This window comes from Ovis canadensis, chromosome X (genome assembly GCF_042477335.2).
Source record: "Ovis canadensis isolate MfBH-ARS-UI-01 breed Bighorn chromosome X, ARS-UI_OviCan_v2, whole genome shotgun sequence".
Taxonomy (NCBI): domain Eukaryota; kingdom Metazoa; phylum Chordata; class Mammalia; order Artiodactyla; family Bovidae; genus Ovis; species Ovis canadensis.
Window position 1 is genome coordinate 116,147,597 of NC_091727.1, and position 72,089 is coordinate 116,219,685.

The following is a 72,089-nucleotide window of genomic DNA, read 5'->3' on the forward strand; positions in this document are numbered from 1 at the left end:
CAAGGAACATCCTGGATGTGTCGTATGCTCTGTTTCATTTACTTTTATAAAAAAGAGCACTCCCAATTTATCGATGAGTAAACTGAGGCACCCAGGCATTAAGGAAGTCTCTAAGAAGTGAAAGAGATGCTTTATGGTGGGCATATTTATGGACACAGTAAAATTTGCAGAAATGGCACTGTTGTAGATTGTGGGAGAAAAAAGCTCAATGTCAACTCCATTTATCAGAAAACATAAACAACATTAGCTATGATACTTAAATCTACCAAGCAGAGTCTGTCTTGATTTCCCTGCTTGCCTGCATTTAACCCAAAAGAAAAGCTACGCAGAAACTGTGAATCAACGTTCCCATTTTATGGATGAGGAAACTGAGGCCCAGAGGTGGTAATGAAGTTACCACAAAGTGAAAGTGTTCGCTTTTGGGTGAGCGTACAGATCTATACTTAGGAAACTTTGTGGGAAAGTGCATTTTCGGTCCAGGGTACTGGGGAAAAAAACTCGATTTCAACTCATTCTCCAGAGAAAAAAAAAAACAAACAAACACGGAATTAGTATGTTACTTAGACTGCTAAGCAACGTCCTCAGTGTTTTAGACGGTCTGCTTCACTTAATTGAAATCAAAATCTACGGGGAATTTGTTGTCAGTATTTCCCCATGTATACTTCTGGAAGCTCAGGCATTAAAGACATTGCTAGGACGTGAAAGAGATGCTGTTGCTAGCCATATTGATCTGTATTTACTAAACTTTGTGGGAAAGGGCATCGTCTATCTAGAATTTGGGAGGGAAAAAACTTGATTTCAATTCGATCGAAAAAGAACCTGCGGCAAAACCAATACAGTAGTGTAAAGTAAAATAAAGTAAAACTAAACATTTAAAAAAAAGAACAATATATTTTCGGCTTAAAGAAAAAAAATTGAAAAACAAGAAACCCCAAATGAAGTATGTTACTTAACTCTACGGAGCATGTCCTCAGGGTTTTACATACTCTGCTTCATTTAATTACAAAGAACATGTATGACGAAGGAGTTCTCAACATTCCCATTTTACAGATGAGGAAACTGAAACGCAGAGACATTACTGTCCTGACTAGTTATGGAAATACATGCTTTTTGGTGAGCGTATTTCTCTATTTAGTAAACTGTGTGGGAAAGGGCATCACATGGCTCGATTGTTGGGGAAAAATCCGAATTCAAATTCTCCGTATTGAAAACAAAATTAAGCGAGTTGCTTAGATCTTCTAAGCAATGTCCTGGTTCTTTTGCATGCACCGCTTCATTCAATCAAAAAGAAAATCGACAAGTAAAGGGTTATGAACATTCCCATTCTTTCTATGAGGAAACTGAGGCACAGAGGCTTTAAGAAAGAAATTAGTCGGGGAAAGATGATGTATTCGTGAGCCTATTTATCTCTACTGAATAAAATGTGTTTATAAGGGCACCATCTATTGGATTTGGGGGGGAAAAATCTCAATTTCCATTGTCTTACAAAGACTAAGTGTCCTGCTTACCTCTACTCACCATGTGCTCCGTATTGTACTTGCTCGGTTTCATTTCATGAAAAATCAGAACCAGTAAGGTAAAAGAAAATCGACACGGCTCTGGCGTAAAAATAAAGATTTTATCACTGTTAAAAGATACAATATGACGTATGTTAGCTAGACCTCCTAGGCAATGGTGGGTCTTCTACAAGTTAAGCGTCATTTAATTCAAGGGAAACTCTACGATGAAGGTGTTGTCAATATTCCCATTTTACAGTTGGGGAAACTGAGGCACAGAGGCAGTAATGAAGTTACAAGCAGTGGAACGGATGATCTCTCTGACGCTGTATTTCCCTACCCTCAGTAAAGTTTGTGGAAAAGGGCATAGTCTATCTAGAATGGTGGAGAAGCAAACTCAGTTTCAACACTCTCTTACTAACAGAAGAAATGAAGTATTCGACTTAGATCTACCAAGGAACATCCTGGATGTGTCGTATGCTCTGTTTCATTTACTTTTATAAAAAAGAGCACTCCCAATTTATCGATGAGTAAACTGAGGCACCCAGGCATTAAGGAAGTCTCTAAGAAGTGAAAGAGATGCTTTATGGTGGGCATATTTATGGACACAGTAAAATTTGCAGAAATGGCACTGTTGTAGATTGTGGGAGAAAAAAGCTCAATGTCAACTCCATTTATCAGAAAACATAAACAACATTAGCTATGATACTTAAATCTACCAAGCAGAGTCTGTCTTGATTTCCCTGCTTGCCTGCATTTAACCCAAAAGAAAAGCTACGCAGAAACTGTGAATCAACGTTCCCATTTTATGGATGAGGAAACTGAGGCCCAGAGGTGGTAATGAAGTTACCACAAAGTGAAAGTGTTCGCTTTTGGGTGAGCGTACAGATCTATACTTAGGAAACTTTGTGGGAAAGTGCATTTTCGGTCCAGGGTACTGGGGAAAAAAACTCGATTTCAACTCATTCTCCAGAAAAAAAAAAAAAAACAAACACGGAATTAGTATGTTACTTAGACTGCTAAGCAACGTCCTCAGTGTTTTAGACGGTCTGCTTCACTTAATTGAAATCAAAATCTACGGGGAATTTGTTGTCAGTATTTCCCCATGTATACTTCTGGAAGCTCAGGCATTAAAGACATTGCTAGGACGTGAAAGAGACGCTGTTGCTAGCCATATTGATCTGTATTTACTAAACTTTGTGGGAAAGGGCATCGTCTATCTAGAATTTGGGAGGGAAAAAACTTGATTTCAATTCGATCGAAAAAGAACCTGCGGCAAAACCAATGCAGTAGTGTAAAGTAAAATAAATAAAACTAAACATTAAAAAAAAAAGAACAATATATTTTCGGCTTAAAGAAAAAAAATTGAAAAACAAGAAACCCCAAATGAAGTATGTTACTTAACTCTACGGAGCATGTCCTCAGGGTTTTACATACTCTGCTTCATTTAATTACAAAGAACATGTATGACGAAGGAGTTCTCAACATTCCCATTTTACAGATGAGGAAACTGAAACGCAGAGACATTACTGTCCTGACTAGTTATGGAAATACATGCTTTTTGGTGAGCGTATTTCTCTATTTAGTAAACTGTGTGGGAAAGGGCATCACATGGCTCGATTGTTGGGGAAAAATCCGAATTCAAATTCTCCGTATTGAAAACAAAATTAAGCGAGTTGCTTAGATCTTCTAAGCAATGTCCTGGTTCTTTTGCATGCACCGCTTCATTCAATCAAAAAGAAAATCGACAAGTAAAGGGTTATGAACATTCCCATTCTTTCTATGAGGAAACTGAGGCACAGAGGCTTTAAGAAAGAAATTAGTCGGGGAAAGATGATGTATTCGTGAGCCTATTTATCTCTACTGAATAAAATGTGTTTATAAGGGCACCATCTATTGGATTTGGGGGGGAAAACATCTCAATTTCCATTGTCTTACAAAGACTAAGTGTCCTGCTTACCTCTACTCACCATGTGCTCCGTATTGTACTTGCTCGGTTTCATTTCATGAAAAATCAGAACCAGTAAGGTAAAAGAAAATCGACACGGCTCTGGCGTAAAAATAAAGATTTTATCACTGTTAAAAGATACAATATGACGTATGTTAGCTAGACCTCCTAGGCAATGGTGGGTCTTCTACAAGTTAAGCGTCATTTAATTCAAGGGAAACTCTACGATGAAGGTGTTGTCAATATTCCCATTTTACAGTTGGGGAAACTGAGGCACAGAGGCAGTAATGAAGTTACAAGCAGTGGAACGGATGATCTCTCTGACGCTGTATTTCCCTACCCTCAGTAAAGTTTGTGGAAAACGGCATAGTCTATCTAGAATGGTGGAGAAGCAAACTCAGTTTCAACACTCTCTTACTAACAGAAGAAATGAAGTATTCGACTTAGATCTACCAAGGAACATCCTGGATGTGTCGTATGCTCTGTTTCATTTACTTTTATAAAAAAGAGCACTCCCAATTTATCGATGAGTAAACTGAGGCACCCAGGCATTAAGGAAGTCTCTAAGAAGTGAAAGAGATGCTTTATGGTGGGCATATTTATGGACACAGTAAAATTTGCAGAAATGGCACTGTTGTAGATTGTGGGAGAAAAAAGCTCAATGTCAACTCCATTTATCAGAAAACATAAACAACATTAGCTATGATACTTAAATCTACCAAGCAGAGTCTGTCTTGATTTCCCTGCTTGCCTGCATTTAACCCAAAAGAAAAGCTACGCAGAAACTGTGAATCAACGTTCCCATTTTATGGATGAGGAAACTGAGGCCCAGAGGTGGTAATGAAGTTACCACAAAGTGAAAGTGTTCGCTTTTGGGTGAGCGTACAGATCTATACTTAGGAAACTTTGTGGGAAAGTGCATTTTCGGTCCAGGGTACTGGGGAAAAAAACTCGATTTCAACTCATTCTCCAGAAAAAAAAAAACAAACAAACACGGAATTAGTATGTTACTTAGACTGCTAAGCAACGTCCTCAGTGTTTTAGACGGTCTGCTTCACTTAATTGAAATCAAAATCTACGGGGAATTTGTTGTCAGTATTTCCCCATGTATACTTCTGGAAGCTCAGGCATTAAAGACATTGCTAGGACGTGAAAGAGACGCTGTTGCTAGCCATATTGATCTGTATTTACTAAACTTTGTGGGAAAGGGCATCGTCTATCTAGAATTTGGGAGGGAAAAAACTTGATTTCAATTCGATCGAAAAAGAACCTGCGGCAAAACCAATACAGTAGTGTAAAGTAAAATAAAGTAAAACTAAACATTAAAAAAAAAAGAACAATATATTTTCGGCTTAAAGAAAAAAAATTGAAAAACAAGAAACCCCAAATGAAGTATGTTACTTAACTCTACGGAGCATGTCCTCAGGGTTTTACATACTCTGCTTCATTTAATTACAAAGAACATGTATGACGAAGGAGTTCTCAACATTCCCATTTTACAGATGAGGAAACTGAAACGCAGAGACATTACTGTCCTGACTAGTTATGGAAATACATGCTTTTTGGTGAGCGTATTTCTCTATTTAGTAAACTGTGTGGGAAAGGGCATCACATGGCTCGATTGTTGGGGAAAAATCCGAATTCAAATTCTCCGTATTGAAAACAAAATTAAGCGAGTTGCTTAGATCTTCTAAGCAATGTCCTGGTTCTTTTGCATGCACCGCTTCATTCAATCAAAAAGAAAATCGACAAGTAAAGGGTTATGAACATTCCCATTCTTTCTATGAGGAAACTGAGGCACAGAGGCTTTAAGAAAGAAATTAGTCGGGGAAAGATGATGTATTCGTGAGCCTATTTATCTCTACTGAATAAAATGTGTTTATAAGGGCACCATCTATTGGATTTGGGGGGGAAAACATCTCAATTTCCATTGTCTTACAAAGACTAAGTGTCCTGCTTACCTCTACTCACCATGTGCTCCGTATTGTACTTGCTCGGTTTCATTTCATGAAAAATCAGAACCAGTAAGGTAAAAGAAAATCGACACGGCTCTGGCGTAAAAATAAAGATTTTATCACTGTTAAAAGATACAATATGACGTATGTTAGCTAGACCTCCTAGGCAATGGTGGGTCTTCTACAAGTTAAGCGTCATTTAATTCAAGGGAAACTCTACGATGAAGGTGTTGTCAATATTCCCATTTTACAGTTGGGGAAACTGAGGCACAGAGGCAGTAATGAAGTTACAAGCAGTGGAACGGATGATCTCTCTGACGCTGTATTTCCCTACCCTCAGTAAAGTTTGTGGAAAAGGGCATAGTCTATCTAGAATGGTGGAGAAGCAAACTCAGTTTCAACACTCTCTTACTAACAGAAGAAATGAAGTATTCGACTTAGATCTACCAAGGAACATCCTGGATGTGTCGTATGCTCTGTTTCATTTACTTTTATAAAAAAGAGCACTCCCAATTTATCGATGAGTAAACTGAGGCACCCAGGCATTAAGGAAGTCTCTAAGAAGTGAAAGAGATGCTTTATGGTGGGCATATTTATGGACACAGTAAAATTTGCAGAAATGGCACTGTTGTAGATTGTGGGAGAAAAAAGCTCAATGTCAACTCCATTTATCAGAAAACATAAACAACATTAGCTATGATACTTAAATCTACCAAGCAGAGTCTGTCTTGATTTCCCTGCTTGCCTGCATTTAACCCAAAAGAAAAGCTACGCAGAAACTGTGAATCAACGTTCCCATTTTATGGATGAGGAAACTGAGGCCCAGAGGTGGTAATGAAGTTACCACAAAGTGAAAGTGTTCGCTTTTGGGTGAGCGTACAGATCTATACTTAGGAAACTTTGTGGGAAAGTGCATTTTCGGTCCAGGGTACTGGGAAAAAAACTCGATTTCAACTCATTCTCCAGAAAAAAAAAAACAAACAAACACGGAATTAGTATGTTACTTAGACTGCTAAGCAACGTCCTCAGTGTTTTAGACGGTCTGCTTCACTTAATTGAAATCAAAATCTACGGGGAATTTGTTGTCAGTATTTCCCCATGTATACTTCTGGAAGCTCAGGCATTAAAGACATTGCTAGGACGTGAAAGAGACGCTGTTGCTAGCCATATTGATCTGTATTTACTAAACTTTGTGGGAAAGGGCATCGTCTATCTAGAATTTGGGAGGGAAAAAACTTGATTTCAATTCGATCGAAAAAGAACCTGCGGCAAAACCAATACAGTAGTGTAAAGTAAAATAAAGTAAAACAAAACATTAAAAAAAAAGAACAATATATTTTCGGCTTAAAGAAAAAAAATTGAAAAACAAGAAACCCCAAATGAAGTATGTTACTTAACTCTACGGAGCATGTCCTCAGGGTTTTACATACTCTGCTTCATTTAATTACAAAGAACATGTATGACGAAGGAGTTCTCAACATTCCCATTTTACAGATGAGGAAACTGAAACGCAGAGACATTACTGTCCTGACTAGTTATGGAAATACATGCTTTTTGGTGAGCGTATTTCTCTATTTAGTAAACTGTGTGGGAAAGGGCATCACATGGCTCGATTGTTGGGGAAAAATCCGAATTCAAATTCTCCGTATTGAAAACAAAATTAAGCGAGTTGCTTAGATCTTCTAAGCAATGTCCTGGTTCTTTTGCATGCACCGCTTCATTCAATCAAAAAGAAAATCGACAAGTAAAGGGTTATGAACATTCCCATTCTTTCTATGAGGAAACTGAGGCACAGAGGCTTTAAGAAAGAAATTAGTCGGGGAAAGATGATGTATTCGTGAGCCTATTTATCTCTACTGAATAAAATGTGTTTATAAGGGCACCATCTATTGGATTTGGGGGGGAAAACATCTCAATTTCCATTGTCTTACAAAGACTAAGTGTCCTGCTTACCTCTACTCACCATGTGCTCCGTATTGTACTTGCTCGGTTTCATTTCATGAAAAATCAGAACCAGTAAGGTAAAAGAAAATCGACACGGCTCTGGCGTAAAAATAAAGATTTTATCACTGTTAAAAGATACAATATGACGTATGTTAGCTAGACCTCCTAGGCAATGGTGGGTCTTCTACAAGTTAAGCGTCATTTAATTCAAGGGAAACTCTACGATGAAGGTGTTGTCAATATTCCCATTTTACAGTTGGGGAAACTGAGGCACAGAGGCAGTAATGAAGTTACAAGCAGTGGAACGGATGATCTCTCTGACGCTGTATTTCCCTACCCTCAGTAAAGTTTGTGGAAAAGGGCATAGTCTATCTAGAATGGTGGAGAAGCAAACTCAGTTTCAACACTCTCTTACTAACAGAAGAAATGAAGTATTCGACTTAGATCTACCAAGGAACATCCTGGATGTGTCGTATGCTCTGTTTCATTTACTTTTATAAAAAAGAGCACTCCCAATTTATCGATGAGTAAACTGAGGCACCCAGGCATTAAGGAAGTCTCTAAGAAGTGAAAGAGATGCTTTATGGTGGGCATATTTATGGACACAGTAAAATTTGCAGAAATGGCACTGTTGTAGATTGTGGGAGAAAAAAGCTCAATGGCAACTCCATTTATTAGAAAACATAAACAACATTAGCTATGATACTTAAATCTACCAAGCAGAGTCTGTCTTGATTTCCCTGCTTGCCTGCATTTAACCCAAAAGAAAAGCTACGCAGAAACTGTGAATCAACGTTCCCATTTTATGGATGAGGAAACTGAGGCCCAGAGGTGGTAATGAAGTTACCACAAAGTGAAAGTGTTCGCTTTTGGGTGAGCGTACAGATCTATACTTAGGAAACTTTGTGGGAAAGTGCATTTTCGGTCCAGGGTACTGGGGAAAAAAACTCGATTTCAACTCATTCTCCAGAAAAAAAAAAAACAAACAAACACGGAATTAGTATGTTACTTAGACTGCTAAGCAACGTCCTCAGTGTTTTAGACGGTCTGCTTCACTTAATTGAAATCAAAATCTACGGGGAATTTGTTGTCAGTATTTCCCCATGTATACTTCTGGAAGCTCAGGCATTAAAGACATTGCTAGGACGTGAAAGAGATGCTGTTGCTAGCCATATTGATCTGTATTTACTAAACTTTGTGGGAAAGGGCATCGTCTATCTAGAATTTGGGAGGGAAAAAACTTGATTTCAATTCGATCGAAAAAGAACCTGCGGCAAAACCAATACAGTAGTGTAAAGTAAAATAAAGTAAAACTAAACATTAAAAAAAAAGAACAATATATTTTCGGCTTAAAGAAAAAAAATTGAAAAAAAAGAAACCCCAAATGAAGTATGTTACTTAACTCTACGGAGCATGTCCTCAGGGTTTTACATACTCTGCTTCATTTAATTACAAAGAACATGTATGACGAAGGAGTTCTCAACATTCCCATTTTACAGATGAGGAAACTGAAACGCAGAGACATTACTGTCCTGACTAGTTATGGAAATACATGCTTTCTGGTGAGCGTATTTCTCTATTTAGTAAACTGTGTGGGAAAGGGCATCACATGGCTCGATTGTTGGGGAAAAATCCGAATTCAAATTCTCCGTATTGAAAACAAAATTAAGCGAGTTGCTTAGATCTTCTAAGCAATGTCCTGGTTCTTTTGCATGCACCGCTTCATTCAATCAAAAAGAAAATCGACAAGTAAAGGGTTATGAACATTCCCATTCTTTCTTTGAGGAAACTGAGGCACAGAGGCTTTAAGAAAGAAATTAGTCGGGGAAAGATGATGTATTCGTGAGCCTATTTATCTCTACTGAATAAAATGTGTTTATAAGGGCACCATCTATTGGATTTGGGGGGGAAAACATCTCAATTTCCATTGTCTTACAAAGACTAAGTGTCCTGCTTACCTCTACTCACCATGTGCTCCGTATTGTACTTGCTCGGTTTCATTTCATGAAAAATCAGAACCAGTAAGGTAAAAGAAAATCGACACGGCTCTGGCGTAAAAATAAAGATTTTATCACTGTTAAAAGATACAATATGACGTATGTTAGCTAGACCTCCTAGGCAATGGTGGGTCTTCTACAAGTTAAGCGTCATTTAATTCAAGGGAAACTCTACGATGAAGGTGTTGTCAATATTCCCATTTTACAGTTGGGGAAACTGAGGCACAGAGGCAGTAATGAAGTTACAAGCAGTGGAACGGATGATCTCTCTGACGCTGTATTTCCCTACCCTCAGTAAAGTTTGTGGAAAAGGGCATAGTCTATCTAGAATGGTGGAGAAGCAAACTCAGTTTCAACACTCTCTTACTAACAGAAGAAATGAAGTATTCGACTTAGATCTACCAAGGAACATCCTGGATGTGTCGTATGCTCTGTTTCATTTACTTTTATAAAAAAGAGCACTCCCAATTTATCGATGAGTAAACTGAGGCACCCAGGCATTAAGGAAGTCTCTAAGAAGTGAAAGAGATGCTTTATGGTGGGCATATTTATGGACACAGTAAAATTTGCAGAAATGGCACTGTTGTAGATTGTGGGAGAAAAAAGCTCAATGGCAACTCCATTTATTAGAAAACATAAACAACATTAGCTATGATACTTAAATCTACCAAGCAGAGTCTGTCTTGATTTCCCTGCTTGCCTGCATTTAACCCAAAAGAAAAGCTACGCAGAAACTGTGAATCAACGTTCCCATTTTATGGATGAGGAAACTGAGGCCCAGAGGTGGTAATGAAGTTACCACAAAGTGAAAGTGTTCGCTTTTGGGTGAGCGTACAGATCTATACTTAGGAAACTTTGTGGGAAAGTGCATTTTCGGTCCAGGGTACTGGGGAAAAAAACTCGATTTCAACTCATTCTCCAGAGAAAAAAAAAACAAACAAACACGGAATTAGTATGTTACTTAGACTGCTAAGCAACGTCCTCAGTGTTTTAGACGGTCTGCTTCACTTAATTGAAATCAAAATCTACGGGGAATTTGTTGTCAGTATTTCCCCATGTATACTTCTGGAAGCTCAGGCATTAAAGACATTGCTAGGACGTGAAAGAGATGCTGTTGCTAGCCATATTGATCTGTATTTACTAAACTTTGTGGGAAAGGGCATCGTCTATCTAGAATTTGGGAGGGAAAAAACTTGATTTCAATTCGATCGAAAAAGAACCTGCGGCAAAACCAATACAGTAGTGTAAAGTAAAATAAAGTAAAACAAAACATTAAAAAAAAAGAACAATATATTTTCGGCTTAAAGAAAAAAAATTGAAAAACAAGAAACCCCAAATGAAGTATGTTACTTAACTCTACGGAGCATGTCCTCAGGGTTTTACATACTCTGCTTCATTTAATTACAAAGAACATGTATGACGAAGGAGTTCTCAACATTCCCATTTTACAGATGAGGAAACTGAAACGCAGAGACATTACTGTCCTGACTAGTTATGGAAATACATGCTTTTTGGTGAGCGTATTTCTCTATTTAGTAAACTGTGTGGGAAAGGGCATCACATGGCTCGATTGTTGGGGAAAAATCCGAATTCAAATTCTCCGTATTGAAAACAAAATTAAGCGAGTTGCTTAGATCTTCTAAGCAATGTCCTGGTTCTTTTGCATGCACCGCTTCATTCAATCAAAAAGAAAATCGACAAGTAAAGGGTTATGAACATTCCCATTCTTTCTATGAGGAAACTGAGGCACAGAGGCTTTAAGAAAGAAATTAGTCGGGGAAAGATGATGTATTCGTGAGCCTATTTATCTCTACTGAATAAAATGTGTTTATAAGGGCACCATCTATTGGATTTGGGGGGGGAAAAAATCTCAATTTCCATTGTCTTACAAAGACTAAGTGTCCTGCTTACCTCTACTCACCATGTGCTCCGTATTGTACTTGCTCGGTTTCATTTCATGAAAAATCAGAACCAGTAAGGTAAAAGAAAATCGACACGGCTCTGGCGTAAAAATAAAGATTTTATCACTGTTAAAAGATACAATATGACGTATGTTAGCTAGACCTCCTAGGCAATGGTGGGTCTTCTACAAGTTAAGCGTCATTTAATTCAAGGGAAACTCTACGATGAAGGTGTTGTCAATATTCCCATTTTACAGTTGGGGAAACTGAGGCACAGAGGCAGTAATGAAGTTACAAGCAGTGGAACGGATGATCTCTCTGACGCTGTATTTCCCTACCCTCAGTAAAGTTTGTGGAAAAGGGCATAGTCTATCTAGAATGGTGGAGAAGCAAACTCAGTTTCAACACTCTCTTACTAACAGAAGAAATGAAGTATTCGACTTAGATCTACCAAGGAACATCCTGGATGTGTCGTATGCTCTGTTTCATTTACTTTTATAAAAAAGAGCACTCCCAATTTATCGATGAGTAAACTGAGGCACCCAGGCATTAAGGAAGTCTCTAAGAAGTGAAAGAGATGCTTTATGGTGGGCATATTTATGGACACAGTAAAATTTGCAGAAATGGCACTGTTGTAGATTGTGGGAGAAAAAAGCTCAATGGCAACTCCATTTATTAGAAAACATAAACAACATTAGCTATGATACTTAAATCTACCAAGCAGAGTCTGTCTTGATTTCCCTGCTTGCCTGCATTTAACCCAAAAGAAAAGCTACGCAGAAACTGTGAATCAACGTTCCCATTTTATGGATGAGGAAACTGAGGCCCAGAGGTGGTAATGAAGTTACCACAAAGTGAAAGTGTTCGCTTTTGGGTGAGCGTACAGATCTATACTTAGGAAACTTTGTGGGAAAGTGCATTTTCGGTCCAGGGTACTGGGGAAAAAAACTCGATTTCAACTCATTCTCCAGAGAAAAAAAAAACAAACAAACACGGAATTAGTATGTTACTTAGACTGCTAAGCAACGTCCTCAGTGTTTTAGACGGTCTGCTTCACTTAATTGAAATCAAAATCTACGGGGAATTTGTTGTCAGTATTTCCCCATGTATACTTCTGGAAGCTCAGGCATTAAAGACATTGCTAGGACGTGAAAGAGATGCTGTTGCTAGCCATATTGATCTGTATTTACTAAACTTTGTGGGAAAGGGCATCGTCTATCTAGAATTTGGGAGGGAAAAAACTTGATTTCAATTCGATCGAAAAAGAACCTGCGGCAAAACCAATACAGTAGTGTAAAGTAAAATAAAGTAAAACAAAACATTAAAAAAAAAGAACAATATATTTTCGGCTTAAAGAAAAAAAATTGAAAAACAAGAAACCCCAAATGAAGTATGTTACTTAACTCTACGGAGCATGTCCTCAGGGTTTTACATACTCTGCTTCATTTAATTACAAAGAACATGTATGACGAAGGAGTTCTCAACATTCCCATTTTACAGATGAGGAAACTGAAACGCAGAGACATTACTGTCCTGACTAGTTATGGAAATACATGCTTTTTGGTGAGCGTATTTCTCTATTTAGTAAACTGTGTGGGAAAGGGCATCACATGGCTCGATTGTTGGGGAAAAATCCGAATTCAAATTCTCCGTATTGAAAACAAAATTAAGCGAGTTGCTTAGATCTTCTAAGCAATGTCCTGGTTCTTTTGCATGCACCGCTTCATTCAATCAAAAAGAAAATCGACAAGTAAAGGGTTATGAACATTCCCATTCTTTCTATGAGGAAACTGAGGCACAGAGGCTTTAAGAAAGAAATTAGTCGGGGAAAGATGATGTATTCGTGAGCCTATTTATCTCTACTGAATAAAATGTGCTTATAAGGGCACCATCTATTGGATTTGGGGGGGAAAAATCTCAATTTCCATTGTCTTACAAAGACTAAGTGTCCTGCTTACCTCTACTCACCATGTGCTCCGTATTGTACTTGCTCGGTTTCATTTCATGAAAAATCAGAACCAGTAAGGTAAAAGAAAATCGACACGGCTCTGGCGTAAAAATAAAGATTTTATCACTGTTAAAAGATACAATATGACGTATGTTAGCTAGACCTCCTAGGCAATGGTGGGTCTTCTACAAGTTAAGCGTCATTTAATTCAAGGGAAACTCTACGATGAAGGTGTTGTCAATATTCCCATTTTACAGTTGGGGAAACTGAGGCACAGAGGCAGTAATGAAGTTACAAGCAGTGGAACGGATGATCTCTCTGACGCTGTATTTCCCTACCCTCAGTAAAGTTTGTGGAAAAGGGCATAGTCTATCTAGAATGGTGGAGAAGCAAACTCAGTTTCAACACTCTCTTACTAACAGAAGAAATGAAGTATTCGACTTAGATCTACCAAGGAACATCCTGGATGTGTCGTATGCTCTGTTTCATTTACTTTTATAAAAAAGAGCACTCCCAATTTATCGATGAGTAAACTGAGGCACCCAGGCATTAAGGAAGTCTCTAAGAAGTGAAAGAGATGCTTTATGGTGGGCATATTTATGGACACAGTAAAATTTGCAGAAATGGCACTGTTGTAGATTGTGGGAGAAAAAAGCTCAATGTCAACTCCATTTATCAGAAAACATAAACAACATTAGCTATGATACTTAAATCTACCAAGCAGAGTCTGTCTTGATTTCCCTGCTTGCCTGCATTTAACCCAAAAGAAAAGCTAAGCAGAAACTGTGAATCAACGTTCCCATTTTATGGATGAGGAAACTGAGGCCCAGAGGTGGTAATGAAGTTACCACAAAGTGAAAGTGTTCGCTTTTGGGTGAGCGTACAGATCTATACTTAGGAAACTTTGTGGGAAAGTGCATTTTCGGTCCAGGGTACTGGGAAAAAAACTCGATTTCAACTCATTCTCCAGAAAAAAAAAAACAAACAAACACGGAATTAGTATGTTACTTAGACTGCTAAGCAACGTCCTCAGTGTTTTAGACGGTCTGCTTCACTTAATTGAAATCAAAATCTACGGGGAATTTGTTGTCAGTATTTCCCCATGTATACTTCTGGAAGCTCAGGCATTAAAGACATTGCTAGGACGTGAAAGAGACGCTGTTGCTAGCCATATTGATCTGTATTTACTAAACTTTGTGGGAAAGGGCATCGTCTATCTAGAATTTGGGAGGGAAAAAACTTGATTTCAATTCGATCGAAAAAGAACCTGCGGCAAAACCAATGCAGTAGTGTAAAGTAAAATAAATAAAACTAAACATTAAAAAAAAAAGAACAATATATTTTCGGCTTAAAGAAAAAAAATTGAAAAACAAGAAACCCCAAATGAAGTATGTTACTTAACTCTACGGAGCATGTCCTCAGGGTTTTACATACTCTGCTTCATTTAATTACAAAGAACATGTATGACGAAGGAGTTCTCAACATTCCCATTTTACAGATGAGGAAACTGAAACGCAGAGACATTACTGTCCTGACTAGTTATGGAAGTACATGCTTTTTGGTGAGCGTATTTCTCTATTTAGTAAACTGTGTGGGAAAGGGCATCACATGGCTCGATTGTTGGGGAAAAATCCGAATTCAAATTCTCCGTATTGAAAACAAAATTAAGCGAGTTGCTTAGATCTTCTAAGCAATGTCCTGGTTCTTTTGCATGCACCGCTTCATTCAATCAAAAAGAAAATCGACAAGTAAAGGGTTATGAACATTCCCATTCTTTCTATGAGGAAACTGAGGCACAGAGGCTTTAAGAAAGAAATTAGTCGGGGAAAGATGATGTATTCGTGAGCCTATTTATCTCTACTGAATAAAATGTGTTTATAAGGGCACCATCTATTGGATTTGGGGGGGAAAAATCTCAATTTCCATTGTCTTACAAAGACTAAGTGTCCTGCTTACCTCTACTCACCATGTGCTCCGTATTGTACTTGCTCGGTTTCATTTCATGAAAAATCAGAACCAGTAAGGTAAAAGAAAATCGACACGGCTCTGGCGTAAAAATAAAGATTTTATCACTGTTAAAAGATACAATATGACGTATGTTAGCTAGACCTCCTAGGCAATGGTGGGTCTTCTACAAGTTAAGCGTCATTTAATTCAAGGGAAACTCTACGATGAAGGTGTTGTCAATATTCCCATTTTACAGTTGGGGAAACTGAGGCACAGAGGCAGTAATGAAGTTACAAGCAGTGGAACGGATGATCTCTCTGACGCTGTATTTCCCTACCCTCAGTAAAGTTTGTGGAAAAGGGCATAGTCTATCTAGAATGGTGGAGAAGCAAACTCAGTTTCAACACTCTCTTACTAACAGAAGAAATGAAGTATTCGACTTAGATCTACCAAGGAACATCCTGGATGTGTCGTATGCTCTGTTTCATTTACTTTTATAAAAAAGAGCACTCCCAATTTATCGATGAGTAAACTGAGGCACCCAGGCATTAAGGAAGTCTCTAAGAAGTGAAAGAGATGCTTTATGGTGGGCATATTTATGGACACAGTAAAATTTGCAGAAATGGCACTGTTGTAGATTGTGGGAGAAAAAAGCTCAATGTCAACTCCATTTATCAGAAAACATAAACAACATTAGCTATGATACTTAAATCTACCAAGCAGAGTCTGTCTTGATTTCCCTGCTTGCCTGCATTTAACCCAAAAGAAAAGCTACGCAGAAACTGTGAATCAACGTTCCCATTTTATGGATGAGGAAACTGAGGCCCAGAGGTGGTAATGAAGTTACCACAAAGTGAAAGTGTTCGCTTTTGGGTGAGCGTACAGATCTATACTTAGGAAACTTTGTGGGAAAGTGCATTTTCGGTCCAGGGTACTGGGGAAAAAAACTCGATTTCAACTCATTCTCCAGAAAAAAAAAAACAAACAAACACGGAATTAGTATGTTACTTAGACTGCTAAGCAACGTCCTCAGTGTTTTAGACGGTCTGCTTCACTTAATTGAAATCAAAATCTACGGGGAATTTGTTGTCAGTATTTCCCCATGTATACTTCTGGAAGCTCAGGCATTAAAGACATTGCTAGGACGTGAAAGAGACGCTGTTGCTAGCCATATTGATCTGTATTTACTAAACTTTGTGGGAAAGGGCATCGTCTATCTAGAATTTGGGAGGGAAAAAACTTGATTTCAATTCGATCGAAAAAGAACCTGCGGCAAAACCAATACAGTAGTGTAAAGTAAAATAAAGTAAAACTAAACATTAAAAAAAAAAGAACAATATATTTTCGGCTTAAAGAAAAAAAATTGAAAAACAAGAAACCCCAAATGAAGTATGTTACTTAACTCTACGGAGCATGTCCTCAGGGTTTTACATACTCTGCTTCATTTAATTACAAAGAACATGTATGACGAAGGAGTTCTCAACATTCCCATTTTACAGATGAGGAAACTGAAACGCAGAGACATTACTGTCCTGACTAGTTATGGAAATACATGCTTTTTGGTGAGCGTATTTCTCTATTTAGTAAACTGTGTGGGAAAGGGCATCACATGGCTCGATTGTTGGGGAAAAATCCGAATTCAAATTCTCCGTATTGAAAACAAAATTAAGCGAGTTGCTTAGATCTTCTAAGCAATGTCCTGGTTCTTTTGCATGCACCGCTTCATTCAATCAAAAAGAAAATCGACAAGTAAAGGGTTATGAACATTCCCATTCTTTCTATGAGGAAACTGAGGCACAGAGGCTTTAAGAAAGAAATTAGTCGGGGAAAGATGATGTATTCGTGAGCCTATTTATCTCTACTGAATAAAATGTGTTTATAAGGGCACCATCTATTGGATTTGGGGGGGAAAACATCTCAATTTCCATTGTCTTACAAAGACTAAGTGTCCTGCTTACCTCTACTCACCATGTGCTCCGTATTGTACTTGCTCGGTTTCATTTCATGAAAAATCAGAACCAGTAAGGTAAAAGAAAATCGACACGGCTCTGGCGTAAAAATAAAGATTTTATCACTGTTAAAAGATACAATATGACGTATGTTAGCTAGACCTCCTAGGCAATGGTGGGTCTTCTACAAGTTAAGCGTCATTTAATTCAAGGGAAACTCTACGATGAAGGTGTTGTCAATATTCCCATTTTACAGTTGGGGAAACTGAGGCACAGAGGCAGTAATGAAGTTACAAGCAGTGGAACGGATGATCTCTCTGACGCTGTATTTCCCTACCCTCAGTAAAGTTTGTGGAAAAGGGCATAGTCTATCTAGAATGGTGGAGAAGCAAACTCAGTTTCAACACTCTCTTACTAACAGAAGAAATGAAGTATTCGACTTAGATCTACCAAGGAACATCCTGGATGTGTCGTATGCTCTGTTTCATTTACTTTTATAAAAAAGAGCACTCCCAATTTATCGATGAGTAAACTGAGGCACCCAGGCATTAAGGAAGTCTCTAAGAAGTGAAAGAGATGCTTTATGGTGGGCATATTTATGGACACAGTAAAATTTGCAGAAATGGCACTGTTGTAGATTGTGGGAGAAAAAAGCTCAATGTCAACTCCATTTATCAGAAAACATAAACAACATTAGCTATGATACTTAAATCTACCAAGCAGAGTCTGTCTTGATTTCCCTGCTTGCCTGCATTTAACCCAAAAGAAAAGCTACGCAGAAACTGTGAATCAACGTTCCCATTTTATGGATGAGGAAACTGAGGCCCAGAGGTGGTAATGAAGTTACCACAAAGTGAAAGTGTTCGCTTTTGGGTGAGCGTACAGATCTATACTTAGGAAACTTTGTGGGAAAGTGCATTTTCGGTCCAGGGTACTGGGAAAAAAACTCGATTTCAACTCATTCTCCAGAAAAAAAAAAACAAACAAACACGGAATTAGTATGTTACTTAGACTGCTAAGCAACGTCCTCAGTGTTTTAGACGGTCTGCTTCACTTAATTGAAATCAAAATCTACGGGGAATTTGTTGTCAGTATTTCCCCATGTATACTTCTGGAAGCTCAGGCATTAAAGACATTGCTAGGACGTGAAAGAGACGCTGTTGCTAGCCATATTGATCTGTATTTACTAAACTTTGTGGGAAAGGGCATCGTCTATCTAGAATTTGGGAGGGAAAAAACTTGATTTCAATTCGATCGAAAAAGAACCTGCGGCAAAACCAATGCAGTAGTGTAAAGTAAAATAAATAAAACTAAACATTAAAAAAAAAAGAACAATATATTTTCGGCTTAAAGAAAAAAAATTGAAAAACAAGAAACCCCAAATGAAGTATGTTACTTAACTCTACGGAGCATGTCCTCAGGGTTTTACATACTCTGCTTCATTTAATTACAAAGAACATGTATGACGAAGGAGTTCTCAACATTCCCATTTTACAGATGAGGAAACTGAAACGCAGAGACATTACTGTCCTGACTAGTTATGGAAGTACATGCTTTTTGGTGAGCGTATTTCTCTATTTAGTAAACTGTGTGGGAAAGGGCATCACATGGCTCGATTGTTGGGGAAAAATCCGAATTCAAATTCTCCGTATTGAAAACAAAATTAAGCGAGTTGCTTAGATCTTCTAAGCAATGTCCTGGTTCTTTTGCATGCACCGCTTCATTCAATCAAAAAGAAAATCGACAAGTAAAGGGTTATGAACATTCCCATTCTTTCTATGAGGAAACTGAGGCACAGAGGCTTTAAGAAAGAAATTAGTCGGGGAAAGATGATGTATTCGTGAGCCTATTTCTCTCTACTGAATAAAATGTGTTTATAAGGGCACCATCTATTGGATTTGGGGGGGAAAAAATCTCAATTTCCATTGTCTTACAAAGACTAAGTGTCCTGCTTACCTCTACTCACCATGTGCTCCGTATTGTACTTGCTCGGTTTCATTTCATGAAAAATCAGAACCAGTAAGGTAAAAGAAAATCGACACGGCTCTGACGTAAAAATAAAGATTTTATCACTGTTAAAAGATACAATATGACGCATGTTAGCTAGACCTCCTAGGCAATGGTGGGTCTTCTACAAGTTAAGCGTCATTTAATTCAAAGGAAACTCTACGATGAAGGTGTTGTCAATATTCCCATTTTACAGTTGGGGAAACTGAGGCACAGAGGCAGTAATGAAGTTACAAGCAGTGGAACGGATGATCTCTCTGACGCTGTATTTCCCTACCCTCAGTAAAGTTTGTGGAAAAGGGCATAGTCTATCTAGAATGGTGGAGAAGCAAACTCAGTTTCAACACTCTCTTACTAACAGAAGAAATGAAGTATTCGACTTAGATCTACCAAGGAACATCCTGGATGTGTCGTATGCTCTGTTTCATTTACTTTTATAAAAAAGAGCACTCCCAATTTATCGATGAGTAAACTGAGGCACCCAGGCATTAAGGAAGTCTCTAAGAAGTGAAAGAGATGCTTTATGGTGGGCATATTTATGGACACAGTAAAATTTGCAGAAATGGCACTGTTGTAGATTGTGGGAGAAAAAAGCTCAATGTCAACTCCATTTATCAGAAAACATAAACAACATTAGCTATGATACTTAAATCTACCAAGCAGAGTCTGTCTTGATTTCCCTGCTTGCCTGCATTTAACCCAAAAGAAAAGCTACGTAGAAACTGTGAATCAACGTTCCCATTTTATGGGTGAGGAAACTGAGGCCCAGAGGTGGTAATGAAGTTACCACAAAGTGAAAGTGTTCGCTTTTGGGTGAGCGTACAGATCTATACTTAGGAAACTTTGTGGGAAAGTGCATTTTCGGTCCAGGGTACTGGGGAAAAAAACTCGATTTCAACTCATTCTCCAGAGAAAAAAAAAACAAACACACGGAATTAGTATGTTACTTAGACTGCTAAGCAACGTCCTCAGTGTTTTAGACGGTCTGCTTCACTTAATTGAAATCAAAATCTACGGGGAATTTGTTGTCAGTATTTCCCCATGTATACTTCTGGAAGCTCAGGCATTAAAGACATTGCTAGGACGTGAAAGAGACGCTGTTGCTAGCCATATTGATCTGTATTTACTAAACTTTGTGGGAAAGGGCATCGTCTATCTAGAATTTGGGAGGGAAAAAACTTGATTTCAATTCAATCGAAAAAGAACCTGCGGCAAAACCAATACAGTAGTGTAAAGTAAAATAAAGTAAAACTAAACATTAAAAAAAAAAGAACAATATATTTTCGGCTTAAAGAAAAAAAATTGAAAAACAAGAAACCCCAAATGAAGTATGTTACTTAACTCTACGGAGCATGTCCTCAGGGTTTTACATACTCTGCTTCATTTAATTACAAAGAACATGTATGACGAAGGAGTTCTCAACATTCCCATTTTACAGATGAGGAAACTGAAACGCAGAGACATTACTGTCCTGACTAGTTATGGAAGTACATGCTTTTTAGTGAGCGTATTTCTCTATTTAGTAAACTGTGTGGGAAAGGGCATCACATGGCTCGATTGTTGGGGAAAAATCCGAATTCAAATTCTCCGTATTGAAAACAAAATTAAGCGAGTTGCTTAGATCTTCTAAGCAATGTCCTGGTTCTTTTGCATGCACCGCTTCATTCAATCAAAAAGAAAATCGACAAGTAAAGGGTTATGAACATTCCCATTCTTTCTATGAGGAAACTGAGGCACAGAGGCTTTAAGAAAGAAATTAGTCGGGGAAAGATGATGTATTCGTGAGCCTATTTATCTCTACTGAATAAAATGTGTTTATAAGGGCACCATCTATTGGATTTGGGGGGGAAAAATCTCAATTTCCATTGTCTTACAAAGACTAAGTGTCCTGCTTACCTCTACTCACCATGTGCTCCGTATTGTACTTGCTCGGTTTCATTTCATGAAAAATCAGAACCAGTAAGGTAAAAGAAAATCGACACGGCTCTGGCGTAAAAATAAAGATTTTATCACTGTTAAAAGATACAATATGACGTATGTTAGCTAGACCTCCTAGGCAATGGTGGGTCTTCTACAAGTTAAGCGTCATTTAATTCAAAGGAAACTCTACGATGAAGGTGTTGTCAATATTCCCACTTTACAGTTGGGGAAACTGAGGCACAGAGGCAGTAATGAAGTTACAAGCAGTGGAACGGATGATCTCTCTGACGCTGTATTTCCCTACCCTCAGTAAAGTTTGTGGAAAAGGGCATAGTCTATCTAGAATGGTGGAGAAGCAAACTCAGTTTCAACACTCTCTTACTAACAGAAGAAATGAAGTATTCGAGTTAGATCTACCAAGGAACATCCTGGATGTGTCGTATGCTCTGTTTCATTTACTTTTATAAAAAAGAGCACTCCCAATTTATCGATGAGTAAACTGAGGCACCCAGGCATTAAGGAAGTCTCTAAGAAGTGAAAGAGATGCTTTATGGTGGGCATATTTATGGACACAGTAAAATTTGCAGAAATGGCACTGTTGTAGATTGTGGGAGAAAAAAGCTCAATGTCAACTCCATTTATCAGAAAACATAAACAACATTAGCTATGATACTTAAATCTACCAAGCAGAGTCTGTCTTGATTTCCCTGCTTGCCTGCATTTAACCCAAAAGAAAAGCTACGCAGAAACTGTGAATCAACGTTCCCATTTTATGGATGAGGAAACTGAGGCCCAGAGGTGGTAATGAAGTTACCACAAAGTGAAAGTGTTCGCTTTTGGGTGAGCGTACAGATCTATACTTAGGAAACTTTGTGGGAAAGTGCATTTTCGGTCCAGGGTACTGGGAAAAAAACTCGATTTCAACTCATTCTCCAGAGAAAAAAAAAACAAACAAACACGGAATTAGTATGTTACTTAGACTGCTAAGCAACGTCCTCAGTGTTTTAGACGGTCTGCTTCACTTAATTGAAATCAAAATCTACGGGGAATTTGTTGTCAGTATTTCCCCATGTATACTTCTGGAAGCTCAGGCATTAAAGACATTGCTAGGACGTGAAAGAGACGCTGTTGCTAGCCATATTGATCTGTATTTACTAAACTTTGTGGGAAAGGGCATCGTCTATCTAGAATTTGGGAGGGAAAAAACTTGATTTCAATTCGATCGAAAAAGAACCTGCGGCAAAACCAATACAGTAGTGTAAAGTAAAATAAAGTAAAACTAAACATTAAAAAAAAAAGAACAATATATTTTCGGCTTAAAGAAAAAAAATTGAAAAACAAGAAACCCCAAATGAAGTATGTTACTTAACTCTACGGAGCATGTCCTCAGGGTTTACATACTCTGCTTCATTTAATTACAAAGAACATGTATGACGAAGGAGTTGTCAACATTCCCATTTTACAGATGAGGAAACTGAAACGCAGAGACATTACTGTCCTGACTAGTTATGGAAATACATGCTTTTTGGTGAGCGTATTTCTCTATTTAGTAAACTGTGTGGGAAAGGGCATCACATGGCTCGATTGTTGGGGAAAAATCCGAATTCAAATTCTCCGTATTGAAAACAAAATTAAGCGAGTTGCTTAGATCTTCTAAGCAATGTCCTGGTTCTTTTGCATGCACCGCTTCATTCAATCAAAAAGAAAATCGACAAGTAAAGGGTTATGAACATTCCCATTCTTTCTATGAGGAAACTGAGGCACAGAGGCTTTAAGAAAGAAATTAGTCGGGGAAAGATGATGTATTCGTGAGCCTATTTATCTCTACTGAATAAAATGTGTTCATAAGGGCACCATCTATTGGATTTGGGGGGGAAAAAATCTCAATTTCCATTGTCTTACAAAGACTAAGTGTCCTGCTTACCTCTACTCACCATGTGCTCCGTATTGTACTTGCTCGGTTTCATTTCATGAAAAATCAGAACCAGTAAGGTAAAAGAAAATCGACACGGCTCTGGCGTAAAAATAAAGATTTTATCACTGTTAAAAGATACAATATGACGTATGTTAGCTAGACCTCCTAGGCAATGGTGGGTCTTCTACAAGTTAAGCGTCATTTAATTCAAAGGAAACTCTACGATGAAGGTGTTGTCATTATTCCCATTTTACAGTTGGGGAAACTGAGGCACAGAGGCAGTAATGAAGTTACAAGCAGTGGAACGGATGATCTCTCTGACGCTGTATTTCCCTACCCTCAGTAAAGTTTGTGGAAAAGGGCATAGTCTATCTAGAATGGTGGAGAAGCAAACTCAGTTTCAACACTCTCTTACTAACAGAAGAAATGAAGTATTCGACTTAGATCTACCAAGGAACATCCTGGATGTGTCGTATGCTCTGTTTCATTTACTTTTATAAAAAAGAGCACTCCCAATTTATCGATGAGTAAACTGAGGCACCCAGGCATTAAGGAAGTCTCTAAGAAGTGAAAGAGATGCTTTATGGTGGGCATATTTATGGACACAGTAAAATTTGCAGAAATGGCACTGTTGTAGATTGTGGGAGAAAAAAGCTCAATGTCAACTCCATTTATCAGAAAACATAAACAACATTAGCTATGATACTTAAATCTACCAAGCAGAGTCTGTCTTGATTTCCCTGCTTGCCTGCATTTAACCCAAAAGAAAAGCTACGCAGAAACTGTGAATCAACGTTCCCATTTTATGGATGAGGAAACTGAGGCCCAGAGGTGGTAATGAAGTTACCACAAAGTGAAAGTGTTCGCTTTTGGGTGAGCGTACAGATCTATACTTAGGAAACTTTGTGGGAAAGTGCATTTTCGGTCCAGGGTACTGGGGAAAAAAACTCGATTTCAACTCATTCTCCAGAGAAAAAAAAAAACAAAAACACGGAATTAGTATGTTACTTAGACTGCTAAGCAACGTCCTCAGTGTTTTAGACGGTCTGCTTCATTTAATTGAAATCAAAATCTACGGGGAATTTGTTGTCAGTATTTCCCCATGTATACTTCTGGAAGCTCAGGCATTAAAGACATTGCTAGGACGTGAAAGAGACGCTGTTGCTAGCCATATTGATCTGTATTTACTAAACTTTGTGGGAAAGGGCATCGTCTATCTAGAATTTGGGAGGGAAAAAACTTGATTTCAATTCGATCGAAAAAGAACCTGCGGCAAAACCAATACAGTAGTGTAAAGTAAAATAAAGTAAAACTAAACATTAAAAAAAAAAGAACAATATATTTTCGGCTTAAAGAAAAAAAATTGAAAAACAAGAAACCCCAAATGAAGTATGTTACTTAACTCTACGGAGCATGTCCTCAGGGTTTTACATACTCTGCTTCATTTAATTACAAAGAACATGTATGACGAAGGAGTTCTCAACATTCCCATTTTACAGATGAGGAAACTGAAACGCAGAGACATTACTGTCCTGACTAGTTATGGAAGTACATGCTTTTTGGTGATCGTATTTCTCTATTTAGTAAACTGTGTGGGAAAGGGCATCACATGGCTCGATTGTTGGGGAAAAATCCGAATTCAAATTCTCCGTATTGAAAACAAAATTAAGCGAGTTGCTTAGATCTTCTAAGCAATGTCCTGGTTCTTTTGCATGCACCGCTTCATTCAATCAAAAAGAAAATCGACAAGTAAAGGGTTATGAACATTCCCATTCTTTCTATGAGGAAACTGAGGCACAGAGGCTTTAAGAAAGAAATTAGTCGGGGAAAGATGATGTATTCGTGAGCCTATTTATCTCTACTGAATAAAATGTGTTTATAAGGGCACCATCTATTGGATTTGGGGGTGGAAAATCTCAATTTCCATTGTCTTACAAAGACTAAGTGTCCTGCTTACCTCTACTCACCATGTGCTCCGTATTGTACTTGCTCGGTTTCATTTCATGAAAAATCAGAACCAGTAAGGTAAAAGAAAATCGACATGGCTCTGGCGTTAAAATAAAGATTTTATCACTGTTAAAAGATACAATATGACGTATGTTAGCTAGACCTCCTAGGCAATGGTGGGTCTTCTACAAGTTAAGCGTCATTTAATTCAAAGGAAACTCTACGATGAAGGTGTTGTCAATATTCCCATTTTACAGTTGGGGAAACTGAGGCACAGAGGCAGTAATGAAGTTACAAGCAGTGGAACGGATGATCTCTCTGACGCTGTATTTCCCTACCCTCAGTAACGTTTGTGGAAAAGGACATAGTCTATCTAGAATGGTGGAGAAGCAAACTCAGTTTCAACACTCTTTTACTAACAGAAGAAATGAAGTATGCGACTTAGATCTACCAAGGAACATCCTGGATGTGTCGTATGCTCTGTTTCATTTACTTTTATAAAAAAGAGCACTCCCAATTTATCGATGAGTAAACTGAGGCACCCAGGCATTAAGGAAGTCTCTAAGAAGTGAAAGAGATGCTTTATGGTGGGCATATTTATGGACACAGTAAAATTTGCAGAAATGGCACTGTTGTAGATTGTGGGAGAAAAAAGTTCAATGTCAACTCCATTTATCAGAAAACATAAACAACATTAGCTATGATACTTAAATCTACCAAGCAGAGTCTGTCTTGATTTCCCTGCTTGCCTGCATTTAACCCAAAAGAAAAGCTACGCAGAAACTGTGAATCAACGTTCCCATTTTATGGATGAGGAAACTGAGGCCCAGAGGTGGTAATGAAGTTACCACAAAGTGAAAGTGTTCGCTTTTGGGTGAGCGTACAGATCTATACTTAGGAAACTTTGTGGGAAAGTGCATTTTCGGTCCAGGGTACTGGGGAAAAAAACTCGATTTCAACTCATTCTCCAGAAAAAAAAAAACAAACAAACACGGAATTAGTATGTTACTTAGACTGCTAAGCAACGTCCTCAGTGTTTTAGACGGTCTGCTTCACTTAATTGAAATCAAAATCTACGGGGAATTTGTTGTCAGTATTTCCCCATGTATACTTCTGGAAGCTCAGGCATTAAAGACATTGCTGGGACGTGAAAGAGACGCTGTTGCTAGCCATATTGATCTGTATTTACTAAACTTTGTGGGAAAGGGCATCGTCTATCTAGAATTTGGGAGGGAAAAAACTTGATTTCAATTCGATCGAAAAAGAACCTGCGGCAAAACCAATACAGTAGTGTAAAGTAAAATAAAGTAAAACTAAACATTAAAAAAAAAAAGAACAATATATTTTCGGCTTAAAGAAACAAAATTGAAAAACAAGAAACCCCAAATGAAGTATGTTACTTAACTCTACGGAGCATGTCCTCAGGGTTTTACATACTCTGCTTCATTTAATTACAAAGAACATGTATGACGAAGGAGTTCTCAACATTCCCATTTTACAGATGAGGAAACTGAAACGCAGAGACATTACTGTCCTGACTAGTTATGGAAATACATGCTTTTTGGTGAGCGTATTTCTCTATTTAGTAAACTGTGTGGGAAAGGGCATCACATGGCTCGATTGTTGGGGAAAAATCCGAATTCAAATTCTCCGTATTGAAAACAAAATTAAGCGAGTTGCTTAGATCTTCTAAGCAATGTCCTGGTTCTTTTGCATGCACCGCTTCATTCAATCAAAAAGAAAATCGACAAGTAAAGGGTTATGAACATTCCCATTCTTTCTATGAGGAAACTGAGGCACAGAGGCTTTAAGAAAGAAATTAGTCGGGGAAAGATGATGTATTCGTGAGCCTATTTATCTCTACTGAATAAAATGTGTTTATAAGGGCACCATCTATTGGATTTGGGGGGGAAAACATCTCAATTTCCATTGTCTTACAAAGACTAAGTGTCCTGCTTACCTCTACTCACCATGTGCTCCGTATTGTACTTGCTCGGTTTCATTTCATGAAAAATCAGAACCAGTAAGGTAAAAGAAAATCGACACGGCTCTGGCGTAAAAATAAAGATTTTATCACTGTTAAAAGATACAATATGACGCATGTTAGCTAGACCTCCTAGGCAATGGTGGGTCTTCTACAAGTTAAGCGTCATTTAATTCAAGGGAATCTCTACGATGAAGGTGTTGTCAATATTCCCATTTTACAGTTGGGGAAACTGAGGCACAGAGGCAGTAATGAAGTTACAAGCAGTGGAACGGATGATCTCTCTGACGCTGTATTTCCCTACCCTCAGTAAAGTTTGTGGAAAAGGGCATAGTCTATCTAGAATGGTGGAGAAGCAAACTCAGTTTCAACACTCTCTTACTAACAGAAGAAATGAAGTATTCGACTTAGATCTACCAAGGAACATCCTGGATGTGTCGTATGCTCTGTTTCATTTACTTTTATAAAAAAGAGCACTCCCAATTTATCGATGAGTAAACTGAGGCACCCAGGCATTAAGGAAGTCTCTAAGAAGTGAAAGAGATGCTTTATGGTGGGCATATTTATGGACACAGTAAAATTTGCAGAAATGGCACTGTTGTAGATTGTGGGAGAAAAAAGCTCAATGTCAACTCCATTTATTAGAAAACATAAACAACATTAGCTATGATACTTAAATCTACCAAGCAGAGTCTGTCTTGATTTCCCTGCTTGCCTGCATTTAACCCAAAAGAAAAGCTACGCAGAAACTGTGAATCAACGTTCCCATTTTATGGGTGAGGAAACTGAGGCCCAGAGGTGGTAATGAAGTTACCACAAAGTGAAAGTGTTCGCTTTTGGGTGAGCGTACAGATCTATACTTAGGAAACTTTGTGGGAAAGTGCATTTTCGGTCCAGGGTACTGGGGAAAAAAACTCGATTTCAACTCATTCTCCAGAGGAAAAAAAAACAAAAACACGGAATTAGTATGTTACTTAGACTGCTAAGCAACGTCCTCAGTGTTTTAGACGGTCTGCTTCACTTAATTGAAATCAAAATCTACGGGGAATTTGTTGTCAGTATTTCCCCATGTATACTTCTGGAAGCTCAGGCATTAAAGACATTGCTAGGACGTGAAAGAGACGCTGTTGCTAGCCATATTGATCTGTATTTACTAAACTTTGTGGGAAAGGGCATCGTCTATCTAGAATTTGGGAGGGAAAAAACTTGATTTCAATTCGATCGAAAAAGAACCTGCGGCAAAACCAATACAGTAGTGTAAAGTAAAATAAAGTAAAACTAAACATTAAAAAAAAAAAGAACAATATATTTTCGGCTTAAAGAAAAAAAATTGAAAAACAAGAAACCCCAAATGAAGTATGTTACTTAACTCTACGGAGCATGTCCTCAGGGTTTTACATACTCTGCTTCATTTAATTACAAAGAACATGTATGACGAAGGAGTTCTCAACATTCCCATTTTACAGATGAGGAAACTGAAACGCAGAGACATTACTGTCCTGACTAGTTATGGAAGTACATGCTTTTTGGTGAGCGTATTTCTCTATTTAGTAAACTGTGTGGGAAAGGGCATCACATGGCTCGATTGTTGGGGAAAAATCCGAATTCAAATTCTCCGTATTGAAAACAAAATTAAGCGAGTTGCTTAGATCTTCTAAGCAATGTCCTGGTTCTTTTGCATGCACCGCTTCATTCAATCAAAAAGAAAATCGACAAGTAAAGGGTTATGAACATTCCCATTCTTTCTATGAGGAAACTGAGGCACAGAGGCTTTAAGAAAGAAATTAGTCGGGGAAAGATGATGTATTCGTGAGCCTATTTATCTCTACTGAATAAAATGTGTTTATAAGGGCACCATCTATTGGATTTGGGGGGGAAAAATCTCAATTTCCATTGTCTTACAAAGACTAAGTGTCCTGCTTACCTCTACTCACCATGTGCTCCGTATTGGACTTGCTCGGTTTCATTTCATGAAAAATCAGAACCAGTAAGGTAAAAGAAAATCGACACGGCTCTGGCGTAAAAATAAAGATTTTATCACTGTTAAAAGATACAATATGACGTATGTTAGCTAGACCTCCTAGGCAATGGTGGGTCTTCTACAAGTTAAGCGTCATTTAATTCAAAGGAAACTCTACGATGAAGGTGTTGTCAATATTCCCACTTTACAGTTGGGGAAACTGAGGCACAGAGGCAGTAATGAAGTTACAAGCAGTGGAACGGATGATCTCTCTGACGCTGTATTTCCCTACCCTCAGTAAAGTTTGTGGAAAAGGGCATAGTCTATCTAGAATGGTGGAGAAGCAAACTCAGTTTCAACACTCTCTTAGTAACAGAAGAAATGAAGTATTCGACTTAGATCTACCAAGGAACATCCTGGATGTGTCGTATGCTCTGTTTCATTTACTTTTATAAAAAAGAGCACTCCCAATTTATCGATGAGTAAACTGAGGCACCCAGGCATTAAGGAAGTCTCTAAGAAGTGAAAGAGATGCTTTATGGTGGGCATATTTATGGACACAGTAAAATTTGCAGAAATGGCACTGTTGTAGATTGTGGGAGAAAAAAGCTCAATGTCAACTCCATTTATCAGAAAACATAAACAACATTAGCTATGATACTTAAATCTACCAAGCAGAGTCTGTCTTGATTTCCCTGCTTGCCTGCATTTAACCCAAAAGAAAAGCTACGCAGAAACTGTGAATCAACGTTCCCATTTTATGGATGAGGAAACTGAGGCCCAGAGGTGGTAATGAAGTTACCACAAAGTGAAAGTGTTCGCTTTTGGGTGAGCGTACAGATCTATACTTAGGAAACTTTGTGGGAAAGTGCATTTTCGGTCCAGGGTACTGGGAAAAAAACTCGATTTCAACTCATTCTCCAGAAAAAAAAAAAACAAACAAACACGGAATTAGTATGTTACTTAGACTGCTAAGCAACGTCCTCAGTGTTTTAGACGGTCTGCTTCACTTAATTGAAATCAAAATCTACGGGGAATTTGTTGTCAGTATTTCCCCATGTATACTTCTGGAAGCTCAGGCATTAAAGACATTGCTAGGACGTGAAAGAGACGCTGTTGCTAGCCATATTGATCTGTATTTACTAAACTTTGTGGGAAAGGGCATCGTCTATCTAGAATTTGGGAGGGAAAAAACTTGATTTCAATTCGATCGAAAAAGAACCTGCGGCAAAACCAATACAGTAGTGTAAAGTAAAATAAAGTAAAACTAAACATTAAAAAAAAAAAGAACAATATATTTTCGGCTTAAAGAAAAAAAATTGAAAAACAAGAAACCCCAAATGAAGTATGTTACTTAACTCTACGGAGCATGTCCTCAGGGTTTTACATACTCTGCTTCATTTAATTACAAAGAACATGTATGACGAAGGAGTTCTCAACATTCCCATTTTACAGATGAGGAAACTGAAACGCAGAGACATTACTGTCCTGACTAGTTATGGAAATACATGCTTTTTGGTGAGCGTATTTCTCTATTTAGTAAACTGTGTGGGAAAGGGCATCACATGGCTCGATTGTTGGGGAAAAATCCGAATTCAAATTCTCCGTATTGAAAACAAAATTAAGCGAGTTGCTTAGATCTTCTAAGCAATGTCCTGGTTCTTTTGCATGCACCGCTTCATTCAATCAAAAAGAAAATCGACAAGTAAAGGGTTATGAACATTCCCATTCTTTCTATGAGGAAACTGAGGCACAGAGGCTTTAAGAAAGAAATTAGTCGGGGAAAGATGATGTATTCGTGAGCCTATTTATCTCTACTGAATAAAATGTGTTTATAAGGGCACCATCTATTGGATTTGGGGGGGAAAACATCTCAATTTCCATTGTCTTACAAAGACTAAGTGTCCTGCTTACCTCTACTCACCATGTGCTCCGTATTGGACTTGCTCGGTTTCATTTCATGAAAAATCAGAACCAGTAAGGTAAAAGAAAATCGACACGGCTCTGGCGTAAAAATAAAGATTTTATCACTGTTAAAAGATACAATATGACGTATGTTAGCTAGACCTCCTAGGCAATGGTGGGTCTTCTACAAGTTAAGCGTCATTTAATTCAAGGGAAACTCTACGATGAAGGTGTTGTCAATATTCCCATTTTACAGTTGGGGAAACTGAGGCACAGAGGCAGTAATGAAGTTACAAGCAGTGGAACGGATGATCTCTCTGACGCTGTATTTCCCTACCCTCAGTAAAGTTTGTGGAAAAGGGCATAGTCTATCTAGAATGGTGGAGAAGCAAACTCAGTTTCAACACTCTCTTACTAACAGAAGAAATGAAGTATTCGACTTAGATCTACCAAGGAACATCCTGGATGTGTCGTATGCTCTGTTTCATTTACTTTTATAAAAAAGAGCACTCCCAATTTATCGATGAGTAAACTGAGGCACCCAGGCATTAAGGAAGTCTCTAAGAAGTGAAAGAGATGCTTTATGGTGGGCATATTTATGGACACAGTAAAATTTGCAGAAATGGCACTGTTGTAGATTGTGGGAGAAAAAAGCTCAATGTCAACTCCATTTATCAGAAAACATAAACAACATTAGCTATGATACTTAAATCTACCAAGCAGAGTCTGTCTTGATTTCCCTGCTTGCCTGCATTTAACCCAAAAGAAAAGCTACGCAGAAACTGTGAATCAACGTTCCCATTTTATGGGTGAGGAAACTGAGGCCCAGAGGTGGTAATGAAGTTACCACAAAGTGAAAGTGTTCGCTTTTGGGTGAGCGTACAGATCTATACTTAGGAAACTTTGTGGGAAAGTGCATTTTCGGTCCAGGGTACTGGGGAAAAAAACTCGACTTCAACTCATTCTCCAGAGAAAAAAAAAACAAACACACGGAATTAGTATGTTACTTAGACTGCTAAGCAACGTCCTCAGTGTTTTAGACGGTCTGCTTCACTTAATTGAAATCAAAATCTACGGGGAATTTGTTGTCAGTATTTCCCCATGTATACTTCTGGAAGCTCAGGCATTAAAGACATTGCTAGGACGTGAAAGAGACGCTGTTGCTAGCCATATTGATCTGTATTTACTAAACTTTGTGGGAAAGGGCATCGTCTATCTAGAATTTGGGAGGGAAAAAACTTGATTTCAATTCGATCGAAAAAGAACCTGCGGCAAAACCAATGCAGTAGTGTAAAGTAAAATAAATAAAACTAAACATTAAAAAAAAAAGAACAATATATTTTCGGCTTAAAGAAAAAAAATTGAAAAACAAGAAACCCCAAATGAAGTATGTTACTTAACTCTACGGAGCATGTCCTCAGGGTTTTACATACTCTGCTTCATTTAATTACAAAGAACATGTATGACGAAGGAGTTCTCAACATTCCCATTTTACAGATGAGGAAACTGAAACGCAGAGACATTACTGTCCTGACTAGTTATGGAAGTACATGCTTTTTGGTGAGCGTATTTCTCTATTTAGTAAACTGTGTGGGAAAGGGCATCACATGGCTCGATTGTTGGGGAAAAATCCGAATTCAAATTCTCCGTATTGAAAACAAAATTAAGCGAGTTGCTTAGATCTTCTAAGCAATGTCCTGGTTCTTTTGCATGCACCGCTTCATTCAATCAAAAAGAAAATCGACAAGTAAAGGGTTATGAACATTCCCATTCTTTCTATGAGGAAACTGAGGCACAGAGGCTTTAAGAAAGAAATTAGTCGGGGAAAGATGATGTATTCGTGAGCCTATTTATCTCTACTGAATAAAATGTGTTTATAAGGGCACCATCTATTGGATTTGGGGGGGAAAACATCTCAATTTCCATTGTCTTACAAAGACTAAGTGTCCTGCTTACCTCTACTCACCATGTGCTCCGTATTGGACTTGCTCGGTTTCATTTCATGAAAAATCAGAACCAGTAAGGTAAAAGAAAATCGACACGGCTCTGGCGTAAAAATAAAGATTTTATCACTGTTAAAAGATACAATATGACGTATGTTAGCTAGACCTCCTAGGCAATGGTGGGTCTTCTACAAGTTAAGCGTCATTTAATTCAAGGGAAACTCTACGATGAAGGTGTTGTCAATATTCCCATTTTACAGTTGGGGAAACTGAGGCACAGAGGCAGTAATGAAGTTACAAGCAGTGGAACGGATGATCTCTCTGACGCTGTATTTCCCTACCCTCAGTAAAGTTTGTGGAAAAGGGCATAGTCTATCTAGAATGGTGGAGAAGCAAACTCAGTTTCAACACTCTCTTACTAACAGAAGAAATGAAGTATTCGACTTAGATCTACCAAGGAACATCCTGGATGTGTCGTATGCTCTGTTTCATTTACTTTTATAAAAAAGAGCACTCCCAATTTATCGATGAGTAAACTGAGGCACCCAGGCATTAAGGAAGTCTCTAAGAAGTGAAAGAGATGCTTTATGGTGGGCATATTTATGGACACAGTAAAATTTGCAGAAATGGCACTGTTGTAGATTGTGGGAGAAAAAAGCTCAATGTCAACTCCATTTATCAGAAAACATAAACAACATTAGCTATGATACTTAAATCTACCAAGCAGAGTCTGTCTTGATTTCCCTGCTTGCCTGCATTTAACCCAAAAGAAAAGCTACGCAGAAACTGTGAATCAACGTTCCCATTTTATGGGTGAGGAAACTGAGGCCCAGAGGTGGTAATGAAGTTACCACAAAGTGAAAGTGTTCGCTTTTGGGTGAGCGTACAGATCTATACTTAGGAAACTTTGTGGGAAAGTGCATTTTCGGTCCAGGGTACTGGGGAAAAAAACTCGATTTCAACTCATTCTCCAGAGAAAAAAAAAACAAACACACGGAATTAGTATGTTACTTAGACTGCTAAGCAACGTCCTCAGTGTTTTAGACGGTCTGCTTCACTTAATTGAAATCAAAATCTACGGGGAATTTGTTGTCAGTATTTCCCCATGTATACTTCTGGAAGCTCAGGCATTAAAGACATTGCTAGGACGTGAAAGAGACGCTGTTGCTAGCCATATTGATCTGTATTTACTAAACTTTGTGGGAAAGGGCATCGTCTATCTAGAATTTGGGAGGGAAAAAACTTGATTTCAATTCGATCGAAAAAGAACCTGCGGCAAAACCAATGCAGTAGTGTAAAGTAAAATAAATAAAACTAAACATTAAAAAAAAAAGAACAATATATTTTCGGCTTAAAGAAAAAAAATTGAAAAACAAGAAACCCCAAATGAAGTATGTTACTTAACTCTACGGAGCATGTCCTCAGGGTTTTACATACTCTGCTTCATTTAATTACAAAGAACATGTATGACGAAGGAGTTCTCAACATTCCCATTTTACAGATGAGGAAACTGAAACGCAGAGACATTACTGTCCTGACTAGTTATGGAAGTACATGCTTTTTGGTGAGCGTATTTCTCTATTTAGTAAACTGTGTGGGAAAGGGCATCACATGGCTCGATTGTTGGGGAAAAATCCGAATTCAAATTCTCCGTATTGAAAACAAAATTAAGCGAGTTGCTTAGATCTTCTAAGCAATGTCCTGGTTCTTTTGCATGCACCGCTTCATTCAATCAAAAAGAAAATCGACAAGTAAAGGGTTATGAACATTCCCATTCTTTCTATGAGGAAACTGAGGCACACAGGCTTTAAGAAAGAAATTAGTCGGGGAAAGATGATGTATTCGTGAGCCTATTTCTCTCTACTGAATAAAATGTGTTTATAAGGGCACCATCTATTGGATTTGGGGGGGAAAAAAATCTCAATTTCCATTGTCTTACAAAGACTAAGTGTCCTGCTTACCTCTACTCACCATGTGCTCCGTATTGTACTTGCTCGGTTTCATTTCATGAAAAATCAGAACCAGTAAGGTAAAAGAAAATCGACACGGCTCTGACGTAAAAATAAAGATTTTATCACTGTTAAAAGATACAATATGACGCATGTTAGCTAGACCTCCTAGGCAATGGTGGGTCTTCTACAAGTTAAGCGTCATTTAATTCAAAGGAAACTCTACGATGAAGGTGTTGTCAATATTCCCATTTTACAGTTGGGGAAACTGAGGCACAGAGGCAGTAATGAAGTTACAAGCAGTGGAACGGATGATCTCTCTGACGCTGTATTTCCCTACCCTCAGTAAAGTTTGTGGAAAAGGGCATAGTCTATCTAGAATGGTGGAGAAGCAAACTCAGTTTCAACACTCTCTTACTAACAGAAGAAATGAAGTATTCGACTTAGATCTACCAAGGAACATCCTGGATGTGTCGTATGCTCTGTTTCATTTACTTTTATAAAAAAGAGCACTCCCAATTTATCGATGAGTAAACTGAGGCACCCAGGCATTAAGGAAGTCTCTAAGAAGTGAAAGAGATGCTTTATGGTGGGCATATTTATGGACACAGTAAAATTTGCAGAAATGGCACTGTTGTAGATTGTGGGAGAAAAAAGCTCAATGTCAACTCCATTTATCAGAAAACATAAACAACATTAGCTATGATACTTAAATCTACCAAGCAGAGTCTGTCTTGATTTCCCTGCTTGCCTGCATTTAACCCAAAAGAAAAGCTACGTAGAAACTGTGAATCAACGTTCCCATTTTATGGGTGAGGAAACTGAGGCCCAGAGGTGGTAATGAAGTTACCACAAAGTGAAAGTGTTCGCTTTTGGGTGAGCGTACAGATCTATACTTAGGAAACTTTGTGGGAAAGTGCATTTTCGGTCCAGGGTACTGGGGAAAAAAACTCGATTTCAACTCATTCTCCAGAGAAAAAAAAAACAAACACACGGAATTAGTATGTTACTTAGACTGCTAAGCAACGTCCTCAGTGTTTTAGACGGTCTGCTTCACTTAATTGAAATCAAAATCTACGGGGAATTTGTTGTCAGTATTTCCCCATGTATACTTCTGGAAGCTCAGGCATTAAAGACATTGCTAGGACGTGAAAGAGACGCTGTTGCTAGCCATATTGATCTGTATTTACTAAACTTTGTGGGAAAGGGCATCGTCTATCTAGAATTTGGGAGGGAAAAAACTTGATTTCAATTCGATCGAAAAAGAACCTGCAGCAAAACCAATACAGTAGTGTAAAGTAAAATAAAGTAAAACTAAACATTAAAAAAAAAAGAACAATATATTTTCGGCTTAAAGAAAAAAAATTGAAAAACAAGAAACCCCAAATGAAGTATGTTACTTAACTCTACGGAGCATGTCCTCAGGGTTTTACATACTCTGCTTCATTTAATTACAAAGAACATGTATGACGAAGGAGTTCTCAACATTCCCATTTTACAGATGAGGAAACTGAAACGCAGAGACATTACTGTCCTGACTAGTTATGGAAGTACATGCTTTTTAGTGAGCGTATTTCTCTATTTAGTAAACTGTGTGGGAAAGGGCATCACATGGCTCGATTGTTGGGGAAAAATCCGAATTCAAATTCTCCGTATTGGAAACAAAATTAAGCGAGTTGCTTAGATCTTCTAAGCAATGTCCTGGTTCTTTTGCATGCACCGCTTCATTCAATCAAAAAGAAAATCGACAAGTAAAGGGTTATGAACATTCCCATTCTTTCTATGAGGAAACTGAGGCACAGAGGCTTTAAGAAAGAAATTAGTCGGGGAAAGATGATGTATTCGTGAGCCTATTTATCTCTACTGAATAAAATGTGTTTATAAGGGCACCATCTATTGGATTTGGGGGGGAAAACATCTCAATTTCCATTGTCTTACAAAGACTAAGTGTCCTGCTTACCTCTACTCACCATGTGCTCCGTATTGGACTTGCTCGGTTTCATTTCATGAAAAATCAGAACCAGTAAGGTAAAAGAAAATCGACACGGCTCTGGCGTAAAAATAAAGATTTTATCACTGTTAAAAGATACAATATGACGTATGTTAGCTAGACCTCCTAGGCAATGGTGGGTCTTCTACAAGTTAAGCGTCATTTAATTCAAGGGAAACTCTACGATGAAGGTGTTGTCAATATTCCCATTTTACAGTTGGGGAAACTGAGGCACAGAGGCAGTAATGAAGTTACAAGCAGTGGAACGGATGATCTCTCTGACGCTGTATTTCCCTACCCTCAGTAAAGTTTGTGGAAAAGGGCATAGTCTATCTAGAATGGTGGAGAAGCAAACTCAGTTTCAACACTCTCTTACTAACAGAAGAAATGAAGTATTCGACTTAGATCTACCAAGGAACATCCTGGATGTGTCGTATGCTCTGTTTCATTTACTTTGATAAAAAAGAGCACTCCCAATTTATCGATGAGTAAACTGAGGCACCCAGGCATTAAGGAAGTCTCTAAGAAGTGAAAGAGATGCTTTATGGTGGGCATATTTATGGACACAGTAAAATTTGCAGAAATGGCACTGTTGTAGATTGTGGGAGAAAAAAGCTCAATGTCAACTCCATTTATCAGAAAACATAAACAACATTAGCTATGATACTTAAATCTACCAAGCAGAGTCTGTCTTGATTTCCCTGCTTGCCTGCATTTAACCCAAAAGAAAAGCTACGCAGAAACTGTGAATCAACGTTCCCATTTTATGGGTGAGGAAACTGAGGCCCAGAGGTGGTAATGAAGTTACCACAAAGTGAAAGTGTTCGCTTTTGGGTGAGCGTACAGATCTATACTTAGGAAACTTTGTGGGAAAGTGCATTTTCGGTCCAGGGTACTGGGGAAAAAAACTCGATTTCAACTCATTCTCCAGAGAAAAAAAAAACAAACACACGGAATTAGTATGTTACTTAGACTGCTAAGCAACGTCCTCAGTGTTTTAGACGGTCTGCTTCACTTAATTGAAATCAAAATCTACGGGGAATTTGTTGTCAGTATTTCCCCATGTATACTTCTGGAAGCTCAGGCATTAAAGACATTGCTAGGACGTGAAAGAGACGCTGTTGCTAGCCATATTGATCTGTATTTACTAAACTTTGTGGGAAAGGGCATCGTCTATCTAGAATTTGGGAGGGAAAAAACTTGATTTCAATTCGATCGAAAAAGAACCTGCGGCAAAACCAATGCAGTAGTGTAAAGTAAAATAAATAAAACTAAACATTAAAAAAAAAAGAACAATATATTTTCGGCTTAAAGAAAAAAAATTGAAAAACAAGAAACCCCAAATGAAGTATGTTACTTAACTCTACGGAGCATGTCCTCAGGGTTTTACATACTCTGCTTCATTTAATTACAAAGAACATGTATGACGAAGGAGTTCTCAACATTCCCATTTTACAGATGAGGAAACTGAAACGCAGAGACATTACTGTCCTGACTAGTTATGGAAGTACATGCTTTTTGGTGAGCGTATTTCTCTATTTAGTAAACTGTGTGGGAAAGGGCATCACATGGCTCGATTGTTGGGGAAAAATCCGAATTCAAATTCTCCGTATTGAAAACAAAATTAAGCGAGTTGCTTAGATCTTCTAAGCAATGTCCTGGTTCTTTTGCATGCACCGCTTCATTCAATCAAAAAGAAAATCGACAAGTAAAGGGTTATGAACATTCCCATTCTTTCTATGAGGAAACTGAGGCACACAGGCTTTAAGAAAGAAATTAGTCGGGGAAAGATGATGTATTCGTGAGCCTATTTCTCTCTACTGAATAAAATGTGTTTATAAGGGCACCATCTATTGGATTTGGGGGGGAAAAAATCTCAATTTCCATTGTCTTACAAAGACTAAGTGTCCTGCTTACCTCTACTCACCATGTGCTCCGTATTGTACTTGCTCGGTTTCATTTCATGAAAAATCAGAACCAGTAAGGTAAAAGAAAATCGACACGGCTCTGACGTAAAAATAAAGATTTTATCACTGTTAAAAGATACAATATGACGCATGTTAGCTAGACCTCCTAGGCAATGGTGGGTCTTCTACAAGTTAAGCGTCATTTAATTCAAAGGAAACTCTACGATGAAGGTGTTGTCAATATTCCCATTTTACAGTTGGGGAAACTGAGGCACAGAGGCAGTAATGAAGTTACAAGCAGTGGAACGGATGATCTCTCTGACGCTGTATTTCCCTACCCTCAGTAAAGTTTGTGGAAAAGGGCATAGTCTATCTAGAATGGTGGAGAAGCAAACTCAGTTTCAACACTCTCTTACTAACAGAAGAAATGAAGTATTCGACTTAGATCTACCAAGGAACATCCTGGATGTGTCGTATGCTCTGTTTCATTTACTTTTATAAAAAAGAGCACTCCCAATTTATCGATGAGTAAACTGAGGCACCCAGGCATTAAGGAAGTCTCTAAGAAGTGAAAGAGATGCTTTATGGTGGGCATATTTATGGACACAGTAAAATTTGCAGAAATGGCACTGTTGTAGATTGTGGGAGAAAAAAGCTCAATGTCAACTCCATTTATCAGAAAACATAAACAACATTAGCTATGATACTTAAATCTACCAAGCAGAGTCTGTCTTGATTTCCCTGCTTGCCTGCATTTAACCCAAAAGAAAAGCTACGTAGAAACTGTGAATCAACGTTCCCATTTTATGGGTGAGGAAACTGAGGCCCAGAGGTGGTAATGAAGTTACCACAAAGTGAAAGTGTTCGCTTTTGGGTGAGCGTACAGATCTATACTTAGGAAACTTTGTGGGAAAGTGCATTTTCGGTCCAGGGTACTGGGGAAAAAAACTCGATTTCAACTCATTCTCCAGAGAAAAAAAAAACAAACACACGGAATTAGTATGTTACTTAGACTGCTAAGCAACGTCCTCAGTGTTTTAGACGGTCTGCTTCACTTAATTGAAATCAAAATCTACGGGGAATTTGTTGTCAGTATTTCCCCATGTATACTTCTGGAAGCTCAGGCATTAAAGACATTGCTAGGACGTGAAAGAGACGCTGTTGCTAGCCATATTGATCTGTATTTACTAAACTTTGTGGGAAAGGGCATCGTCTATCTAGAATTTGGGAGGGAAAAAACTTGATTTCAATTCGATCGAAAAAGAACCTGCAGCAAAACCAATACAGTAGTGTAAAGTAAAATAAAGTAAAACTAAACATTAAAAAAAAAAGAACAATATATTTTCGGCTTAAAGAAAAAAAATTGAAAAACAAGAAACCCCAAATGAAGTATGTTACTTAACTCTACGGAGCATGTCCTCAGGGTTTTACATACTCTGCTTCATTTAATTACAAAGAACATGTATGACGAAGGAGTTCTCAACATTCCCATTTTACAGATGAGGAAACTGAAACGCAGAGACATTACTGTCCTGACTAGTTATGGAAGTACATGCTTTTTAGTGAGCGTATTTCTCTATTTAGTAAACTGTGTGGGAAAGGGCATCACATGGCTCGATTGTTGGGGAAAAATCCGAATTCAAATTCTCCGTATTGGAAACAAAATTAAGCGAGTTGCTTAGATCTTCTAAGCAATGTCCTGGTTCTTTTGCATGCACCGCTTCATTCAATCAAAAAGAAAATCGACAAGTAAAGGGTTATGAACATTCCCATTCTTTCTATGAGGAAACTGAGGCACAGAGGCTTTAAGAAAGAAATTATTCGGGGAAAGATGATGTATTCGTGAGCCTATTTATCTCTACTGAATAAAATGTGTTTATAAGGGCACCATCTATTGGATTTGGGGGGGAAAAATCTCAATTTCCATTGTCTTACAAAGACTAAGTGTCCTGCTTACCTCTACTCACCATGTGCTCCGTATTGTACTTGCTCGGTTTCATTTCATGAAAAATCAGAACCAGTAAGGTAAAAGAAAATCGACACGGCTCTGGCGTAAAAATAAAGATTTTATCACTGTTAAAAGATACAATATGACGTATGTTAGCTAGACCTCCTAGGCAATGGTGGGTCTTCTACAAGTTAAGCGTCATTTAATTCAAAGGAAACTCTACGATGAAGGTGTTGTCATTATTCCCATTTTACAGTTGGGGAAACTGAGGCACAGAGGCAGTAATGAAGTTACAAGCAGTGGAACGGATGATCTCTCTGACGCTGTATTTCCCTACCCTCAGTAAAGTTTGTGGAAAAGGGCATAGTCTATCTAGAATGGTGGAGAAGCAAACTCAGTTTCAACACTCTCTTACTAACAGAAGAAATGAAGTGTTCGAGTTAGATCTACCAAGGAACATCCTGGATGTGTCGTATGCTCTGTTTCATTTACTTTTATAAAAAAGAGCACTCCCAATTTATCGATGAGTAAACTGAGGCACCCAGGCATTAAGGAAGTCTCTATGAAGTGAAAGAGATGCTTTATGGTGGGCATATTTATGGACACAGTAAAATTTGCAGAAATGGCACTGTTGTAGATTGTGGGAGAAAAAAGCTCAATGTCAACTCCATTTATCAGAAAACATAAACAACATTAGCTATGATACTTAAATCTACCAAGCAGAGTCTGTCTTGATTTCCCTGCTTGCCTGCATTTAACCCAAAAGAAAAGCTACGCAGAAACTGTGAATCAACGTTCCCATTTTATGGATGAGGAAACTGAGGCCCAGAGGTGGTAATGAAGTTACCACAAAGTGAAAGTGTTCGCTTTTGGGTGAGCGTACAGATCTATACTTAGGAAACTTTGTGGGAAAGTGCATTTTCGGTCCAGGGTACTGGGAAAAAAACTCGATTTCAACTCATTCTCCAGAGAAAAAAAAAACAAACAAACACGGAATTAGTATGTTACTTAGACTGCTAAGCAACGTCCTCAGTGTTTTAGACGGTCTGCTTCACTTAATTGAAATCAAAATCTACGGGGAATTTGTTGTCAGTATTTCCCCATGTATACTTCTGGAAGCTCAGGCATTAAAGACATTGCTAGGACGTGAAAGAGACGCTGTTGCTAGCCATATTGATCTGTATTTACTAAACTTTGTGGGAAAGGGCATCGTCTATCTAGAATTTGGGAGGGAAAAAACTTGATTTCAATTCGATCGAAAAAGAACCTGCGGCAAAACCAATACAGTAGTGTAAAGTAAAATAAAGTAAAACTAAACATTAAAAAAAAAAGAACAATATATTTTCGGCTTAAAGAAAAAAAATTGAAAAACAAGAAACCCCAAATGAAGTATGTTACTTAACTCTACGGAGCATGTCCTCAGGGTTTACATACTCTGCTTCATTTAATTACAAAGAACATGTATGACGAAGGAGTTCTCAACATTCCCATTTTACAGATGAGGAAACTGAAACGCAGAGACATTACTGTCCTGACTAGTTATGGAAGTACATGCTTTTTGGTGAGCGTATTTCTCTATTTAGTAAACTGTGTGGGAAAGGGCATCACATGGCTCGATTGTTGGGGAAAAATCCGAATTCAAATTCTCCGTATTGAAAACAAAATTAAGCGAGTTGCTTAGATCTTCTAAGCAATGTCCTGGTTCTTTTGCATGCACCGCTTCATTCAATCAAAAAGAAAATCGACAAGTAAAGGGTTATGAACATTCCCATTCTTTCTATGAGGAAACTGAGGCACACAGGCTTTAAGAAAGAAATTAGTCGGGGAAAGATGATGTATTCGTGAGCCTATTTCTCTCTACTGAATAAAATGTGTTTATAAGGGCACCATCTATTGGATTTGGGGGGGAAAAAATCTCAATTTCCATTGTCTTACAAAGACTAAGTGTCCTGCTTACCTCTACTCACCATGTGCTCCGTATTGTACTTGCTCGGTTTCATTTCATGAAAAATCAGAACCAGTAAGGTAAAAGAAAATCGACACGGCTCTGACGTAAAAATAAAGATTTTATCACTGTTAAAAGATACAATATGACGCATGTTAGCTAGACCTCCTAGGCAATGGTGGGTCTTCTACAAGTTAAGCGTCATTTAATTCAAAGGAAACTCTACGATGAAGGTGTTGTCAATATTCCCATTTTACAGTTGGGGAAACTGAGGCACAGAGGCAGTAATGAAGTTACAAGCAGTGGAACGGATGATCTCTCTGACGCTGTATTTCCCTACCCTCAGTAAAGTTTGTGGAAAAGGGCATAGTCTATCTAGAATGGTGGAGAAGCAAACTCAGTTTCAACACTCTCTTACTAACAGAAGAAATGAAGTATTCGACTTAGATCTACCAAGGAACATCCTGGATGTGTCGTATGCTCTGTTTCATTTACTTTTATAAAAAAGAGCACTCCCAATTTATCGATGAGTAAACTGAGGCACCCAGGCATTAAGGAAGTCTCTAAGAAGTGAAAGAGATGCTTTATGGTGGGCATATTTATGGACACAGTAAAATTTGCAGAAATGGCACTGTTGTAGATTGTGGGAGAAAAAAGCTCAATGTCAACTCCATTTATCAGAAAACATAAACAACATTAGCTATGATACTTAAATCTACCAAGCAGAGTCTGTCTTGATTTCCCTGCTTGCCTGCATTTAACCCAAAAGAAAAGCTACGTAGAAACTGTGAATCAACGTTCCCATTTTATGGGTGAGGAAACTGAGGCCCAGAGGTGGTAATGAAGTTACCACAAAGTGAAAGTGTTCGCTTTTGGGTGAGCGTACAGATCTATACTTAGGAAACTTTGTGGGAAAGTGCATTTTCGGTCCAGGGTACTGGGGAAAAAAACTCGATTTCAACTCATTCTCCAGAGAAAAAAAAAACAAACACACGGAATTAGTATGTTACTTAGACTGCTAAGCAACGTCCTCAGTGTTTTAGACGGTCTGCTTCACTTAATTGAAATCAAAATCTACGGGGAATTTGTTGTCAGTATTTCCCCATGTATACTTCTGGAAGCTCAGGCATTAAAGACATTGCTAGGACGTGAAAGAGACGCTGTTGCTAGCCATATTGATCTGTATTTACTAAACTTTGTGGGAAAGGGCATCGTCTATCTAGAATTTGGGAGGGAAAAAACTTGATTTCAATTCGATCGAAAAAGAACCTGCAGCAAAACCAATACAGTAGTGTAAAGTAAAATAAAGTAAAACTAAACATTAAAAAAAAAAGAACAATATATTTTCGGCTTAAAGAAAAAAAATTGAAAAACAAGAAACCCCAAATGAAGTATGTTACTTAACTCTACGGAGCATGTCCTCAGGGTTTTACATACTCTGCTTCATTTAATTACAAAGAACATGTATGACGAAGGAGTTCTCAACATTCCCATTTTACAGATGAGGAAACTGAAACGCAGAGACATTACTGTCCTGACTAGTTATGGAAGTACATGCTTTTTAGTGAGCGTATTTCTCTATTTAGTAAACTGTGTGGGAAAGGGCATCACATGGCTCGATTGTTGGGGAAAAATCCGAATTCAAATTCTCCGTATTGGAAACAAAATTAAGCGAGTTGCTTAGATCTTCTAAGCAATGTCCTGGTTCTTTTGCATGCACCGCTTCATTCAATCAAAAAGAAAATCGACAAGTAAAGGGTTATGAACATTCCCATTCTTTCTATGAGGAAACTGAGGCACAGAGGCTTTAAGAAAGAAATTATTCGGGGAAAGATGATGTATTCGTGAGCCTATTTATCTCTACTGAATAAAATGTGTTTATAAGGGCACCATCTATTGGATTTGGGGGGGAAAAATCTCAATTTCCATTGTCTTACAAAGACTAAGTGTCCTGCTTACCTCTACTCACCATGTGCTCCGTATTGTACTTGCTCGGTTTCATTTCATGAAAAATCAGAACCAGTAAGGTAAAAGAAAATCGACACGGCTCTGGCGTAAAAATAAAGATTTTATCACTGTTAAAAGATACAATATGACGTATGTTAGCTAGACCTCCTAGGCAATGGTGGGTCTTCTACAAGTTAAGCGTCATTTAATTCAAAGGAAACTCTACGATGAAGGTGTTGTCATTATTCCCATTTTACAGTTGGGGAAACTGAGGCACAGAGGCAGTAATGAAGTTACAAGCAGTGGAACGGATGATCTCTCTGACGCTGTATTTCCCTACCCTCAGTAAAGTTTGTGGAAAAGGGCATAGTCTATCTAGAATGGTGGAGAAGCAAACTCAGTTTCAACACTCTCTTACTAACAGAAGAAATGAAGTGTTCGAGTTAGATCTACCAAGGAACATCCTGGATGTGTCGTATGCTCTGTTTCATTTACTTTTATAAAAAAGAGCACTCCCAATTTATCGATGAGTAAACTGAGGCACCCAGGCATTAAGGAAGTCTCTATGAAGTGAAAGAGATGCTTTATGGTGGGCATATTTATGGACACAGTAAAATTTGCAGAAATGGCACTGTTGTAGATTGTGGGAGAAAAAAGCTCAATGTCAACTCCATTTATCAGAAAACATAAACAACATTAGCTATGATACTTAAATCTACCAAGCAGAGTCTGTCTTGATTTCCCTGCTTGCCTGCATTTAACCCAAAAGAAAAGCTACGCAGAAACTGTGAATCAACGTTCCCATTTTATGGATGAGGAAACTGAGGCCCAGAGGTGGTAATGAAGTTACCACAAAGTGAAAGTGTTCGCTTTTGGGTGAGCGTACAGATCTATACTTAGGAAACTTTGTGGGAAAGTGCATTTTCGGTCCAGGGTACTGGGAAAAAAACTCGATTTCAACTCATTCTCCAGAGAAAAAAAAAACAAACAAACACGGAATTAGTATGTTACTTAGACTGCTAAGCAACGTCCTCAGTGTTTTAGACGGTCTGCTTCACTTAATTGAAATCAAAATCTACGGGGAATTTGTTGTCAGTATTTCCCCATGTATACTTCTGGAAGCTCAGGCATTAAAGACATTGCTAGGACGTGAAAGAGACGCTGTTGCTAGCCATATTGATCTGTATTTACTAAACTTTGTGGGAAAGGGCATCGTCTATCTAGAATTTGGGAGGGAAAAAACTTGATTTCAATTCGATCGAAAAAGAACCTGCGGCAAAACCAATACAGTAGTGTAAAGTAAAATAAAGTAAAACTAAACATTAAAAAAAAAAGAACAATATATTTTCGGCTTAAAGAAAAAAAATTGAAAAACAAGAAACCCCAAATGAAGTATGTTACTTAACTCTACGGAGCATGTCCTCAGGGTTTACATACTCTGCTTCATTTAATTACAAAGAACATGTATGACGAAGGAGTTGTCAACATTCCCATTTTACAGATGAGGAAACTGAAACGCAGAGACATTACTGTCCTGACTAGTTATGGAAATACATGCTTTTTGGTGAGCGTATTTCTCTATTTAGTAAACTGTGTGGGAAAGGGCATCACATGGCTCGATTGTTGGGGAAAAATCCGAATTCAAATTCTCCGTATTGAAAACAAAATTAAGCGAGTTGCTTAGATCTTCTAAGCAATGTCCTGGTTCTTTTGCATGCACCGCTTCATTCAATCAAAAAGAAAATCGACAAGTAAAGGGTTATGAACATTCCCATTCTTTCTATGAGGAAACTGAGGCACAGAGGCTTTAAGAAAGAAATTAGTCGGGGAAAGATGATGTATTCGTGAGCCTATTTATCTCTACTGAATAAAATGTGTTCATAAGGGCACCATCTATTGGATTTGGGGGGGAAAAAATCTCAATTTCCATTGTCTTACAAAGACTAAGTGTCCTGCTTACCTCTACTCACCATGTGCTCCGTATTGTACTTGCTCGGTTTCATTTCATGAAAAATCAGAACCAGTAAGGTAAAAGAAAATCGACACGGCTCTGGCGTAAAAATAAAGATTTTATCACTGTTAAAAGATACAATATGACGTATGTTAGCTAGACCTCCTAGGCAATGGTGGGTCTTCTACAAGTTAAGCGTCATTTAATTCAAAGGAAACTCTACGATGAAGGTGTTGTCATTATTCCCATTTTACAGTTGGGGAAACTGAGGCACAGAGGCAGTAATGAAGTTACAAGCAGTGGAACGGATGATCTCTCTGACGCTGTATTTCCCTACCCTCAGTAAAGTTTGTGGAAAAGGGCATAGTCTATCTAGAATGGTGGAGAAGCAAACTCAGTTTCAACACTCTCTTACTAACAGAAGAAATGAAGTATTCGACTTAGATCTACCAAGGAACATCCTGGATGTGTCGTATGCTCTGTTTCATTTACTTTGATAAAAAAGAGCACTCCCAATTTATCGATGAGTAAACTGAGGCACCCAGGCATTAAGGAAGTCTCTAAGAAGTGAAAGAGATGCTTTATGGTGGGCATATTTATGGACACAGTAAAATTTGCAGAAATGGCACTGTTGTAGATTGTGGGAGAAAAAAGCTCAATGTCAACTCCATTTATCAGAAAACATAAACAACATTAGCTATGATACTTAAATCTACCAAGCAGAGTCTGTCTTGATTTCCCTGCTTGCCTGCATTTAACCCAAAAGAAAAGCTACGCAGAAACTGTGAATCAACGTTCCCATTTTATGGGTGAGGAAACTGAGGCCCAGAGGTGGTAATGAAGTTACCACAAAGTGAAAGTGTTCGCTTTTGGGTGAGCGTACAGATCTATACTTAGGAAACTTTGTGGGAAAGTGCATTTTCGGTCCAGGGTACTGGGGAAAAAAACTCGATTTCAACTCATTCTCCAGAGAAAAAAAAAAACAAAAACACGGAATTAGTATGTTACTTAGACTGCTAAGCAACGTCCTCAGTGTTTTAGACGGTCTGCTTCATTTAATTGAAATCAAAATCTACGGGGAATTTGTTGTCAGTATTTCCCCATGTATACTTCTGGAAGCTCAGGCATTAAAGACATTGCTAGGACGTGAAAGAGACGCTGTTGCTAGCCATATTGATCTGTATTTACTAAACTTTGTGGGAAAGGGCATCGTCTATCTAGAATTTGGGAGGGAAAAAACTTGATTTCAATTCGATCGAAAAAGAACCTGCGGCAAAACCAATACAGTAGTGTAAAGTAAAATAAAGTAAAACTAAACATTAAAAAAAAAGAACAATATATTTTCGGCTTAAAGAAAAAAAATTGAAAAAAAAGAAACCCCAAATGAAGTATGTTACTTAACTCTACGGAGCATGTCCTCAGGGTTTTACATACTCTGCTTCATTTAATTACAAAGAACATGTATGACGAAGGAGTTCTCAACATTCCCATTTTACAGATGAGGAAACTGAAACGCAGAGACATTACTGTCCTGACTAGTTATGGAAATACATGCTTTCTGGTGAGCGTATTTCTCTATTTAGTAAACTGTGTGGGAAAGGGCATCACATGGCTCGATTGTTGGGGAAAAATCCGAATTCAAATTCTCCGTATTGAAAACAAAATTAAGCGAGTTGCTTAGATCTTCTAAGCAATGTCCTGGTTCTTTTGCATGCACCGCTTCATTCAATCAAAAAGAAAATCGACAAGTAAAGGGTTATGAACATTCCCATTCTTTCTATGAGGAAACTGAGGCACAGAGGCTTTAAGAAAGAAATTAGTCGGGGAAAGATGATGTATTCGTGAGCCTATTTATCTCTACTGAATAAAATGTGTTTATAAGGGCACCATCTATTGGATTTGGGGGGGAAAAAATCTCAATTTCCATTGTCTTACAAAGACTAAGTGTCCTGCTTACCTCTACTCACCATGTGCTCCGTATTGTACTTGCTCGGTTTCATTTCATGAAAAATCAGAACCAGTAAGGTAAAAGAAAATCGACACGGCTCTGGCGTAAAAATAAAGATTTTATCACTGTTAAAAGATACAATATGACGTATGTTAGCTAGACCTCCTAGGCAATGGTGGGTCTTCTACAAGTTAAGCGTCATTTAATTCAAGGGAAACTCTACGATGAAGGTGTTGTCAATATTCCCATTTTACAGTTGGGGAAACTGAGGCACAGAGGCAGTAATGAAGTTACAAGCAGTGGAACGGATGATCTCTCTGACGCTGTATTTCCCTACCCTCAGTAAAGTTTGTGGAAAAGGGCATAGTCTATCTAGAATGGTGGAGAAGCAAACTCAGTTTCAACACTCTCTTACTAACAGAGGAAATGAAGTATTCGACTTAGATCTACCAAGGAACATCCTGGATGTGTCGTATGCTCTGTTTCATTTACTTTGATAAAAAAGAGCACTCCCAATTTATCGATGAGTAAACTGAGGCACCCAGGCATTAAGGAAGTCTCTAAGAAGTGAAAGAGATGCTTTATGGTGGGCATATTTATGGACACAGTAAAATTTGCAGAAATGGCACTGTTGTAGATTGTGGGAGAAAAAAGCTCAATGTCAACTCCATTTATTAGAAAACATAAACAACATTAGCTATGATACTTAAATCTACCAAGCAGAGTCTGTCTTGATTTCCCTGCTTGCCTGCATTTAACCCAAAAGAAAAGCTACGCAGAAACTGTGAATCAACGTTCCCATTTTATGGGTGAGGAAACTGAGGCCCAGAGGTGGTAATGAAGTTACCACAAAGTGAAAGTGTTCGCTTTTGGGTGAGCGTACAGATCTATACTTAGGAAACTTTGTGGGAAAGTGCATTTTCGGTCCAGGGTACTGGGGAAAAAAACTCGATTTCAACTCATTCTCCAGAGAAAAAAAAAACAAAAACACGGAATTAGTATGTTACTTAGACTGCTAAGCAACGTCCTCAGTGTTTTAGACGGTCTGCTTCACTTAATTGAAATCAAAATCTACGGGGAATTTGTTGTCAGTATTTCCCCATGTATACTTCTGGAAGCTCAGGCATTAAAGACATTGCTAGGACGTGAAAGAGACGCTGTTGCTAGCCATATTGATCTGTATTTACTAAACTTTGTGGGAAAGGGCATCGTCTATCTAGAATTTGGGAGGGAAAAAACTTGATTTCAATTCGATCGAAAAAGAACCTGCGGCAAAACCAATACAGTAGTGTAAAGTAAAATACAGTAAAACTAAACATTAAAAAAAAAGAACAATATATTTTCGGCTTAAAGAAAAAAAAATTGAAAAACAAGAAACCCCAAATGAAGTATGTTACTTAACTCTACGGAGCATGTCCTCAGGGTTTTACATACTCTGCTTCATTTAATTACAAAGAACATGTATGACGAAGGAGTTCTCAACATTCCCATTTTACAGATGAGGAAACTGAAACGCAGAGACATTACTGTCCTGACTAGTTATGGAAGTACATGCTTTTTGGTGAGCGTATTTCTCTATTTAGTAAACTGTGTGGGAAAGGGCATCACATGGCTCGATTGTTGGGGAAAAATCCGAATTCAAATTCTCCGTATTGAAAACAAAATTAAGCGAGTTGCTTAGATCTTCTAAGCAATGTCCTGGTTCTTTTGCATGCACCGCTTCATTCAATCAAAAAGAAAATCGACAAGTAAAGGGTTATGAACATTCCCATTCTTTCTATGAGGAAACTGAGGCACAGAGGCTTTAAGAAAGAAATTAGTCGGGGAAAGATGATGTATTCGTGAGCCTATTTATCTCTACTGAATAAAATGTGTTTATAAGGGCACCATCTATTGGATTTGGGGGGGAAAAATCTCAATTTCCATTGTCTTACAAAGACTAAGTGTCCTGCTTACCTCTACTCACCATGTGCTCCGTATTGGACTTCCTCGGTTTCATTTCATGAAAAATCAGAACCAGTAAGGTAAAAGAAAATCGACACGGCTCTGGCGTAAAAATAAAGATTTAATCACTGTTAAAAGATACAATATGACGTATGTTAGCTAGACCTCCTAGGCAATGGTGGGTCTTCTACAAGTTAAGCGTCATTTAATTCAAAGGAAACTCTACGATGAAGGTGTTGTCAATATTCCCACTTTACAGTTGGGGAAACTGAGGCACAGAGGCAGTAATGAAGTTACAAGCAGTGGAACGGATGATCTCTCTGACGCTGTATTTCCCTACCCTCAGTAAATTTTGTGGAAAAGGGCATAGTCTATCTAGAATGGTGGAGAAGCAAACTCAGTTTCAACACTCTCTTACTAACAGAAGAAATGAAGTATTCGACTTAGATCTACCAAGGAACATCCTGGATGTGTCGTATGCTCTGTTTCATTTACTTTTATAAAAAAGAGCACTCCCAATTTATCGATGAGTAAACTGAGGCACCCAGGCATTAAGGAAGTCTCTAAGAAGTGAAAGAGATGCTTTATGGTGGGCATATTTATGGACACAGTAAAATTTGCAGAAATGGCACTGTTGTAGATTGTGGGAGAAAAAAGCTCAATGTCAACTCCATTTATCAGAAAACATAAACAACATTAGCTATGATACTTAAATCTACCAAGCAGAGTCTGTCTTGATTTCCCTGCTTGCCTGCATTTAACCCAAAAAAAAAGCTACGCAGAAACTGTGAATCAACGTTCCCATTTTATGGATTAGGAAACTGAGGCCCAGAGGTGGTAATGAAGTTACCACAAAGTGAAAGTGTTCGCTTTTGGGTGAGCGTACAGATCTATACTTAGGAAACTTTGTGGGAAAGTGCATTTTCGGTCCAGGATACTGGGGAAAAAAACTCGATTTCAACTCATTCTCCAGAAAAAAAAAAAACAAACAAACACGGAATTAGTATGTTACTTAGACTGCTAAGCAACGTCCTCAGTGTTTTAGACGGTCTGCTTCACTTAATTGAAATCAAAATCTACGGGGAATTTGTTGTCAGTATTTCCCCATGTATACTTCTGGAAGCTCAGGCATTAAAGACATTGCTAGGACGTGAAAGAGACGCTGTTGCTAGCCATATTGATCTGTATTTACTAAACTTTGTGGGAAAGGGCATCGTCTATCTAGAATTTGGGAGGGAAAAAACTTGATTTCAATTCGATCGAAAAAGAACCTGCGGCAAAACCAATACAGTAGTGTAAAGTAAAATAAAGTAAAACTAAACATTAAAAAAAAAAAGAACAATATATTTTCGGCTTAAAGAAAAAAAATTGAAAAACAAGAAACCCCAAATGAAGTATGTTACTTAACTCTACGGAGCATGTCCTCAGGGTTTACATACTCTGCTTCATTTAATTACAAAGAACATGTATGACGAAGGAGTTCTCAACATTCCCATTTTACAGATGAGGAAACTGAAACGCAGAGACATTACTGTCCTGACTAGTTATGGAAATACATGCTTTTTGGTGAGCGTATTTCTCTATTTAGTAAACTGTGTGGGAAAGGGCATCACATGGCTCGATTGTTGGGGAAAAATCCGAATTCAAATTCTCCGTATTGAAAACAAAATTAAGCGAGTTGCTTAGATCTTCTAAGCAATGTCCTGGTTCTTTTGCATGCACCGCTTCATTCAATCAAAAAGAAAATCGACAAGTAAAGGGTTATGAACATTCCCATTCTTTCTATGAGGAAACTGAGGCACAGAGGCTTTAAGAAAGAAATTAGTCGGGGAAAGATGATGTATTCGTGAGCCTATTTATCTCTACTGAATAAAATGTGTTCATAAGGGCACCATCTATTGGATTTGGGGGGGAAAAAATCTCAATTTCCATTGTCTTACAAAGACTAAGTGTCCTGCTTACCTCTACTCACCATGTGCTCCGTATTGTACTTGCTCGGTTTCATTTCATGAAAAATCAGAACCAGTAAGGTAAAAGAAAATCGACACGGCTCTGGCGTAAAAATAAAGATTTTATCACTGTTAAAAGATACAATATGACGTATGTTAGCTAGACCTCCTAGGCAATGGTGGGTCTTCTACAAGTTAAGCGTCATTTAATTCAAAGGAAACTCTACGATGAAGGTGTTGTCAATATTCCCATTTTACAGTTGGGGAAACTGAGGCACAGAGGCAGTAATGAAGTTACAAGCAGTGGAACGGATGATCTCTCTGACGCTGTATTTCCCTACCCTCAGTAAATTTTGTGGAAAAGGGCATAGTCTATCTAGAATGGTGGAGAAGCAAACTCAGTTTCAACACTCTCTTACTAACAGAAGAAATGAAGTATTCGACTTAGATCTACCAAGGAACATCCTGGATGTGTCGTATGCTCTGTTTCATTTACTTTTATAAAAAAGAGCACTCCCAATTTATCGATGAGTAAACTGAGGCACCCAGGCATTAAGGAAGTCTCTAAGAAGTGAAAGAGATGCTTTATGGTGGGCATATTTATGGACACAGTAAAATTTGCAGAAATGGCACTGTTGTAGATTGTGGGAGAAAAAAGCTCAATGTCAACTCCATTTATCAGAAAACATAAACAACATTAGCTATGATACTTAAATCTACCAAGCAGAGTCTGTCTTGATTTCCCTGCTTGCCTGCATTTAACCCAAAAGAAAAGCTACGCAGAAACTGTGAATCAACGTTCCCATTTTATGGATGAGGAAACTGAGGCCCAGAGGTGGTAATGAAGTTACCACAAAGTGAAAGTGTTCGCTTTTGGGTGAGCGTACAGATCTATACTTAGGAAACTTTGTGGGAAAGTGCATTTTCGGTCCAGGGTACTGGGGAAAAAAACTCGATTTCAACTCATTCTCCAGAGAAAAAAAAAAACAAAAACACGGAATTAGTATGTTACTTAGACTGCTAAGCAACGTCCTCAGTGTTTTAGACGGTCTGCTTCATTTAATTGAAATCAAAATCTACGGGGAATTTGTTGTCAGTATTTCCCCATGTATACTTCTGGAAGCTCAGGCATTAAAGACATTGCTAGGACGTGAAAGAGACGCTGTTGCTAGCCATATTGATCTGTATTTACTAAACTTTGTGGGAAAGGGCATCGTCTATCTAGAATTTGGGAGGGAAAAAACTTGATTTCAATTCGATCGAAAAAGAACCTGCGGCAAAACCAATACAGTAGTGTAAAGTAAAATAAAGTAAAACTAAACATTAAAAAAAAAAAGAACAATATATTTTCGGCTTAAAGAAAAAAAATTGAAAAACAAGAAACCCCAAATGAAGTATGTTACTTAACTCTACGGAGCATGTCCTCAGGGTTTTACATACTCTGCTTCATTTAATTACAAAGAACATGTATGACGAAGGAGTTCTCAACATTCCCATTTTACAGATGAGGAAACTGAAACGCAGAGACATTACTGTCCTGACTAGTTATGGAAGTACATGCTTTTTGGTGAGCGTATTTCTCTATTTAGTAAACTGTGTGGGAAAGGGCATCACATGGCTCGATTGTTGGGGAAAAATCCGAATTCAAATTCTCCGTATTGAAAACAAAATTAAGCGAGTTGCTTAGATCTTCTAAGCAATGTCCTGGTTCTTTTGCATGCACCGCTTCATTCAATCAAAAAGAAAATCGACAAGTAAAGGGTTATGAACATTCCCATTCTTTCTATGAGGAAACTGAGGCACAGAGGCTTTAAGAAAGAAATTAGTCGGGGAAAGATGATGTATTCGTGAGCCTATTTATCTCTACTGAATAAAATGTGTTTATAAGGGCACCATCTATTGGATTTGGGGGTGGAAAATCTCAATTTCCAGTGTCTTACAAAGACTAAGTGTCCTGCTTACCTCTACTCACCATGTGCTCCGTATTGTACTTGCTCGGTTTCATTTCATGAAAAATCAGAACCAGTAAGGTAAAAGAAAATCGACACGGCTCTGGCGTAAAAATAAAGATTTTATCACTGTTAAAAGATACAATATGACGTATGTTAGCTAGACCTCCTAGGCAATGGTGGGTCTTCTACAAGTTAAGCGTCATTTAATTCAAAGGAAACTCTACGATGAAGGTGTTGTCAATATTCCCACTTTACAGTTGGGGAAACTGAGGCACAGAGGCAGTAATGAAGTTACAAGCAGTGGAACGGATGATCTCTCTGACGCTGTATTTCCCTACCCTCAGTAAAGTTTGTGGAAAAGGGCATAGTCTATCTAGAATGGTGGAGAAGCTAACTCAGTTTCAACACTCTCTTACTAACAGAAGAAATGAAGTATTCGACTTAGATCTACCAAGGAACATCCTGGATGTGTCGTATGCTCTGTTTCATTTACTTTTATAAAAAAGAGCACTCCCAATTTATCGATGAGTAAACTGAGGCACCCAGGCATTAAGGAAGTCTCTAAGAAGTGAAAGAGATGCTTTATGGTGGGCATATTTATGGACACAGTAAAATTTGCAGAAATGGCACTGTTGTAGATTGTGGGAGAAAAAAGCTCAATGTCAACTCCATTTATTAGAAAACATAAACAACATTAGCTATGATACTTAAATCTACCAAGCAGAGTCTGTCTTGATTTCCCTGCTTGCCTGCATTTAACCCAAAAGAAAAGCTACGCAGAAACTGTGAATCAACGTTCCCATTTTATGGGTGAGGAAACTGAGGCCCAGAGGTGGTAATGAAGTTACCACAAAGTGAAAGTGTTCGCTTTTGGGTGAGCGTACAGATCTATACTTAGGAAACTTTGTGGGAAAGTGCATTTTCGGTCCAGGGTACTGGGGAAAAAAACTCGATTTCAACTCATTCTCCAGAGAAAAAAAAAACAAAAACACGGAATTAGTATGTTACTTAGACTGCTAAGCAACGTCCTCAGTGTTTTAGACGGTCTGCTTCACTTAATTGAAATCAAAATCTACGGGGAATTTGTTGTCAGTATTTCCCCATGTATACTTCTGGAAGCTCAGGCATTAAAGACATTGCTAGGACGTGAAAGAGATGCTGTTGCTAGCCATATTGATCTGTATTTACTAAACTTTGTGGGAAAGGGCATCGTCTATCTAGAATTTGGGAGGGAAAAAACTTGATTTCAATTCGATCGAAAAAGAACCTGCGGCAAAACCAATACAGTAGTGTAAAGTAAAATAAAGTAAAACTAAACATTAAAAAAAAAAGAACAATATATTTTCGGCTTAAAGAAAAAAAATTGAAAAACAAGAAACCCCAAATGAAGTATGTTACTTAACTCTACGGAGCATGTCCTCAGGGTTTTACATACTCTGCTTCATTTAATTACAAAGAACATGTATGACGAAGGAGTTCTCAACATTCCCATTTTACAGATGAGGAAACTGAAACGCAGAGACATTACTGTCCTGACTAGTTATGGAAGTACATGCTTTTTGGTGAGCGTATTTCTCTATTTAGTAAACTGTGTGGGAAAGGGCATCACATGGCTCGATTGTTGGGGAAAAATCCGAATTCAAATTCTCCGTATTGAAAACAAAATTAAGCGAGTTGCTTAGATCTTCTAAGCAATGTCCTGGTTCTTTTGCATGCACCGCTTCATTCAATCAAAAAGAAAATCGACAAGTAAAGGGTTATGAACATTCCCATTCTTTCTATGAGGAAACTGAGGCACAGAGGCTTTAAGAAAGAAATTAGTCGGGGAAAGATGATGTATTCGTGAGCCTATTTATCTCTACTGAATAAAATGTGTTTATAAGGGCACCATCTATTGGATTTGGGGGGGAAAAATCTCAATTTCCATTGTCTTACAAAGACTAAGTGTCCTGCTTACCTCTACTCACCATGTGCTCCGTATTGGACTTGCTCGGTTTCATTTCATGAAAAATCAGAACCAGTAAGGTAAAAGAAAATCGACACGGCTCTGGCGTAAAAATAAAGATTTTATCACTGTTAAAAGATACAATATGACGTATGTTAGCTAGACCTCCTAGGCAATGGTGGGTCTTCTACAAGTTAAGCGTCATTTAATTCAAAGGAAACTCTACGATGAAGGTGTTGTCAATATTCCCACTTTACAGTTGGGGAAACTGAGGCACAGAGGCAGTAATGAAGTTACAAGCAGTGGAACGGATGATCTCTCTGACGCTGTATTTCCCTACCCTCAGTAAAGTTTGTGGAAAAGGGCATAGTCTATCTAGAATGGTGGAGAAGCTAACTCAGTTTCAACACTCTCTTACTAACAGAAGAAATGAAGTATTCGACTTAGATCTACCAAGGAACATCCTGGATGTGTCGTATGCTCTGTTTCATTTACTTTTATAAAAAAGAGCACTCCCAATTTATCGATGAGTAAACTGAGGCACCCAGGCATTAAGGAAGTCTCTAAGAAGTGAAAGAGATGCTTTATGGTGGGCATATTTATGGACACAGTAAAATTTGCAGAAATGGCACTGTTGTAGATTGTGGGAGAAAAAAGCTCAATGTCAACTCCATTTATTAGAAAACATAAACAACATTAGCTATGATACTTAAATCTACCAAGCAGAGTCTGTCTTGATTTCCCTGCTTGCCTGCATTTAACCCAAAAGAAAAGCTACGCAGAAACTGTGAATCAACGTTCCCATTTTATGGGTGAGGAAACTGAGGCCCAGAGGTGGTAATGAAGTTACCACAAAGTGAAAGTGTTCGCTTTTGGGTGAGCGTACAGATCTATACTTAGGAAACTTTGTGGGAAAGTGCATTTTCGGTCCAGGGTACTGGGGAAAAAAACTCGATTTCAACTCATTCTCCAGAGAAAAAAAAAACAAAAACACGGAATTAGTATGTTACTTAGACTGCTAAGCAACGTCCTCAGTGTTTTAGACGGTCTGCTTCACTTAATTGAAATCAAAATCTACGGGGAATTTGTTGTCAGTATTTCCCCATGTATACTTCTGGAAGCTCAGGCATTAAAGACATTGCTAGGACGTGAAAGAGATGCTGTTGCTAGCCATATTGATCTGTATTTACTAAACTTTGTGGGAAAGGGCATCGTCTATCTAGAATTTGGGAGGGAAAAAACTTGATTTCAATTCGATCGAAAAAGAACCTGCGGCAAAACCAATACAGTAGTGTAAAGTAAAATAAAGTAAAACTAAACATTAAAAAAAAAAGAACAATATATTTTCGGCTTAAAGAAAAAAAATTGAAAAACAAGAAACCCCAAATGAAGTATGTTACTTAACTCTACGGAGCATGTCCTCAGGGTTTTACATACTCTGCTTCATTTAATTACAAAGAACATGTATGACGAAGGAGTTCTCAACATTCCCATTTTACAGATGAGGAAACTGAAACGCAGAGACATTACTGTCCTGACTAGTTATGGAAGTACATGCTTTTTGGTGAGCGTATTTCTCTATTTAGTAAACTGTGTGGGAAAGGGCATCACATGGCTCGATTGTTGGGGAAAAATCCGAATTCAAATTCTCCGTATTGAAAACAAAATTAAGCGAGTTGCTTAGATCTTCTAAGCAATGTCCTGGTTCTTTTGCATGCACCGCTTCATTCAATCAAAAAGAAAATCGACAAGTAAAGGGTTATGAACATTCCCATTCTTTCTATGAGGAAACTGAGGCACAGAGGCTTTAAGAAAGAAATTAGTCGGGGAAAGATGATGTATTCGTGAGCCTATTTATCTCTACTGAATAAAATGTGTTTATAAGGGCACCATCTATTGGATTTGGGGGGGAAAAATCTCAATTTCCATTGTCTTACAAAGACTAAGTGTCCTGCTTACCTCTACTCACCATGTGCTCCGTATTGTACTTGCTCGGTTTCATTTCATGAAAAATCAGAACCAGTAAGGTAAAAGAAAATCGACACGGCTCTGGCGTAAAAATAAAGATTTTATCACTGTTAAAAGATACAATATGACGTATGTTAGCTAGACCTCCTAGGCAATGGTGGGTCTTCTACAAGTTAAGCGTCATTTAATTCAAAGGAAACTCTACGATGAAGGTGTTGTCAATATTCCCACTTTACAGTTGGGGAAACTGAGGCACAGAGGCAGTAATGAAGTTACAAGCAGTGGAACGGATGATCTCTCTGACGCTGTATTTCCCTACCCTCAGTAAAGTTTGTGGAAAAGGGCATAGTCTATCTAGAATGGTGGAGAAGCTAACTCAGTTTCAACACTCTCTTACTAACAGAAGAAATGAAGTATTCGACTTAGATCTACCAAGGAACATCCTGGATGTGTCGTATGCTCTGTTTCATTTACTTTTATAAAAAAGAGCACTCCCAATTTATCGATGAGTAAACTGAGGCACCCAGGCATTAAGGAAGTCTCTAAGAAGTGAAAGAGATGCTTTATGGTGGGCATATTTATGGACACAGTAAAATTTGCAGAAATGGCACTGTTGTAGATTGTGGGAGAAAAAAGCTCAATGTCAACTCCATTTATTAGAAAACATAAACAACATTAGCTATGATACTTAAATCTACCAAGCAGAGTCTGTCTTGATTTCCCTGCTTGCCTGCATTTAACCCAAAAGAAAAGCTACGCAGAAACTGTGAATCAACGTTCCCATTTTATGGGTGAGGAAACTGAGGCCCAGAGGTGGTAATGAAGTTACCACAAAGTGAAAGTGTTCGCTTTTGGGTGAGCGTACAGATCTATACTTAGGAAACTTTGTGGGAAAGTGCATTTTCGGTCCAGGGTACTGGGGAAAAAAACTCGATTTCAACTCATTCTCCAGAGAAAAAAAAAACAAAAACACGGAATTAGTATGTTACTTAGACTGCTAAGCAACGTCCTCAGTGTTTTAGACGGTCTGCTTCACTTAATTGAAATCAAAATCTACGGGGAATTTGTTGTCAGTATTTCCCCATGTATACTTCTGGAAGCTCAGGCATTAAAGACATTGCTAGGACGTGAAAGAGATGCTGTTGCTAGCCATATTGATCTGTATTTACTAAACTTTGTGGGAAAGGGCATCGTCTATCTAGAATTTGGGAGGGAAAAAACTTGATTTCAATTCGATCGAAAAAGAACCTGCGGCAAAACCAATACAGTAGTGTAAAGTAAAATAAAGTAAAACTAAACATTAAAAAAAAAAGAACAATATATTTTCGGCTTAAAGAAAAAAAATTGAAAAACAAGAAACCCCAAATGAAGTATGTTACTTAACTCTACGGAGCATGTCCTCAGGGTTTTACATACTCTGCTTCATTTAATTACAAAGAACATGTATGACGAAGGAGTTCTCAACATTCCCATTTTACAGATGAGGAAACTGAAACGCAGAGACATTACTGTCCTGACTAGTTATGGAAGTACATGCTTTTTGGTGAGCGTATTTCTCTATTTAGTAAACTGTGTGGGAAAGGGCATCACATGGCTCGATTGTTGGGGAAAAATCCGAATTCAAATTCTCCGTATTGAAAACAAAATTAAGCGAGTTGCTTAGATCTTCTAAGCAATGTCCTGGTTCTTTTGCATGCACCGCTTCATTCAATCAAAAAGAAAATCGACAAGTAAAGGGTTATGAACATTCCCATTCTTTCTATGAGGAAACTGAGGCACAGAGGCTTTAAGAAAGAAATTAGTCGGGGAAAGATGATGTATTCGTGAGCCTATTTATCTCTACTGAATAAAATGTGTTTATAAGGGCACCATCTATTGGATTTGGGGGGGAAAAATCTCAATTTCCATTGTCTTACAAAGACTAAGTGTCCTGCTTACCTCTACTCACCATGTGCTCCGTATTGGACTTGCTCGGTTTCATTTCATGAAAAATCAGAACCAGTAAGGTAAAAGAAAATCGACACGGCTCTGGCGTAAAAATAAAGATTTAATCACTGTTAAAAGATACAATATGACGTATGTTAGCTAGACCTCCTAGGCAATGGTGGGTCTTCTACAAGTTAAGCGTCATTTAATTCAAAGGAAACTCTACGATGAAGGTGTTGTCAATATTCCCACTTTACAGTTGGGGAAACTGAGGCACAGAGGCAGTAATGAAGTTACAAGCAGTGGAACGGATGATCTCTCTGACGCTGTATTTCCCTACCCTCAGTAAAGTTTGTGGAAAAGGGCATAGTCTATCTAGAATGGTGGAGAAGCAAACTCAGTTTCAACACTCTCTTAGTAACAGAAGAAATGAAGTATTCGACTTAGATCTACCAAGGAACATCCTGGATGTGTCGTATGCTCTGTTTCATTTACTTTTATAAAAAAGAGCACTCCCAATTTATCGATGAGTAAACTGAGGCACCCAGGCATTAAGGAAGTCTCTAAGAAGTGAAAGAGATGCTTTATGGTGGGCATATTTATGGACACAGTAAAATTTGCAGAAATGGCACTGTTGTAGATTGTGGGAGAAAAAAGCTCAATGTCAACTCCATTTATCAGAAAACATAAACAACATTAGCTATGATACTTAAATCTACCAAGCAGAGTCTGTCTTGATTTCCCTGCTTGCCTGCATTTAACCCAAAAGAAAAGCTACGCAGAAACTGTGAATCAACGTTCCCATTTTATGGATGAGGAAACTGAGGCCCAGAGGTGGTAATGAAGTTACCACAAAGTGAAAGTGTTCGCTTTTGGGTGAGCGTACAGATCTATACTTAGGAAACTTTGTGGGAAAGTGCATTTTCGGTCCAGGGTACTGGGGAAAAAAACTCGATTTCAACTCATTCTCCAGAGAAAAAAAAAAACAAAAACACGGAATTAGTATGTTACTTAGACTGCTAAGCAACGTCCTCAGTGTTTTAGACGGTCTGCTTCATTTAATTGAAATCAAAATCTACGGGGAATTTGTTGTCAGTATTTCCCCATGTATACTTCTGGAAGCTCAGGCATTAAAGACATTGCTAGGACGTGAAAGAGACGCTGTTGCTAGCCATATTGATCTGTATTTACTAAACTTTGTGGGAAAGGGCATCGTCTATCTAGAATTTGGGAGGGAAAAAACTTGATTTCAATTCGATCGAAAAAGAACCTGCGGCAAAACCAATACAGTAGTGTAAAGTAAAATAAAGTAAAACTAAACATTAAAAAAAAAAGAACAATATATTTTCGGCTTAAAGAAAAAAAATTGAAAAACAAGAAACCCCAAATGAAGTATGTTACTTAACTCTACGGAGCATGTCCTCAGGGTTTTACATACTCTGCTTCATTTAATTACAAAGAACATGTATGACGAAGGAGTTCTCAACATTCCCATTTTACAGATGAGGAAACTGAAACGCAGAGACATTACTGTCCTGACTAGTTATGGAAGTACATGCTTTTTGGTGAGCGTATTTCTCTATTTAGTAAACTGTGTGGGAAAGGGCATCACATGGCTCGATTGTTGGGGAAAAATCCGAATTCAAATTCTCCGTATTGAAAACAAAATTAAGCGAGTTGCTTAGATCTTCTAAGCAATGTCCTGGTTCTTTTGCATGCACCGCTTCATTCAATCAAAAAGAAAATCGACAAGTAAAGGGTTATGAACATTCCCATTCTTTCTATGAGGAAACTGAGGCACAGAGGCTTTAAGAAAGAAATTAGTCGGGGAAAGATGATGTATTCGTGAGCCTATTTATCTCTACTGAATAAAATGTGTTTATAAGGGCACCATCTATTGGATTTGGGGGGGGAAAATCTCAATTTCCATTGTCTTACAAAGACTAAGTGTCCTGCTTACCTCTACTCACCATGTGCTCCGTATTGTACTTGCTCGGTTTCATTTCATGAAAAATCAGAACCAGTAAGGTAAAAGAAAATCGACACGGCTCTGGCGTAAAAATAAAGATTTTATCACTGTTAAAAGATACAATATGACACATGTTAGCTAGACCTCCTAGGCAATGGTGGGTCTTCTACAAGTTAAGCGTCATTTAATTCAAAGGAAACTCTACGATGAAGGTGTTGTCAATATTCCCATTTTACAGTTGGGGAAACTGAGGCACAGAGGCAGTAATGAAGTTACAAGCAGTGGAACGGATGATCTCTCTGACGCTGTATTTCCCTACCCTCAGTAAAGTTTGTGGAAAAGGGCATAGTCTATCTAGAATGGTGGAGAAGCAAACTCAGTTTCAACACTCTCTTACTAACAGAAGAAATGAAGTATTCGACTTAGATCTACCAAGGAACATCCTGGATGTGTCGTATGCTCTGTTTCATTTACTTTTATAAAAAAGAGCACTCCCAATTTATCGATGAGTAAACTGAGGCACCCAGGCATTAAGGAAGTCTCTAAGAAGTGAAAGAGATGCTTTATGGTGGGCATATTTATGGACACAGTAAAATTTGCAGAAATGGCACTGTTGTAGATTGTGGGAGAAAAAAGCTCAATGTCAACTCCATTTATCAGAAAACATAAACAACATTAGCTATGATACTTAAATCTACCAAGCAGAGTCTGTCTTGATTTCCCTGCTTGCCTGCATTTAACCCAAAAGAAAAGCTACGCAGAAACTGTGAATCAACGTTCCCATTTTATGGATGAGGAAACTGAGGCCCAGAGGTGGTAATGAAGTTACCACAAAGTGAAAGTGTTCGCTTTTGGGTGAGCGTACAGATCTATACTTAGGAAACTTTGTGGGAAAGTGCATTTTCGGTCCAGGGTACTGGGGAAAAAAACTCGATTTCAACTCATTCTCCAGAGAAAAAAAAAAACAAAAACACGGAATTAGTATGTTACTTAGACTGCTAAGCAACGTCCTCAGTGTTTTAGACGGTCTGCTTCATTTAATTGAAATCAAAATCTACGGGGAATTTGTTGTCAGTATTTCCCCATGTATACTTCTGGAAGCTCAGGCATTAAAGACATTGCTAGGACGTGAAAGAGACGCTGTTGCTAGCCATATTGATCTGTATTTACTAAACTTTGTGGGAAAGGGCATCGTCTATCTAGAATTTGGGAGGGAAAAAACTTGATTTCAATTCGATCGAAAAAGAACCTGCGGCAAAACCAATACAGTAGTGTAAAGTAAAATAAAGTAAAACTAAACATTAAAAAAAAAAGAACAATATATTTTCGGCTTAAAGAAAAAAAATTGAAAAACAAGAAACCCCAAATGAAGTATGTTACTTAACTCTACGGAGCATGTCCTCAGGGTTTTACATACTCTGCTTCATTTAATTACAAAGAACATGTATGACGAAGGAGTTCTCAACATTCCCATTTTACAGATGAGGAAACTGAAACGCAGAGACATTACTGTCCTGACTAGTTATGGAAGTACATGCTTTTTGGTGAGCGTATTTCTCTATTTAGTAAACTGTGTGGGAAAGGGCATCACATGGCTCGATTGTTGGGGAAAAATCCGAATTCAAATTCTCCGTATTGAAAACAAAATTAAGCGAGTTGCTTAGATCTTCTAAGCAATGTCCTGGTTCTTTTGCATGCACCGCTTCATTCAATCAAAAAGAAAATCGACAAGTAAAGGGTTATGAACATTCCCATTCTTTCTATGAGGAAACTGAGGCACAGAGGCTTTAAGAAAGAAATTAGTCGGGGAAAGATGATGTATTCGTGAGCCTATTTATCTCTACTGAATAAAATGTGTTTATAAGGGCACCATCTATTGGATTTGGGGGTGGAAAATCTCAATTTCCAGTGTCTTACAAAGACTAAGTGTCCTGCTTACCTCTACTCACCATGTGCTCCGTATTGTACTTGCTCGGTTTCATTTCATGAAAAATCAGAACCAGTAAGGTAAAAGAAAATCGACACGGCTCTGGCGTAAAAATAAAGATTTTATCACTGTTAAAAGATACAATATGACGTATGTTAGCTAGACCTCCTAGGCAATGGTGGGTCTTCTACAAGTTAAGCGTCATTTAATTCAAAGGAAACTCTACGATGAAGGTGTTGTCAATATTCCCACTTTACAGTTGGGGAAACTGAGGCACAGAGGCAGTAATGAAGTTACAAGCAGTGGAACGGATGATCTCTCTGACGCTGTATTTCCCTACCCTCAGTAAAGTTTGTGGAAAAGGGCATAGTCTATCTAGAATGGTGGAGAAGCTAACTCAGTTTCAACACTCTCTTACTAACAGAAGAAATGAACTTTCGACTTAGATCTACCAAGGAACATCCTGGATGTGTCGTATGCTCTGTTTCATTTACTTTTATAAAAAAGAGCACTCCCAGTTTATCGATGAGTAAACTGAGGCACCCAGGCATTAAGGAAGTCTCTAAGAAGTGAAAGAGATGCTTTATGGTGGGCATATTTATGGACACAGTAAAATTTGCAGAAATGGCACTGTTGTAGATTGTGGGAGAAAAAAGCTCAATGTCAACTCCATTTATTAGAAAACATAAACAACATTAGCTATGATACTTAAATCTACCAAGCAGAGTCTGTCTTGATTTCCCTGCTTGCCTGCATTTAACCCAAAAGAAAAGCTACGCAGAAACTGTGAATCAACGTTCCCATTTTATGGGTGAGGAAACTGAGGCCCAGAGGTGGTAATGAAGTTACCACAAAGTGAAAGTGTTCGCTTTTGGGTGAGCGTACAGATCTATACTTAGGAAACTTTGTGGGAAAGTGCATTTTCGGTCCAGGGTACTGGGGAAAAAAACTCGATTTCAACTCATTCTCCAGAGAAAAAAAAAACAAAAACACGGAATTAGTATGTTACTTAGACTGCTAAGCAACGTCCTCAGTGTTTTAGACGGTCTGCTTCACTTAATTGAAATCAAAATCTACGGGGAATTTGTTGTCAGTATTTCCCCATGTATACTTCTGGAAGCTCAGGCATTAAAGACATTGCTAGGACGTGAAAGAGATGCTGTTGCTAGCCATATTGATCTGTATTTACTAAACTTTGTGGGAAAGGGCATCGTCTATCTAGAATTTGGGAGGGAAAAAACTTGATTTCAATTCGATCGAAAAAGAACCTGCGGCAAAACCAATACAGTAGTGTAAAGTAAAATAAAGTAAAACTAAACATTAAAAAAAAAAGAACAATATATTTTCGGCTTAAAGAAAAAAAATTGAAAAACAAGAAACCCCAAATGAAGTATGTTACTTAACTCTACGGAGCATGTCCTCAGGGTTTTACATACTCTGCTTCATTTAATTACAAAGAACATGTATGACGAAGGAGTTCTCAACATTCCCATTTTACAGATGAGGAAACTGAAACGCAGAGACATTACTGTCCTGACTAGTTATGGAAGTACATGCTTTTTGGTGAGCGTATTTCTCTATTTAGTAAACTGTGTGGGAAAGGGCATCACATGGCTCGATTGTTGGGGAAAAATCCGAATTCAAATTCTCCGTATTGAAAACAAAATTAAGCGAGTTGCTTAGATCTTCTAAGCAATGTCCTGGTTCTTTTGCATGCACCGCTTCATTCAATCAAAAAGAAAATCGACAAGTAAAGGGTTATGAACATTCCCATTCTTTCTATGAGGAAACTGAGGCACAGAGGCTTTAAGAAAGAAATTAGTCGGGGAAAGATGATGTATTCGTGAGCCTATTTATCTCTACTGAATAAAATGTGTTTATAAGGGCACCATCTATTGGATTTGGGGGGGAAAAATCTCAATTTCCATTGTCTTACAAAGACTAAGTGTCCTGCTTACCTCTACTCACCATGTGCTCCGTATTGGACTTGCTCGGTTTCATTTCATGAAAAATCAGAACCAGTAAGGTAAAAGAAAATCGACACGGCTCTGGCGTAAAAATAAAGATTTAATCACTGTTAAAAGATACAATATGACGTATGTTAGCTAGACCTCCTAGGCAATGGTGGGTCTTCTACAAGTTAAGCGTCATTTAATTCAAAGGAAACTCTACGATGAAGGTGTTGTCAATATTCCCACTTTACAGTTGGGGAAACTGAGGCACAGAGGCAGTAATGAAGTTACAAGCAGTGGAACGGATGATCTCTCTGACGCTGTATTTCCCTACCCTCAGTAAAGTTTGTGGAAAAGGGCATAGTCTATCTAGAATGGTGGAGAAGCAAACTCAGTTTCAACACTCTCTTAGTAACAGAAGAAATGAAGTATTCGACTTAGATCTACCAAGGAACATCCTGGATGTGTCGTATGCTCTGTTTCATTTACTTTGATAAAAAAGAGCACTCCCAATTTATCGATGAGTAAACTGAGGCACCCAGGCATTAAGGAAGTCTCTAAGAAGTGAAAGAGATGCTTTATGGTGGGCATATTTATGGACACAGTAAAATTTGCAGAAATGGCACTGTTGTAGATTGTGGGAGAAAAAAGCTCAATGTCAACTCCATTTATCAGAAAACATAAACAACATTAGCTATGATACTTAAATCTACCAAGCAGAGTCTGTCTTGATTTCCCTGCTTGCCTGCATTTAACCCAAAAGAAAAGCTACGCAGAAACTGTGAATCAACGTTCCCATTTTATGGATGAGGAAACTGAGGCCCAGAGGTGGTAATGAAGTTACCACAAAGTGAAAGTGTTCGCTTTTGGGTGAGCGTACAGATCTATACTTAGGAAACTTTGTGGGAAAGTGCATTTTCGGTCCAGGGTACTGGGGAAAAAAACTCGATTTCAACTCATTCTCCAGAGAAAAAAAAAAACAAAAACACGGAATTAGTATGTTACTTAGACTGCTAAGCAACGTCCTCAGTGTTTTAGACGGTCTGCTTCATTTAATTGAAATCAAAATCTACGGGGAATTTGTTGTCAGTATTTCCCCATGTATACTTCTGGAAGCTCAGGCATTAAAGACATTGCTAGGACGTGAAAGAGACGCTGTTGCTAGCCATATTGATCTGTATTTACTAAACTTTGTGGGAAAGGGCATCGTCTATCTAGAATTTGGGAGGGAAAAAACTTGATTTCAATTCGATCGAAAAAGAACCTGCGGCAAAACCAATACAGTAGTGTAAAGTAAAATAAAGTAAAACTAAACATTAAAAAAAAAAGAACAATATATTTTCGGCTTAAAGAAAAAAAATTGAAAAACAAGAAACCCCAAATGAAGTATGTTACTTAACTCTACGGAGCATGTCCTCAGGGTTTTACATACTCTGCTTCATTTAATTACAAAGAACATGTATGACGAAGGAGTTCTCAACATTCCCATTTTACAGATGAGGAAACTGAAACGCAGAGACATTACTGTCCTGACTAGTTATGGAAGTACATGCTTTTTGGTGAGCGTATTTCTCTATTTAGTAAACTGTGTGGGAAAGGGCATCACATGGCTCGATTGTTGGGGAAAAATCCGAATTCAAATTCTCCGTATTGAAAACAAAATTAAGCGAGTTGCTTAGATCTTCTAAGCAATGTCCTGGTTCTTTTGCATGCACCGCTTCATTCAATCAAAAAGAAAATCGACAAGTAAAGGGTTATGAACATTCCCATTCTTTCTATGAGGAAACTGAGGCACAGAGGCTTTAAGAAAGAAATTAGTCGGGGAAAGATGATGTATTCGTGAGCCTATTTATCTCTACTGAATAAAATGTGTTTATAAGGGCACCATCTATTGGATTTGGGGGGGGGAAAATCTCAATTTCCATTGTCTTACAAAGACTAAGTGTCCTGCTTACCTCTACTCACCATGTGCTCCGTATTGTACTTGCTCGGTTTCATTTCATGAAAAATCAGAACCAGTAAGGTAAAAGAAAATCGACACGGCTCTGGCGTAAAAATAAAGATTTTATCACTGTTAAAAGATACAATATGACACATGTTAGCTAGACCTCCTAGGCAATGGTGGGTCTTCTACAAGTTAAGCGTCATTTAATTCAAAGGAAACTCTACGATGAAGGTGTTGTCAATATTCCCATTTTACAGTTGGGGAAACTGAGGCACAGAGGCAGTAATGAAGTTACAAGCAGTGGAACGGATGATCTCTCTGACGCTGTATTTCCCTACCCTCAGTAAAGTTTGTGGAAAAGGGCATAGTCTATCTAGAATGGTGGAGAAGCAAACTCAGTTTCAACACTCTCTTACTAACAGAAGAAATGAAGTATTCGACTTAGATCTACCAAGGAACATCCTGGATGTGTCGTATGCTCTGTTTCATTTACTTTTATAAAAAAGAGCACTCCCAATTTATCGATGAGTAAACTGAGGCACCCAGGCATTAAGGAAGTCTCTAAGAAGTGAAAGAGATGCTTTATGGTGGGCATATTTATGGACACAGTAAAATTTGCAGAAATGGCACTGTTGTAGATTGTGGGAGAAAAAAGCTCAATGTCAACTCCATTTATCAGAAAACATAAACAACATTAGCTATGATACTTAAATCTACCAAGCAGAGTCTGTCTTGATTTCCCTGCTTGCCTGCATTTAACCCAAAAGAAAAGCTACGCAGAAACTGTGAATCAACGTTCCCATTTTATGGATGAGGAAACTGAGGCCCAGAGGTGGTAATGAAGTTACCACAAAGTGAAAGTGTTCGCTTTTGGGTGAGCGTACAGATCTATACTTAGGAAACTTTGTGGGAAAGTGCATTTTCGGTCCAGGGTACTGGGGAAAAAAACTCAATTTCAACTCATTCTCCAGAAAAAAAACAAACAAACAAACACGGAATTAGTATGTTACTTAGACTGCTAAGCAACGTCCTCAGTGTTTTAGACGGTCTGCTTCACTTAATTGAAATCAAAATCTACGGGGAATTTGTTGTCAGTATTTCCCCATGTATACTTCTGGAAGCTCAGGCATTAAAGACATTGCTAGGACGTGAAAGAGATGCTGTTGCTAGCCATATTGATCTGTATTTACTAAACTTTGTGGGAAAGGGCATCGTCTATCTAGAATTTGGGAGGGAAAAAACTTGATTTCAATTCGATCGAAAAAGAACCTGCGGCAAAACCAATACAGTAGTGTAAAGTAAAATAAAGTAAAACTAAACATTAAAAAAAAAAGAACAATATATTTTCGGCTTAAAGAAAAAAAATTGAAAAACAAGAAACCCCAAATGAAGTATGTTACTTAACTCTACGGAGCATGTCCTCAGGGTTTTACATACTCTGCTTCATTTAATTACAAAGAACATGTATGACGAAGGAGTTCTCAACATTCCCATTTTACAGATGAGGAAACTGAAACGCAGAGACATTACTGTCCTGACTAGTTATGGAAGTACATGCTTTTTGGTGAGCGTATTTCTCTATTTAGTAAACTGTGTGGGAAAGGGCATCACATGGCTCGATTGTTGGGGAAAAATCCGAATTCAAATTCTCCGTATTGAAAACAAAATTAAGCGAGTTGCTTAGATCTTCTAAGCAATGTCCTGGTTCTTTTGCATGCACCGCTTCATTCAATCAAAAAGAAAATCGACAAGTAAAGGGTTATGAACATTCCCATGCTTTCTATGAGGAAACTGAGGCACAGAGGCTTTAAGAAAGAAATTAGTCGGGGAAAGATGATGTATTCGTGAGCCTATTTATCTCTACTGAATAAAATGTGTTTATAAGGGCACCATCTATTGGATTTGGGGGGGAAAAATCTCAATTTCCATTGTCTTACAAAGACTAAGTGTCCTGCTTACCTCTACTCACCATGTGCTCCGTATTGGACTTGCTCGGTTTCATTTCATGAAAAATCAGAACCAGTAAGGTAAAAGAAAATCGACACGGCTCTGGCGTAAAAATAAAGATTTAATCACTGTTAAAAGATACAATATGACGTATGTTAGCTAGACCTCCTAGGCAATGGTGGGTCTTCTACAAGTTAAGCGTCATTTAATTCAAAGGAAACTCTACGATGAAGGTGTTGTCAATATTCCCACTTTACAGTTGGGGAAACTGAGGCACAGAGGCAGTAATGAAGTTACAAGCAGTGGAACGGATGATCTCTCTGACGCTGTATTTCCCTACCCTCAGTAAAGTTTGTGGAAAAGGGCATAGTCTATCTAGAATGGTGGAGAAGCAAACTCAGTTTCAACACTCTCTTACTAACAGAAGAAATGAAGTATTCGACTTAGATCTACCAAGGAACATCCTGGATGTGTCGTATGCTCTGTTTCATTTACTTTGATAAAAAAGAGCACTCCCAATTTATCGATGAGTAAACTGAGGCACCCAGGCATTAAGGAAGTCTCTAAGAAGTGAAAGAGATGCTTTATGGTGGGCATATTTATGGACACAGTAAAATTTGCAGAAATGGCACTGTTGTAGATTGTGGGAGAAAAAAGCTCAATGTCAACTCCATTTATCAGAAAACATAAACAACATTAGCTATGATACTTAAATCTACCAAGCAGAGTCTGTCTTGATTTCCCTGCTTGCCTGCATTTAACCCAAAAGAAAAGCTACGCAGAAACTGTGAATCAACGTTCCCATTTTATGGATGAGGAAACTGAGGCCCAGAGGTGGTAATGAAGTTACCACAAAGTGAAAGTGTTCGCTTTTGGGTGAGCGTACAGATCTATACTTAGGAAACTTTGTGGGAAAGTGCATTTTCGGTCCAGGGTACTGGGGAAAAAAACTCGATTTCAACTCATTCTCCAGAGAAAAAAAAAAACAAAAACACGGAATTAGTATGTTACTTAGACTGCTAAGCAACGTCCTCAGTGTTTTAGACGGTCTGCTTCATTTAATTGAAATCAAAATCTACGGGGAATTTGTTGTCAGTATTTCCCCATGTATACCTCTGGAAGCTCAGGCATTAAAGACATTGCTAGGACGTGAAAGAGACGCTGTTGCTAGCCATATTGATCTGTATTTACTAAACTTTGTGGGAAAGGGCATCGTCTATCTAGAATTTGGGAGGGAAAAAACTTGATTTCAATTCGATCGAAAAAGAACCTGCGGCAAAACCAATACAGTAGTGTAAAGTAAAATAAAGTAAAACTAAACATTAAAAAAAAAAGAACAATATATTTTCGGCTTAAAGAAAAAAAATTGAAAAACAAGAAACCCCAAATGAAGTATGTTACTTAACTCTACGGAGCATGTCCTCAGGGTTTTACATACTCTGCTTCATTTAATTACAAAGAACATGTATGACGAAGGAGTTCTCAACATTCCCATTTTACAGATGAGGAAACTGAAACGCAGAGACATTACTGTCCTGACTAGTTATGGAAGTACATGCTTTTTGGTGAGCGTATTTCTCTATTTAGTAAACTGTGTGGGAAAGGGCATCACATGGCTCGATTGTTGGGGAAAAATCCGAATTCAAATTCTCCGTATTGAAAACAAAATTAAGCGAGTTGCTTAGATCTTCTAAGCAATGTCCTGGTTCTTTTGCATGCACCGCTTCATTCAATCAAAAAGAAAATCGACAAGTAAAGGGTTATGAACATTCCCATTCTTTCTATGAGGAAACTGAGGCACAGAGGCTTTAAGAAAGAAATTAGTCGGGGAAAGATGATGTATTCGTGAGCCTATTTATCTCTACTGAATAAAATGTGTTTATAAGGGCACCATCTATTGGATTTGGGGGTGGAAAATCTCAATTTCCATTGTCTTACAAAGACTAAGTGTCCTGCTTACCTCTACTCACCATGTGCTCCGTATTGTACTTGCTCGGTTTCATTTCATGAAAAATCAGAACCAGTAAGGTAAAAGAAAATCGACACGGCTCTGGCGTAAAAATAAAGATTTTATCACTGTTAAAAGATACAATATGACACATGTTAGCTAGACCTCCTAGGCAATGGTGGGTCTTCTACAAGTTAAGCGTCATTTAATTCAAAGGAAACTCTACGATGAAGGTGTTGTCAATATTCCCATTTTACAGTTGGGGAAACTGAGGCACAGAGGCAGTAATGAAGTTACAAGCAGTGGAACGGATGATCTCTCTGACGCTGTATTTCCCTACCCTCAGTAAAGTTTGTGGAAAAGGGCATAGTCTATCTAGAATGGTGGAGAAGCAAACTCAGTTTCAACACTCTCTTACTAACAGAAGAAATGAAGTATTCGACTTAGATCTACCAAGGAACATCCT